Genomic DNA, 72089 nt, shown 5'->3' with positions numbered 1-72089 from the left:
AAGTATTCCAGCCTCAGTGGAAGCTGAGTCCAGCCCAGGGGCTTCAGATCTGTTGATTGTCAGTCAGCAGCCCAGGACACACACCAGTTAACGGGCAGCTCACACTCTGGCAGTCCTTTCCCTCGGTGGTCACACTGTAGACAGACAAGCAAGATGGATCATTCTGACGGATGACTCCCTCATTTGAAGCTACCAAGTCCCAGGAGACGGGAATGGAACCCACAATGCCGTGTTTTCACTTGAAAGTGTTGTCATTTAAATGTAGACTGGAAAATATGGTCCTGTTGGAAATCCGCCTCAGAATGAATTCACGTCCTCGAGATGAAGATGCTTTTTGTTTAAACCTGAAGTTACCCCTGCTGAGGAAATTAACAGGCTGATTTACTGGAGCAGAAAAAATAAAGGTGAAACATTGTTCATTGTGGAACAAAACTCCATGAACACACACCGTGCCTCAGATGCACAAAAATGTCCGGGGTGCACACAACAAAAATTCAAAGGAAGTTGTCTATACATGTTTTTATATTTAAGATTCATTTGTGACAACTTAAACACAATTTTGATGCATATTTTCTAGAAATCTTGTAATTAGACATTCAATTTTTCAAAAAAATTTGCACCACATCCCTTCAAGCTCAATCTCATGAAGAGACTTTCCCCTGGAATTTTGCAAGAGATCCTTTCTCCATTGCCAGCAGAAGCTTTGACATTTTTGCCGTTTCTATAGTTGCCTCCGGCAACCGATAAAAGTCTCTGTGGACCCGAATATCATGTCCCAAAAAGTTGGTGAGTTGGTCCAGCTCATTGTCCTTGAGGTTGAGAATTTGGGACAATGTTGCAACATGCTTGTGAAGATGTGTAGACCTGAGATACTGAGGATTCTTTGCACCACACATGCGTGCAAACTTCCTGATGCAGTCCTGTCCCCTGTAGTGACTGGTGGAGGAGCACTGTGGCCGTCCAGACAGGAAGGGATGATCTTTGTGCACATCACAGGTGTCTCTTTGGCCTGCCAGACGTTTTGCTGCCCCGAGGACCTCAGGATTTAATAAAACCTCAACCTTTCTCCCTCTTCTGCCCATCATTTCTACCCTGCTGAAGTGCCTGGCTAGCGTTTGCTCAAATTGTGAGAGTCCAGTCGCTATGTGACAACTGCCTGGCTGAAACTTGAAGTAAGAGTCACCAAAGGAAATAGAAACCAGGAGTGAAGAGCCTGGAATATCACTGTGAAAGCCTCCCGGTTGTTCTTGTGCTGAGGTGGGCATGTCTGTCTCAGCCTGTGCCGCTCATGGTTCTTTACAGCTGGTCTGCAACGAAACAGAGGAAACGTAAGACTTTCTCAAATGCCCACAAAAGTTTTGACAACATGCGTGACAGTTTGTGAAGCAGTGGGACCCCGGGGCAGGTTTACTGAGTGTTTTCAGGATCCAAACCAAACCGGCGTGTTTTAGCAGCTCTGCTCTGCCTCTCCCTGTGGACAGAACTCCAGGAATATTTGGCTTCTGAAGGGCTTTTCAATTGAAATTCGACCACTGTCATTGGTTTATGTCTTTATAGTGTCAGGCGCCTTTAAACCATTTCAGTTAATAAACCTGTTCTTCTGCTCACTCAAGCAATTTTTAACAATGACACAAATGCAGAATATCTCTGAAGACTCCATGAAATTCTGAATATTAAGGCTGTGGATGAATTTAAGTTTTTAAATTACCATAAGTATTTACACAAAATATTTTCAGTTCATCACAAATTCTTTCATTTTTTCTTTCATTCTTAGTTCTGTTGTTGTGTATTTCATGTTTTGTCAAACAGTTATTCCCAGTATATGTTAGCGTCCAACGACTGAAGTTAAAGTTACGTCTCTGATGTTTAAACTCCAGTTCAAAGGTTTCAAACTGAAATAAAATTCATCAATCTGAACAATATATCTGTTCATACAGCTGCCGATCAACGCTCCATCATAATATTAAACCTGGAGAGAAGGAAAAATGTGACATTTTAATGGACAACGGTTTCTGCTGAAGCGCCAAACCAAAAGAAGGGCTGCGGTTAGTGTGTAAACACTCACAACACTACAAAAATACACTCCAACAGTTGATTTAATCAGGTTATTATTCTTTAATAAAATCTGGGTAATAATTAAAATGGAATCATTGGAGTATTTTCATGTCAAATATTTTCTTCTTTTACTGTGAAATGGTGTCAAATATGTGATGATGCTTCCTTCACTCGAGCAAGTGTCTGAATTCACTGTCCATTAAAAATGTTCTGAGTTCCCAGGACCCGCCCCCATCACTGTGAAGCATCAGCAGTTGTTTAATCTGCACCAACAAAAGCACAGACCTCAGATATGAGGCTGAACTCAAAACAGTGAAATTAATTAGGCCGACCACTTTGTGGACATGTCTGTTGTGGAGATTAAAAAACTGCAGACGATACTTTTCTATTTCTAGCAGCCACTCACACGGCAGACTTAACCTTTTTCTTAGTCTTTGATTTCACACGACCATCTTCACTTCAACATCGATTGGTTTGAAGTGGTGTTTGTTCCAGACTCAGCACTGGACCATGACGCAGAGGCGGCGCTGCTGCACCATCAGTCTACAACCACTTCAACCTGGCCTCAGTGGGATGTTTGCTGAGTCGCACCCTTAACAGATTGCATGCTCTCTCAGGCTGAGCGGTTTCACCATTGGGCAGGACTGGCATCAGTTGATGATCAGCTCATAGATCTGTGTCTGCAGGTATGGAGAGAGATCATGAGATCACAACCACACAGGCACAAATATGAACACTGCTAATCAAGGTTCCATCGGTGAAACAATCTGAACCATCAAAACGTGTACAAATGCATTGTTGTGCATTGCGCTCAACATGAGTTACACTGCTGCATGTCAAAAGTTCAACTAATTGTTATACGAAATGTGAATAAAGGAAATGCAACATAAAGGACAGCTGAACCAAAACCTGGCTGACAGTGCAGCATGCCAGACTGCTGCGATCGAGATGGCGATTTGGATAGGAAGAAAGAGTTTCCTTCCAGGCATCATACCTGTTAACCTGTTTTTCTACCTACTATTATTATCATTTTTATCCTGTGTGTACCTGTTCATCTTAGCTCTTCTGTGACATGGATGTTTCCGGAAGAAATAACAAAAAAGTAAATGAACAAATAAAAAGTATAATTGGTAAAACGCTCAACACATAGTTAAGTTTATTCATAAATTCAATCCATGCATGCGAGGTAAATATTAAAGAGTAAAAGAATACCACTAATGTTGGGACTGAGTTACACTCACCGGGACGACGGCGCTGATTGTGTCCTTGGTTGAGAAATATTTCATCTAGGGATATCCCGATCAGGTTTTTTTGCCTCCGAGTCCTATCATTTTGAGTATCTGCAGTATTCATAGTCCCGATCCGATTCTTTTCTAATATAGTAAAATATGTACATTATCTATTAAAAAAAAAAAACTACAAAAACTTAAAATAAAAAAGGAGTACTTTTCTTAACATCAATTCAAAACAACACAGCAATATGTGCAACATATTGCTGTCTGTCTCTAATTACATCTTTCTGTAGCACGGAAAACCGAAATACATCTCATTTAACCCGTTAAAGCCGGGCACGCATTACCGCTGAAGCATGCTTCAGTGAGCAGCAGTGGCCAGAAATGTTTAATACAAAGTTAGGAGGCAGTGCAGCAACACCATCTGGACCCGGAAACAGGATCAGTTATGCATATGCACCAGTTTGATGCATTTCATTGCCCAAGAAACAGATGATTAGCGCAAAGAAGAAGAAAAAAAGACCCGACGTCAATGGTAGAACTGCGCTACAGCGCTTCCAGGTTTAATGACAGAATTGCGCAACAACGCCACTACCGTCAATGCGTCCCGGCTTCAATGGGTTAAAAAGGAAACTAAAGAAAAAATAAACACATGTATCCAACCGAGTCCAAATCAGGAGGAAACTTCCGATCCCGATCGAGTCCGTAATCACGTGATCGGGGCCGATTTCTGATCACGTGATCGGATCGGGACATCCCAAATTTCATCCAAAGCTGAAAGCGAAGCAAAGAGTTTCAGGAACAACAGGAAGTCGTGTGACAATCGAACGTGAAGCTACATCGAAGCCTAAATGTACAAAAACCAGCAGACTCCTCAGACTGACCTTGGAAATTTCCTCCACCGACTTCTCTTCGGTCACATCCAAGTTGAGGATGGAGCCCAGTGTCTGAAGAAAAGCAGAAAGCAGCCGGTCACACCCTCACACATCAGCATCATCTTCATCATTATTATTAGAAACTGGAAAGCTCTGTTTGACTCGAACTCTGACGTGAATAAATTACTTCCTTCAACCAAAACAGCACCGACACACTGAAGCAATCTCTAAATGAATGAAGTAATCTTTGGGAAATCAAACATTGACTATTCCTTTCAGCTGAGGCTATTTCCTTTTTAAATGTGACCTGAGGTGAGGTGTAATTTATTGTTAGAAATAGAAACTTTTTAGGATATATTATTCAATTTTTGAGAATGTGGAACATTACATTATTAATATTAGTACTGACTCCACATAGATGCTTCTCCAAAAATGTGAAAATAATGGATTTTTTTTTTCTTTTTCATCAAACAGTGAAACATTGAGATATTTTAAGATGTATTACACATAAACTGATCTATTTCAAGACAAACACTGGAACTGCAAGCAGTGCTGATAGGGGGCCAAGCCTCCCGCGCAACTCGGACCCCAGGTTTCACGGAGCTCACAGGAGCTCGCCACGAGGGACTCCGGGCTTGCACGCCAACCAAGGACCTCAAGTTCGGTGGCGTTAGAATTTATTATGACCCAGATCTTCAAAACTTTGTTTAGCTAGCTGGCTAGTAAAGTTTAGTCAAGCTGACGTTGCGCATATTTTGATGTAGCAAAAGTCTTTCGATAACTTCAGGTCAGACCCTACTGAAGACTTTATCTGCCAGTTTTCACGTGGATCGGACAAAGCCCCTAAGATGAATTCGCAAAAGTATGTTTTTCAGTTTTTGAGATCTACCGGAAAAAAAAAAAAAAAAAAAACTTGAGGCGGAAATGGGCGTGGCCTAGCCAGTTCAACTCGGGGAATCTGAGGATCGAAGTTTTTTGAATGTGCGACACACGGGGTGGGAGTTACAGACCAAAACGCGTTTGCGTGGCTAATAGCGCCACCTGCTGGCGGACTGATTTGATTTTTTGCGTCCTCCGTTGGACCGAGGTTCTGGACCAACCCACCCATTTTCACTGTCCTCCCATGTACGGTTTGGGCTGCAGCGGGACTTAGAGAGAAGATCACTGGAACAAATGTCATTCACTTCCCCCTCCACTGCAGCTTTTCTTGTGGCGGGAAAGTGACGACGAATGTGCGTATTTTCTTCCACATTTCCCGCACACGTGGGGACGCTCTTTGGGGTCTTCTGCAGGGACATAAAGTACAAGATAACAGATGAGAGACACGACTTGAAAGAAAAACTGCGACTCAAGCAGTGAAACAGAAAACTGTCATTCAATCAATCAATCAATCAATCAATCAAATTTTATTTCTAAAGCGCCTTCCAACTGCCAAACGGAGCACAAGGCGCTTAACAGAGTAAAACAAAATAAATAAGTAAAAACACTTTAAGACACAAAGTACTAAAAGGGGCTAAACATCAAACGCTAAATGAAAAAGGTGCGTTTTCAGATGACATTTAAAAACATTAAGTGCAGTGATAGACTTTAAATCCAGAGGGAGAGAGTTCCAGAGCTTCGGGCCAAGAACAGCAAAAGAGCGGTCACCCAAACTTTCTATATCTCGCCCTGGGGACAACCAAGGAGGTGTGGCTTGACGAGCGTAGAGTCCTGGCAGGTTGATAAATTTGCAACAGCTCTGAGATGTAAGGGGGGGCATACCCATTAGTAGCCATAAACACAAACACCAGAATCTTGTACTGGACTCGGAACCGCACCGGAAGCCAGTGGAGAGCTTGAAGGACCGGAGTAATGTGTGAGTATTTTGAGGAGTTGGAGATGAGACGAGCTGCTGCGTTCTGAACCAACTGAAGTTTATGGAGGAGTGAGAGATTCAGTCCAGCGTAAAGGGCGTTACAATAGTCAAGTCTTGAGCTGATGAGAGCATGAGCGGCCTTCTCTAAATCTGCCCGAGACAAGAATGGCTTAACTCTGCTCAGAAGCCTTAGTTGGAAAAAGCCCGCCCTCACAACAGAACTGATTTGCTTTTCAAAGTTAAGTTCATTATCAAAAATCACACCCAGATTCCTCACAGCAGAAGCAAATTGTGGGGCGGATGAACCAAAATCTGGGGAACTGTGGGTTGGGTCAGAACTGAAGTGGATATATTCAGTCTTTTCCCCATTCAAATGAAGGAAATTCTGTGACAACCACTGTTTGATGGTGTGGAGACAGTTATTGAGGGGATCTAACGCAGAGCGATCATTATAGATAACTGGAAGATAAATCTGGAGATCGTCTGCATAAAAGTGAAATTGGATGTTGTGACTGGAGATAAGTCGACCAAGCGGTAGCATATATAATGAAAACAAAATGGGACCAAGAATAGAGCCTTGAGGCACTCCAGACGAGAGAGGAGCAGCAGAAGACGCAAACTCATTTATATGTACCGTGAAGGATCTGTTTGAGAGATAGGAGGAAAACCACTTGAGAACCGCACCCTGCAGGCCTACAGTGTGTTGAAGTCTGGAAATGAGGATGGAATGATCCACGGTATCAAAGGCAGCGGTAAGATCTAATAACACCAAGACAACAGAACTTCTGTTGTCTAGAGCTGTCAATATATCATTATGGACCCTCAACAACGCAGACTCGGTGCTATGTCTCGACCTGAAGCCTGATTGAAATTTGTCCGCAATGCCATTAGAATTAAGGTGAGAGAGAAGCTGCGAAAAAACAAGCTTCTCCATCAGTTTGGACAAAAAAGGCAGGTGAGAGATAGGACGGAAGTTAGATAAGAGGGAGGGATCCAGACCGGGTTTTTTAAGCAATGGTTTTACGATGGCGTGCTTGAGAGCAGCTGGCACAATGCCCAAACTAAAACAGCTGTTTATGAAGGAAACAAGGCATGGGCCTAAGATGTCAACAGCTTCCTTCATAATATGAGTAGGGACAGTGTCTAGTGCACAAGTTGTCGACTTCAACCCCTGGACAGCTATTTTGAGGTCCACAAGAGTAACAGGGTCAAAACTCTCAAACACACCATTGTGCAGCAGAAATGGATGTGAAGGCTGTAGGAACAGGTGTAATCGCTTGCCTAATAGACATAACTTTGTCCAAAAATATTGCTTAAAAGCATTGCAGGTTTGTTCAGAAACGTCATTCAGAGCAACAGACACAGGGTTAATTACAGAATTAATGGTTTTGAACAGTACTCCAGGGCGGTGGCTATTGCTCCTGATGAGATTGGAGAGGTACTGCCTTTTAGAATCCCCTACTGCCCTCTGAAAGGCGGTGAGGCTGTCCCTAAAAATGTCCAGTGACACCTGTAACCTGTCTTTCTTCCATTTGCGCTCCGCTTGTCTGCACCGACGCCTCAGGGCTCGAGTTGTGTCATTGAGCCAGGGGACAGAGGTAGATCTAGTAGTCACAGTCTTAAAAGGTGCTACAGAGTCCAGGATCTGGGAGCAGGTGGAGTGGAAGGCGGAAAGGAAGCGGTCTGGACATAAAGGAGATGTCAGTTCAGGAGCAGAGCAAAGGCCAGATGCAGAAAAGGCAGCCGAAAAGTCCTTTACAGCAGATGAGGTAAAGATGCGCGGCGTTGGGGGGCAGGTTGGGTGGTCGCAGGTGGAAACAGCGCAGATGCCAAACTGTATAAGAGAGTGATCGTTGGATTGGGAAGAAACTGACAACTCACAGATTGATACTGTGATCCCCCGAGAGATAATTAAGTCCAATGTATGACCTAAACCTGTGAGGGGACCAGATATAGACTGTGTGAGATCCAGAGAGTTTAGGAGAGATTTAAAGTTATTGGCCAACTCATCTGAGGGGCAGCAGACATGGATGTTAAGTCCCCACAGATTAGGATGTTATCAACTTTGGCATAACTCTGCTAGAAACCGGACAACTCACTCAGGAAATCCTTTTTTCAGTTTAGGTGGCCGAATAAATGACAGCACACAGAATGGGACAGGGCAGAGTCAATACAAACATTTGGAGCTCAAAGCTGGAGTACCCCTGGTGGACAGTTGGCGGCAGTTCAAGGACTGCTTGTATACGGTTGGCTATCCCTCAGCCTTCCCGTTTGTCTCGGGGAGTTAGGACACAGGTAGCCGGAGGGGAGGAGCTCCGAGAAACAGACTGACATCACCTGGTGGCAGCCACGTTTCCACGAGGAAGAAGAAATCCAGATTGCGGGAGGAGATGATATCATTGAAGACAACGTTTTCTTGTTGATCGATCTGGCGTTGCAAAACCCCATGCGGAGCGAGGACGAGGCGGCAGCAGCGCTGTCATACGAGTAATCGGGCGGAGGTTTTCCAGGACACGGGCCGCGCGAGGATTTCTCCCACCAACACCAATTTGGGGTAGAGATGGCGGAGTCCGGGCCAACAGGAAGAAGCCAGCGGTAACATTCCCGAGCTCTACTGGGGACGGCGCAGGCAGGTCCAATCAGCTCACTAGTCCACGGCAGGTTCAGGTAGGATCGAAGCTTGACATGTAGCCCTCCTCTCCGACCACGTCCTTCTGCGGCGCTTACTGCCTGGACGCCGACAGGCAGGGCGACTGAGGAAGGCAGGAATTGATGACAGCAGTGGTGGCGGAGGGTTGTGGAATTTCCCGTTAACAGGATGATTAAACGGAAAACGCAGTTCTAGAAGCGTAGCTCGGTCATATGTAACGGCCGATGACACGACTACAAATCCATAAGACAGCAGGACACAGAGGAGAAAGCGGACTGCCAGACACAGCGGCGCCATCTTGACTCCTCCCAAAAAGCCTTCAAAAGAGTGTACAGGGGTTACACTCTTGCTCATTGAGCTCCTTTAACTGCTGATCGATTGTTTGGGATGAACTTTTTCTTGGTGGTATGTTCACTCAGCTCTCATATCGACACGTTCTGTTTCAGCTCGGGGCCATTTTCGCCTAAAAGTTCAACTAAAGACGTCCCCAAAGTAAACTGGATGCTGTTCTTGAACTGTTTGGAGTACATGCATGGTTGGGGTCTCATTGAAAGCTGACAACCTGTATGTTCACCCAGTGCAGTCAGAATTACTCTAGGTGCCACTGCCACAGATTTATTTATGTTGCAACACACTGAATTAGGATGAATTTCATTCTCGCCTGAATTTTTTCCCTCAAAAACACCTGGAAATAAGTGTGGCAGCACTGAAAGAGCTTGAAAACACAATCTTGCTAAAGCCTGGGGTCTTACATAGTTCAGGTCAAAATGTCAGAGCAGTACTACTAGAAATGAGTGTTTCACACATGTATTTGTACTGCTATGCCCCGGCGGGGTCAATTTTGGACATCCTCTGTACACCCTCTGCATGCCCTCTGTACAATGGTGTTAGGGCTGGGCCATATGGACCAAAATTCATATCCCGATATATTTAGGCTGAATATCAATATACGATATACATCCCGATATTTTTTCCGCAAAGTGAGAGCAAATGTTCAGTCAAAGTCAAAGCCAAATATGACAAGTCACAAGTAGATTTATTGAAAGCGGCTGTTTCAGTGAACGCTGGCAAAATGAAATGAATAACAATCAACTGGTTTCTTCACCTGGTTCATCAGAAATGCTCTGTTGTTCAAATAATAGATGGAAACATAAATACCATATAACAACAGGAGTACCTTTTTGAAATGAAAGCTCTATAAGGTACACATTTAAATAAAAATATCTTAAACTGGAATTTGGCACTCAGAGAGGCAGACCTCCGCCACAGCTCAATCAGTCACCAACACGTAGAAAGCTCAGTGATTTCTGTATTTCCATCACCTCTACTTTTGAGTGTTCCCCACCTGTTTTGCTTTACGTGCCATGTCAGTAGTTGTTGCTCAGCTGTTAGCTGAATCAGCTGTTTGAAGGAGGCCACAGTGTGACACGTCTCACCGGTTAAAAGCCTCCGGCTCTGCGGTGGTGAAGCCTCCGGCTCTGCGGTGGTGAAGCTCCGCGGTGGTGAAGCCTCTCAAAAAAGCGTGACGCGTCGTAACACTCTCTGAACGTGTGGCTCTCCTCTGAGGATTCACTGTGATTTCTGACACAGTTTAAACGGTGATATTTGGGCTTTTCCAGGCGTTATGCTCCAGGTTTAAAGCTCCCAGACTCCTGTCCTCTCACACTGTCGCTGCCAACTTCCTGAATGTGGGTTTTGTAAAAAGCCGCGACTTCCTATTGGTGGAACTGAGACACAGAACCACTGGCCTTGACCTTCTCTACCTCAATAAGAGACGCTATTGACGACTTTAAACTGTGCAGCAATCTATTGGATTTCCCTCTCTGCATGATTTAGTAAGCATAATAGATGTTTTAGATTTATTATCTGATAACCTGAAATGTTTCCAACTCCCAATCAAGTCTACAGGGCTGGGATGGATTTGTTGATATTGTTGAGAAAAACTATGATGTCGTCCACGTATAAAGCCACAGAGCTACAGATGAATAAGTGGGGATTTTTAAGGTAACAAGGAGACAAAAACACAGTTTCCATGTGAACTCTTACTGCAGAGAGGAGGAAAGGAAGTCATATTTAAATGGCCGTCATTGTAACTGCTGCTAGAAACTCTGAGCTTGAACTTCCTGTAATCAACAATATTTGACAGAGGAAGGATTTTTTCATCAACATAGATGATGTGAGGCGGCTCCAGTTTGTACTATTATTTCCTCCTCAGCCGTTACCTTTACTTTCATGAAGCCGTAGATCCCAGATTATTCTCCACAGTTCAGTCTGCTCCTTCTTCTGACCCGATCCGTCTCATGAAGGCCTCCGCTTCCACGTGATTGTTGAAGATGTAGGATCGTTCTTTGTAAGTCTCAATCAGTCGGGCAGGAGGGAGGACGCCACATCGGAGTCCCGCTGCACGGAGCTGTGGTCTGGGCCTCATCCACTTCAACAACACACCAAACACATGCTAGCATGAAGCACACTTGATGACAACACCATTATTACACAATAGAGCCAGTGCAATGAGAAGCTTGGACGCTGTTGTATGTATTGAATGATACTTTATTCCACAGTGGTTAAAAAAAAAAAAAGTCATGAAATCCGAGAATGAAATGGATCAATTCTGCCCTCAGATATATTTAAAATGCTCTTGAATTTTGAGAGAGAGAGAGAGAAGAGAGAGAGGAGAGAGAGAGAGAGAGAGAGAGAGGAGAGGACTATATCTTCCTCGGTGTGTATCTGTCTGCAGGTTCTTTTTCGTTCTGTGTCTAAACGTGTGTCGACACATGGTGACTCTCTCTGCATATTCAGGTGATCTTATCTCTGAACCAGACAAACACACTCAGCCAATCAAAAGTCTCTTTTCTGTATTGTGACAGTCTTTAAAACACTGACGATGCATATCCAAGTGTTCATGGACTCGTATGCCCTGACATAGAAGGGAAAGGTGAGGTGTGTGTGTAAGAGAGTGAATGATTGGTGATTGGACAGTTGTCCAGCATGGCCGACCTGTTCTGGAAGCGATGGGTGATAGAGTACTTACCTGAACTTCAAACACATCAAAGTGGTCACGTGTCTCAAGAAACTTGTGCCTGGGGACCTGTTTTGCTCGTGGATGAGGACTGCACCAGAAGAAACTCATGGATCATTGGCAGGATCATCAAATCAGTGCCAGATGAATACGGGTTGTTCGCCGTGTTCGTGTAAAGACCAAGACCAGTGAATTGGACAGACCTGTCACTCAGGTCTGTCTTCTCCTGGAGGCAGTTGGATATGAGGCATTGGTAAAGACTGTTCTCCAACGTTATGTCAAGTGCTGGGAACCTCTGACATCAGAAGAAAGAAGACAAGACTCATTTATGTTCTGAAGACTTTTAATTTGCAACGGTTGATAATGTTTCTAGTTTGGGAAAACAATTAGGGGCCGGGAATGTCGGGCGCAAGGACGGATCTCTTATTATTATTTTCTTTGTTTGTTTTAGATTTGACTTTTTGAGCTCTCCTTGTCTCCTCCTCATTTCGTTTATTGGGTAGCTGGCCCTTTAAGAAGGTGCTCCGCCGTACTTCCGGGTTTGCTCGGCTGTGAGCTGCAAGCGGCAGACGTTTCACCAGCTGTGGAGTCACACGGTTTCTTACCGTGCTCTTTTTGTGTTTGTGTGTATCATCCCGTGGATCTAGTGACACTGTGGAATAAACGTTGCTTTGTTTTTCAACTCAACAACGGCTGTGGCGGTGGAGGATTACATCTAACTCAGGGGGAGACGCGTAAGCCAGGACTACCAGCATCTCTCAGCTTTGCCCGTAACACTGAGGCCTCTACGGTCCAAACTAAAAAGTCTGACTGCTCTGAAAGTGTTAGGGATATACTTTAATTAACACTACGACTATGGAATAATTGTATTAACTGTATATTAGGCCTTTCCTGAGAGAAGTACATCAAGGTTATAAGATGTTCTGCTAAAGTGTAAACATACCCACACGTTCCGGAGAAACCAACACACACTCACGAGTGTTCCAAAACATACCGGATCAGGATGTCAGCTCTCGGTTGGCAGCTGACATCAATACCAAATTGTCCAATTGCGAACAAAGTCCAACCTATCTGTCAGGGCAGGCCCAGCCCAGAAGAACATGGAATAAAAACTCTGATTCATCAACAATCAGGATCCTTTCGGGGTGAAATACTTTGTATCTTTCCCTGTAAGGTCCAGCGCTGAACATTACATTTGGCTATACTTAAATAAATGGTAATAATCTGAAGTCAGTCGTTTTGGCATTCTTTATACCAAGCATAGAATAAGAGAACCGGGTGGAGTCAGCGGGACGGAAGTCCTGGGATCCAACAAAAGCTTCACCAACTGAGAGACAACTAATTTTCCTATCAAACGTGATATTTTTTGTTCAGTTTTGCCAAACAGCAAAGGAACAAGGAGCAGTTGTTTCCCAAACAGAAACTTTTATTTTCTCCTCTCTCCACTCTAACTGAAATGACCATATATGGGCATACGGTGCAGTTACACAGCTGACAGCAGCTGTCAATCAAACTCTGACACTCAGTGCCTTCATTCAGTGACTCTCAAAAGCAGATGAGAGAAGCTAACAACTCCATGTTAGTGGATGGGAGATGCTAACAACTCAATGTTCGTGGATGGGACATGCTAACAGCTCCCATGTTAGTGGGTGAGAGAAGCTAACAGCTCCATGTTAGTGGATGACAGATGCTAACAGCGACATGTTAGTGTACGGGACATGCTAACAACTCCATGTTAGTGGATGGGAGATGCTAACACATACATGTTAGTGGATGGGAAATGCTAACAACACCATGGTAGTTGATGACAGATGCTAACAGCTACATGTTGGTGGATGGGAGATGCTAACAACTCCATGGTAATCGATGACAGATGCTAACAGCTACATGTTGGTGGATGGGAGATGCTAACAACTCCATGTTAGTGGATGAGAGATGCTAACAGCTACATGTTAGTGAATGGGAGATGCTAACAACTCCATGGTATTCAATGACAGATGCTAACAGCTACATGTTAGTGGACGGGACATGCTAACAACTCATTGTTAGTGGATGACAGATGCTAACAGCTACATGTAAGTGGATGGGAGATGCTAACAACTAGTATGTTAGTGGATGGATGTCTCAGTCGCGGGCTGGCGGGAGGCTCGGTCCCAACCAATGCTGCTTGCGGCTTTAATTATCAGTGTTATGGTGTCAAAGTATTACTCTTCATAGTTTATAAATCTGGTGTGATGAAACACAAGTGTTTTATGTTTATAAAAGGTATTCCTGTGAAGTTGTGGTTAAGTTATTGGAGAGATTGAATGCGGAACCTTTGCGCTGTGCCTGCCCCGATGCACTCTGGGGATGGACTTTCGGTCTCAGCCTCAGATGTGTTTTGGCAAAGGCACGAGTGGAGCTGTGGTTCTTTCTCTCATGCTTCTCCATTTCACAGGTCAGTAACTGATTCAACTTACTGCAAATGGAAGCCTTAAGCTTTATGTTACTTCTGCATTTCATGGAAAGCCATTTTGTGTTGTTTATAGAAATTTAATGTGACTTTTTTATGTGGGTTTATGGAGCCGCGCTGCACCGGAAGTCTCGCAAGAGTTGGTGGTAATCTCGCGAGAGTTGGCAGTATTATTGTGAGAGTTCATGGACTTCAAGCAGAGATGTGTGTTTTCTTCAGGAATGTATCTTTATGCACTTATAGCTCCAAATTGACAACAGGACTCCTTGACTTGTATTATTTTATTTGATAAACCCTTAATGCTTTGTTTGTTTACAAATAAGAATTATTTATATGTTTATTGAGATTTAAGATATGTTTTGTGTTGTTTTGTGAAGATTTTGCTGCAGAATGACATGTTTATTCAATTTATATATTTCTATTTCTATATGCTAAGTCTAAAATTTGTATTTGTTTATACAGAAACTGAAGCCATATGAAGAGTTTTGAATAACTGTGAATGCATATAGATTAAATATGACTTTATTGAGACTTTAATAGTTATTTTGATCTGGACAGAAATAAAAAGCACTTAATGTGAATTCTATATTTGTTTATTGTTTGAATAAGATATGTTTTGGCAAAGACACGAGTGGAGCTGTGGTTCTTTCTCTCATGCTTCTTCTCCATTTCACAGAAAACAATTATTTTTGTTCTCGTGGTCACCAAGCCTGGGACCCGTAACATCAGCATCGTGACATCATGTTCTGATAAGCCCCTCCCACCTTCTGACAGGCTCCTCCTCCTCCTCCCTGCTGTCAGAGACAGAGATGTCCTTCCTACAGAGGACACAGACTCACTGAACAACCAGAGGACCAGAGGGTAAATCCAGCATATAAAGGTTGAGTGAATGTGGTGTTGAAGGTGTAGAGGTGGATCAGAGAGTCAGAGGAGACTCTGAAGAAGGACAGAGAGCCAGCAGGACAGTCCACATACACTGCTACTCTACCAGAGGAGGAGGAGGAGGAGGAGGAGGAGGAGGAAAGGAGTGTTACTCTGTCATTGTGCCAGACAGAGTAACGTCCAGTCCAGCACCCCAGACTCCAGGACTGATGATTCCCTCCAAACCTACACTCCTCACTGTCTCCTTTCCTTCTGATTCCTCTGTAACTCACTGATATAGAAACCCATCCGCTCCACTCGACCTCCCAGTAACATCGACCACTCAGATCATTTCTACACAGCAGCTGAGGACAGCCATCAAATCTGTGAGGATGATGAGGATACGGCTGCTCTTCCTCCACATGTGTCACCTTCCTGTTGTTGTTGGACAGTTTTGAGCTTTCTGCTCATTGAGTTTTCATCCAGTTGAAGTTTGAGAGAAATCTGATGGATGGAAAAAGAGGAAAAGATGAACAAGAGAAAAGTCCTGATGTGACACGTGATAGATTTGTTGTTTGTGGACTTCCTGGACATGTTTTGATTGGAGAGAAAGTTTGATGAGGACACTTTTTGTCAGGCTTCTCTTGTCAGGAATGTTTGAATGAATCCAAAGCTTTGATTGAAAGACAAACGGACAGTGATGAGTCCAACTTACACTTCCTCAGTCCAGGTTTGAGCCTCTGCTGTCCACCATGGTCCACCCTGCAGGGAGACAGAGAGAGAGAGAGAGAGAGAGAGAGAGAGAGAGAGAGACCGAGACCTTTAACCAGCACTGTCTTTGGTCAGTTGTTATCAGCTTGGGTTTTCTCTGTAAAAGCGCCAAGAAATGACTGTGTTGTACTTGGTGAGATATAAATGAAGCTGAACTGAATTGAATGAAACTATAAAAATCTCAAATCAAGTTGGGTGAAACCTTCTCATTGTCAATGGCTTCTGTATATCTGAAATGACTCAATGACTTCCAGATCTGAAACCTCCTTCTATGATTGTCACAATGATAACATCGACAAAAGATAGAAAAATCTATATGGTATGTTCCCCATCACCCTGAGAGACTCCCCAGTGGACACCTCCATCACCATGAGAGACTCCCCAGTGGACACCTTCATCACCCTGAGAGACTCCCAGTGGACACCTCCATCACCATGAGAGACTCCCCAGTGGACACCTTCATCACCCTGAGAGACTCCCCAGTGGACACCTCCATCACCATGAGAGACTCCCCAGTGGACACCTTCATCACCCTGAGAGACTCCCCAGTGGACACCTCCATCACCATGAGAGACTCCCCAGTGGACACTACAGAAAGCTGCAGTCTGCCGTCCCTAAATGACCTCAAACATCCAGGATCCTAAGGCTTGCACATAGATGGTGGCCGAACCCCTCCCACCCTGGTCACCAAGTCTTTCAAACTCTCTCCTCTGGAAGGAGGGTTGGGGTCACCAGGACCAGAACCAGAACAGTTTCTGCCCCTCTGCCACTGCTCTCATGAACAACCACTGACAATAACAGGACATGCTGCCAGAACTTTCCAGGAGCAGAGCCTCAGATTTGCTGTGGAGCCAAGACACATGACATTGATCAACACCCAAGCTTCTAGTAAATTATAGAGAAGTTTGTATTTTATTTCGTGATTTCTTTCATAAATCCCTTTCCTAATGTGAAGACGTCCAGGGCATCACACATGAAGCTTCAATTAACACTATAAATGATGTTTTCTCTATGTCATGACCGAGCCAGAGACCAGTGTTTCCTCTATGATGAATGCTGTTCAACATTAAACAGGCTTCTTGCCCAAGAGTCTTTCCAACCAGTCTGATCATCAACTGGAGACATTGTGAAGAACATCTCAGTCTCCATGAGGAGCTCCTGCTGTGTGTCCATACCTGAGAGTCTCCAGGAGCAGTGGGATCCTCCACTGCCGCTGACAGCTCCTTCACTCCTGAGTCTCCTGGATGGTTGTAGCTCATGGTCCAGCTCTCTCAGATGGGAGGACTTGGATCTCACAGCTGAGACCAGAGAAGCACAGCCTTCCTCTGAGACCAGACACCCTGACAGACTGGAGACACAAACATGGCTGCATCAAGTCAAGAAGGAAGAAGGAAGATCCTCCACATGATCAAGCAGCAGCTGGATCCTGACCTGAGAGCTTCCAGTTTACAGTGAGGACTCTCCAGTCCAAGAGACAGACGCTTCACTCCTGAATCCTGCAGCTGGTTGTTACTCAGGTCCAGATGTGTCAGACTGGAGGACTGAGAGCTGAGAACTGAGGACAGAGCTCCACAGCTTCTCTCTGACAGACCACAGCCGCTCAACCTGAAGAAGAAGCAACAATGAAAACCACATCAATGTTTGTCATGGACTCAGTTCTACATCTCTGACTGGAAACTTGAATCTGCCCACATGGAAAAGACATTTAAAAGCCTTCTGAGAAGTTCCATCAATTCCACTAGTCAGTCTTCATGTTTTTTATGGATTATGCTTCCGTCTCTTCATTTTTCTCTCTATTAAACACATCTGTGGAAGTAAAATCTAGCCATGGTTCATTGTCTCCAGCTTGCTTGGACAGAAAAGCCAGAAGATCTTCTTCTTCATGTGAAATGTCAGAGTAGACAACGGCTCATTGCAGTCCTCCAGCTGGAGCTGGAGGCTCTGTTGTATTCTGGAAGATTGAACACAAACCATGTTCCTGAGGCACAGCGGTGATATGAGGTCTCCTGAGAGCAGCAAGGAAATGACTGAAGTCTCTTTTCACTCTGGGAGATTTTCACACCTGAACAGTAGCATTAGCAATAGTATAAATTTCAGCTTTAGCTTTAGTAGTAGATTTAGCATTAGAATTGGTATTAGTGTTAGCATTAACTTTAAGAGTAGCATTAGCTTTAGTACTAGTATTAGGGTTAGGGTTTGGTGCTGGCATTGTGATCATCTATGAATGTTTATAACTACAGCTACACATGTTATAATGGCATTATAATGCTTTATGAATGTACTTATAATGTGTATGCAGGGGGGCTTCAAGTAAAGTGTTACCATTTTTTTTAATTTTTTGAGTGATTTTCTTAAGGTGAGTGATCAATCCGGTGACTTTAATGTGTTCTGCTGTATAGATATTCTTTTTTGATTGAGTTTTTAAGTGTTGATATTGTAAAAAGTAATTTTTTCCTATTTGAGATCTTTGAAATAGCTTTGTGTCTGTCATTAGTGTATTGCTGTCAAAGCCCAATTTTGTGAAATTGGCAGTTGATTTTGTAGCACAGCCACTTACAATGCTTTATAATCTCTCAGTTGAAAACAAAGAAATTCCATCAGTTTGGAAGTCAGCTCATGTTATTCCCTTGTTGAAAGGGGTGACCCTGCAGTTTTAACCAATTATAGGCCAATATCTAACTTGTGTACCCCTGTCGAAAGTTCTTGAATCCCTTGTATGTGATCACTTGAAGATTTTTTTAGATTCTAATGAACTTATCTCAAAGTGGCAGTCAGGCTTTAGGAAAAGGCACAGTACTGTCACTGCTGCCACTAGAGTGATTAATGATATAATTGTTGCTCTTGACAACAAGCAGTGCTGCGCTTCACTTTTTATTGATTTGTCAAAAGCTGTTGACACGGTGGATCATACCGTTTTAAAGCAAAGGCTTCATCATTTTGGTTTGTCTGATCATGCAGCATCCTGGTTCGCAATTATCTGAGTGGACAGGACTCAGGTGCATTAAATATGAAGGGTTTTGTTCTGACTTTATGATGTCCACAAGGGGTGCCACAGGGTTCAATACTGGGACCCTCTTGTTCATAATGTACATTAATGATTTGGGTCTCAATGTGTCAGATGCTAATATGCACTTTTATGCTGATGACACAATTATTGACTGTGATGGACCAACCCCGACTAAAGCTGTTGAATTCTTGCAGAAAGCTTTTAATGTGGTCCAGAACACACTTCTGCAGCTAAAGTTAGTCCTCAACACTGACAAGACGACACTGATGTTGTTCTCAAACAATAAGAAGGTGCTTCAAACTGCCCCCCACTGTTTAGGCTTGAGGGAAATGTCACAGAAGTGGTTCATGGTACAAACATCTTGGGTCTTGCTTGACAAGGGCCTCTGCTTCAAGGACACACATTGAAAATCTTGTGAAGAAACTGAAACTCACATTGGGTTTTTTCTTCAGAAATAAATTGTTGTTTTTCTTTCAATTTGAAAAAAGCGGCTTGTCACTTGCAACATTTTTATCAGTTTTAGATTATGGAGACCTGCTGTACATGAATGCCTCAGCTCAATGTCTTCATTTTATTTACAAGGCCATGCTTGGTCTATGTCGTGGAATTTATTTAAAAAGTATCCTAGGCCAGTTCACGGTGCAAAAAAACGTAACATCTTCAAGTATATCCATTCTTGGTTCTTGAAGTCTTCCATCGTAGTTCTCCTCAGAAAAATCAGGCAGAGTCAGAGTCAGAATGCAAAAGGAGGACTTTATTCCCAAAAAACCCTCCTGGCAGTCAGGCCGACCAAAGAACTGATTGCGCCGATCGCTCTCCGCTCCATCTATTTATACTATTTCTTGGGAGTTTGTGCTTCTCAATTGATTCTTCGTTCAAGACACAATTGTTCAAAACCATTCGTTGAGTCTTAGTTGAGTCTTCGTCAAGACACAATTGCTCCCCCCTCCCTACAAAGGTCAATGTCCGTGACCCCTTGGGAGGCCCTCTCAATTCAATCAATCAATCAATCAATCAATCAATTTATTTTGTATAGCCCAGTATCACAACAACAGTTGCCTCAGAGGGCTTCAAGATGTTACATTGTCGTAAAAGTAAACACAGTGAATAAGCATAATGGTAATATGTCAATATTTACAGTAACGAGACAGAACAAAGCAACCACCGCCTTCGACCCTCACATCTGGCAAGAAAAAACTCCAAAAACCCAGTGGGAAAAGAAGAAATCTTGGGGAGAACCACAGTATGGAGGGATCCCTCTCTCAGCCTCCAAGTCTCCAAATGCCAGGTGTTGTGCAACAAATCATAGTGTTACATTTCTTGTCCAATGAGCCTCATTTGCACCAGAGGGAGACAGAGAGACAATTGACCTGTAGTCTTAGATTTTAGAAAAAACAAACTGTCCAGCTGCCAAGAGGCTGCCGTAAAAATGAAAAATGGCAGGCTGGCGAACAGAACAAGGATACATGTCTTTTCCACGCCTGTGTCTATGAGCATACTGTAACTAACAGAGACATGCATTACATGAACAATAGTAAATAACATAATATAATAAGCGTGATGTAAAGAATATTATAAAATTATTCAACATTTCCCCCCTTTGAGACTAACAAGTCTCATACTACACCACTACAACTAATCAACTACAATGTATTCATAGCAAAAAAAAGGATTTGTCTGTAAGCGTGTAACGGCAGTATTTAACTGCGGGACATCTTGCACCTTTTCAAAAAGGCTACGTGGTTTCAGCACACACGTATGAATATACTAAATCATCTACATAAAATGATTACTAACATGATACACATTCCCATAAATGATCAATACTAAGATTATATTACTAACTTAATACAGAGATTATACTACTAAGGGTTAACCATCCACTATCAATCAATCTCCTGACTGAAACCTTCCCAACAGAGGGATACAAGCAGCAGTACACTACTCAGTGAAGCTAGGGGTATTATTGGGTGCAGCGGGAACCGCATCTTGCTGCCAGCGGAAATGCCGAAAAGCAAATCATCTTTTGCGAGTGGCAAGTAGTGATGCTCACAGCTACGTGGTGTATCTTCCAACACCTGAACATCTTTCATCATCTCTCGTACATCATTCAAAGGCATGGTGGCAAGGTCCTTCCGAGTATAAACACAAACTTTCAAAAACCAGGATCCTGCACGAGCATTGGTGTCGCTGTCGCTGACGTCGCTGCCGTCAGATGATATTGGGTCATAGATTGGGAAGAGAGGTGTCTCCCTGGGCTTCTCAGGGGTTCGAGGACCCGTGTGTTTGATCGGCGTTCCTTGCTCCTGTGCTGGAGCGCATCCCTGCGTTGGCATGAAGGGAGGGGAGGTGAGGAGAGGGTCTCAGGAACTGGTGACATAGGTTGGGAGGGGGTTGGTAGTAGGTCTTCGGAGGCTGATAGTGGCTTAGATGTGGAGCCCAGTACACGCCGGTGGACTCTCGTGGGCGAAGTCTGCTGGGTCCTGGTTGTAGATCCCCCACCGTCAGTTGCCATGGGGCAGGCTCCGGCTGGAAGACACTGTCCGACGTCCTCTCCCCTGTTTGGTCTCGAGTCATCGATGGTATGTTGTCCAACAGGAATGTATTCCAGTCAATATTGCTCTCCACCATGATTTTCCTATAAAGACAAATAACCCATTAAGCATTCTTCTAATGGTATCCACCATAGGCACATCGTTACCTTTTTCTTTTCTTTTTTTTTTTTTTTTTACATAAACATTTTCTTCATTGTTTTCCATACTACCCTATCTGGAGTTCTCCAGAAGTAGCTAACACTCCACCTACTGTGGGGTGAGGTAACAGCAACTTTACGGTCGCAACAACCTATTGGTTGTGTTAAACTTTTTCATAATCTATATCTTAACGGTCCTTCTCCTGACTCTAGATCTCCAGAGCCTATTTGTTTCTAACTTAGTTGAATCCTAACTGAATCACTCCCTCGCCTACTTGGTAACAAACCTCTACTCCTAGTTTCTTTGCTGTTTTGTTTGAAGATCAGTCTTTATGATCTTATTTCTGTCTGGCTGTGCCTAATCTGCAGGGGAGGCGTCATCTTTTCCCTTCCTGTAGCCGCCTCTTCGATGCATGGAGGTATTACCTTCCCCTTCCAGCTCAGGTGGTGTCTGCTGATGCTTTGAGGGCAGTCTGTCAGCCCTGCAGCAGCAGTTTCAATAGAAACAACAGTCTTACCCCTCGATGTCCTGTGCAGTGCAACTTGGTCAGGACAACTTTGAATGGACCTCCTTGTCTCAGTTGGTTCCAATCCTTCTGAAACCTTTTACGTATACCCCCTCTCCAGGTCGCACTCATTCTAGAGATGGTGTGATTTCAGCCTCTCCATCTTCTTTAACCCCTTTTACCTGTTGAAAAATCACCTTACAAATACAGGACAATTGTTGAACATAACTCCTCAGCTGTTCACAAGATAGACCTTCCTAAAGTCCCTTCAGAAAAGGTACAGGCATGGGTCTCTCTATACATATTTCATGCAGTGTTAGATGGGTTAGTGTGTTAGTTTAGTTAGTTTAACAACACTTAGCAAAACATTCTGAGACATCTTAGTTTGTTCTCTCTGTTCGCTATGAACTTAATTCCCTTAGCTTTCAAAATTCCATTTGCTCGTTCAACTGTTCCCTGCAACTGTTGGTTATACACATCCAAACGTCTGCTGGATCCCAAGTATTTCATAATACGTTTTATTACCTCCACCACAAAGTGGGATCCATTGTCTGAACTACATGTGTCAGGAAAACTAAACCTTAGGAAAACCTCTCTACACAAAACTTTGCTACAGATCCACTGTCTGGTGCATAGGTTGGTACTTCTTCCACCCATCTCGCTGTGGCCCATCCAGGGTGTTCATGGTCATACCCCTTAAGCCACACCATTTTTCCTTGCAGGACTGCCTTGTCCCGTGCCGCTATAAGAAAAGATAGAATAGTTAAGGTTTACAGTCAACTGCAAATAGTATGGGGCACATACTTACCCCTGCTGCCTTTTTCCTCTTCATCAGTTAATTGATTACTTGTAGCTATTAAGTTGTTGGCTTTTGATTGGCAGGGCATTCAATCACTGTAACTGCCATCAAAAGTAACATTACTTGTAAGAGTTTGGCAATTTCATCTGCATGGGTGTCCTAAAAGCCTTTATTTCTGCCAATTGGGCAGATCATGGTTTTCTCAATTTAGTACTTTATAATTCCAAAAAGGTGCCATCTGGCTTTAGTTCAACTATGGCAAAACCCACATGGTTGTCCATGACATCCTTAAAACAAGATCCATCCATAATTAAAGTAACATCAGCTGTCATTGGTTGGTTGTATAACTCATCACATACCCGCATAAAGTTATCTGTTTCTTGTTTACAGTCATATTGGATACCCTCATCAGGAGTTACCATTTTAGTGGCAGGATTCACCGTGGCGCACTGCTAGATTGTAAGCTCAGGAGCAGCAAGAATAACTTCATTACCTAGAACTGGTGCCGACTGCAGGTCCTTTTTTACGTTTAATTGGTCTGCAGCTTTTTCCAGTGCACGTAATGGAGCATTTTTTCTTCCTTTCTTTTTTTTTCTTTTTCCAGCATAGTCAGTTATCCATGGATGGTCATATCCAGTCATCCCCAGAAAGGAAAGCATTTGTCCTACTGTTTGTGGCTGCAGAGCTTGAGTTACAGCCTCTATCTGATGGAGCTATGTTCCTCTTTCCTATGTCATCTACATACTGTATTACTATGCTCACAACATTTATATGCTGTAAGTCTTAGGCTAGTATTCTATTTAATACTGATTGACTTTCTACATAACCTTGTGGAAGTCAGGTATACGTATATTGTTGTTTCTGATATGTAAAAGCTAAAAGATACTGTGACTCCTTTTCTATCGGCATACTGAAAAATGCAGAACAGAGGTCTATTACCGTATACCATTTAGTATCTGGTGGAACATTTGATAACAATGTATGTGGATCAGGGACAACGTAATTGGATCAGGGACAACAGGAGTCTCAGCATTGAGAATGGCATTGACAGCTCTTAAATCATGAACCAACCTGTAATCTGTAGAATTAGGTTTTTTGATTGGAAGATTAGTGTGTTACATTAACTTTTTGTTTTAACTAGCACTCCCATTTCTAGTAATCCATTTATGGTTGGTTCAATGCCTTTGATTGCATGTTGCTTCAATGGGTACCAATTTCTGTTTGGCAGTGGATGGGTTTTACTGATTTGACTCTGCCCCATCAGTCTTATGTCTTGACCATACTTCCAGTGACACTTGTTGGAGAATTTGCTCTTCGTCTTCTTCGAGAGTTGACTGAAGTTTTCCATCTGTTGGTTTTTTCCATCATCTGGTTATTGGCACATCATAGTGCTTGATTCTTCCATTTCCTTGTCGGGGAAATCCACATACCCCATCTGGTATGCACATTATGTTGACTTGTAGTTGGCATAAATTGTTGGCTCCATCTATCTTGAAAGATCATGGGGTTTCATGCCATGGGTCTTCAGTCAGGTCTACAGCATCAGGCGTAGTTGTAGAGGCCTATACAGGATCCACAGATCCTACTGCAGCCTCCGCAGATGAACTCATTGCAGTGTGGTTGGAATGTCATCTGTCTCCACTGTCTGCAGAGTCTCTTCTTCTCCAGCAGGCGTCTCTCCTCTGCCTGGTAGTTGGCTGTGTAGCCCCCCTTCTTATCCTTCTTCTTGGAATTTGATAGGTGGGTGGAGCTATTAGGAGCTGTGGGCCTGGCGGGTGTCAGCTGTCTCCGCCCCCGTCCAGCCAAATCCATTGCAGCATTCCTTGCTCTTGATTTACTGTCACAACTTGCTTGCACTGTTCTCCAAGTTGCATTGCTGTCAATTTGTTTGTCAGTTCTTTATTCAGATCTTCTTCTCTTCTGTTGCTGAAATCTTCATCTTCATAATGCTTGATCTTCGATGCCGTTTCATCACAACATTTCTCATCAAAGACTCCTAGTGGCCATTTTGCCCCATTGGGAGTTCTGTTGTTCTATTTTCTTATACATTTTAGAATTTCTTTTTCAAATTTTGGGTGCTGTCATATTAGTACCTATGCCTCCTGTTGTCCTCTTGATCCATTTTAAATCCCATGACTCTTTCCACACAGCTGGCTCTCTTGGCATCTCCCCTTCTGTGTCTGTGGGGGTAGTTTATATTAGTACAATAAATTATTTATTTATTTATTTATTTATTTATTTATTTATTTATTTTTAGAACTGCTGTTCTCAATACTAGTTCTCTAATATAATCATTAGGCATGCTGCGGTTCTTGGTTTTGAACCAAACCCTTCGGTACACCATACATAAATCAATTCACCTATAAACCACAGTCTGTCGTTGCTAAATTAATTAATTTCCTACAGCTGGCCACCTACTTGCAGAACAGATCTCTATGGCTGTGTTCGAAACTGCATACTTACCTACTACTCATACTAACTTATTGAGTATGCAGTGTGTTTACACTGGCAGTATGCGATTTTGAGTATGCGAGAAGTTCCCGGATGCATACTGCATTCGCCAGAAATGTTGAGTATACATCGTGTGTTCACTACTCATACTGAAATTGCCCAAGATGCAACACGACGGACATTTGAATAAACTTTATTCAGTTCACAATGACTGTTTCTTCATGATGTACATTTAGCAAGCTGAGTATGATTATAGATTTAATCTTCCCTCCATTGTTTGTGCTCGTAGGTATGTTATGTTACGAGATTTCTGATTGGATTGACAATGATTAAAAATAGTAAAAACAAACAAACAAACAAAAAAACCAAGAAAAAAAAACCCCTTACATCTGAGAACAACTCCATGCTGAAAGCGACCATGATGGACCGAAGACGGCGAGCCGATCTTTGTTGAAGAGAGAGAATATAGAATATACTTTCTGTCAAAATGGTATGACGTCATATAAATTTAATCATCAAAAAAAAATACCTGAAAAATAAAAGTCCCGCCCCCAGCACCCCCCCCCCCCCCCCCCCCCCCCCCCCCCCCCCCCCCCCCCGCCATTCTTCCGGAATGAGGTCATGTCTGAGTAAAAGGCGGGAAATTTAAAAAAGGGGTTCTGTCTTTCCATAGGCGTAAGAGTGAGTCAAGATTTGCATTTGCTATATTGTAGATGTGTACTGGCTGCTCTGTAGTCTGCATGACTGTATTGAACTTCCATCCAGAGAGCAGGGTTCTCTTTGAGTGGGAGTTCAGGGAGGTAAGAATCGCGGGCTTTTTTTTTTTTTTGGAGGGAAAGTTTCATATGTCAGGCTGAGGGATGATGATGAGAACCAGATGTAGTAATGTAAATATCACGTGTCAGTGTCAGCAGAAAAAGAGCGGGAAATTTAGTAAAACACAAGGTTGCCATTGTATGTTGCGGGCTGAGGGATGATGATGAGATCCAGATGTGGTAATGTAAATATCACGTGTCAGTGTCAGCAGAAAAAGAGCGGGAAAGTTAGCCTGTCACAAGGTTGCCATTGTATGTTGCGGGCTGAGGGATGATGAGAACCAGATGTAGTAATATGAGAAACAGATGTGAGACGGGGAAAGTGGGCGTGCATTGTACTGTACTGTATATAAAATGTTTCACATAAGTGTGATCATAGCAGTGGAATCGTTACTCGGCGGGGAAAAAACATGGAGAAAGATCTGTTGATGAAAAAGACGTGGCGTCTTGATGGTGGCCGGGGGTTGTTAGTCAAATTTAAGAGTGGTGGAGTATCGCCACACGTCGATCTATACAGCTATGAAACCACGCCTGAGGTCTATCATCTGAAAATCTACCCTAAAGAATTTAACGGTCTGAAGGATGCTATTGAAGAATATATTGATTATATTGAACGTGTTCACAGCGATGGGCGTGTACAACTGAGCTCTATGCGTGCAAGTATACCGACATGGACTGATCGTAAAGTTCGTCCTCTAGCCGGTACTTTCATGGTGGACTGTTCCAGATCTCACATCTGGTTACTGGTGCGATTTCGACGTGATTTCCACCCTGAAGAAAGACCAAAGACGGTGATGGAGAAAGAGCGCTACTACCCAATTCAGCTGGCATTCAAGGTGACAGACTTCCCACAGCTGCGCGACCTCTTACAAGAAATGAAGAGTTTTTTCAACGAGGAAGAAAGGAAGCAAAAACAAATGCTGTTGGAAAAGAGATTGACAAGACAGTCTGGTGATCGCATTTCAGAGCTAACTTTCACTCGGCGCATCATGCTCAATTCGTGTATCGAATGCGATGGAGGCCCCGGGGAGGAGCCTGAAAATTGGGGTGGCTCTATAGACCAGATTGATATGTTGGAGTAGAGAGAGCCCTTCTCTCTGACCTGCCCTCGCCCCTCCCCATGCCCCGCCCGCTTCCTGTACGAGTGAAATATATACTTGAACGCTTGAAGGGCAAATAGTCGGAGTGCTATACTCATACGCTGCACCATGTCAGATTTTTCAGTCAACGCAACGGACTCACCTGGACAAGATCTTCTCGATGAAGAACTTCTCAGCCTGCTGCCGGACCTTTCTCAAGAGTCTTCAGGAGATACTCGGGTGTATCAACCGATTTTCCGAGGATGTCGGGGGGTTGATTCGCCCCCTTACACGGAGTGTAAAACCGAAGAAGAAGAAGCGGAGATGCCGAACGATCGTGCTGAAGGATTCATAAGCTCGGCGTATGGTGGCTCGTGTTCTGCAGACTCTCTCCACAAGGCGGGCGTTGCGGGGGATGTACCATGCGGTCCTCCACCGTACTGCTCATACTGGGGCGGGGAGTATAAGAGCTTTGAAGACCCACCTCCGGCTGGAGTCTACACCGGGCCCACTCTCTTCGCCCTCCCGCCGGGGACACCTCTCCCACGACCTGGTAAAGTCTACACTCCACCCACTCTCTTCAACTCGCTGCCAGGGACATCTCTGCCTCGGCCTGCTAGAGTGTACACCGGGCCCACTCTCTTCAACGGCATGCCTGGGTCACCTCTGCCACAGTCTCGATTGTCAACGAGTGGGGATTTCCTGGATATTGTAAAAGCTTGTGTGGCTACAGCGGTGAAAGCAGTTGTGGTACGCCATATGAAAAAAAACTGCTATGGCTGTCAAATACATCACCCGAGTCAAATTCAACACGCCTGTCTGTACCCTCCAGGTCGCGGATATTTTTATGCTCACTTTGAAGAGTTAGTAGTGGACTTGCTGTCCTGGGAATTTCTTCCGGCTCTCAAGCACACCCTGGAGAAAATCGGGTTGGATATCGTGGAGGCTAGAGTGGAAGGCGCAGCTGACGCTTTCCTTTATGATCTGAGGGAAGAAGATCACATTCTGGAAAAGGTTGAAGAGATCACTGCAGCTTACATCGCGGGAGATAAGAAGAGGGAAGATTTGTTGGAAGATTTCTACGATTTCTGGAAGCCTTAATCACCTGTGAAAAGAAACAAAGAAAAAATGGGCGGGTATTTTTTTAAACCGACTCCCAAAATTGTTGACGTTTCAGTTTTGAAGCATGCAATTGCTTATCGTGTCAATTGTGATAAAGTATATCAGGCAAAGGACCATGTCAATCCGGAAGATTTGTGGAGTTTTGAATGTGCGATGGCTCTTGTGAGAGAGACAACGCTTTCAGTGGATTGGAAAAAACTGGTGTATGACGGCTCAAACTCAGATGGTTTTGAACAAACAATGTGTGGAATCATTCATGATGTTTGTATTGATCATTTCAACACTTGTCATTTATATGCCTTGTATGCCTTTGTAGTTGATGTAACAGCCTATAAACTGAGAAAGGGTGATATAATCGATGTGAATCATGTACTGAATGTAATACAGGCTTTAATTGTCAATGCCATACATAAGAATTGATGTCTTCTTTTAATCTGAATTACGTAAGCATGTAACCAATGAATAAACTCCAAACTCATAAAAATCAGACCGCTCTGACTTCTTCTGTTCACTAACAGATATGTCTTCAAGAAAGACAGACCAGGTATTCAAGAGAATATATTATGACCCTCGAAAAGCAGGATCATATGGTGGAGCCGAGAGCCTTCAAAAGGCTGTAGAAGAGCAGACGGGTAAAAAGCACGCAATTGCCAAAGTCGAGGATTGGCTGGCCGGGCAGGACGCTTACACATTGCACAAACCCTCTCGAAAAAAGTATGCTAGAAACCGTGTTTTCGCACCTCGTCCCCTGTATCAATTTCAGGCTGATCTTTGCGATATGACTGTGCTGTCTAAAGACAATGACAAGTTTAAATTTCTGCTTACCGTAATAGACATATTTTCAAAAAAAGCATACGCACGCCCGTTGAAGAACAAAACGGCGACTGAAGTTGCAACGGCTTTTGCTTCCATATTAGACGAGAGCGGTATACCGTCTAAAATTCAAACTGATGCGGGAAAAGAATTTTTTAACCGCGTCTTTGAAAAGCTGATGAAGAAACACAACATACGACACTTTGCAACCGGGAGTGAACTCAAAGCCTCCGTAGTAGAACGGTTTAACAAAACTTTGAAATCCAAAATGTGGCGGTATTTCACGGCAAAAAACACCCGGCGGTATATAGACGTACTCAGGGATTTGCTGGATAGCTATAATGACTCTTATCACACCAGCATAAAAATGAAACCGTCTGAAGTAACTCCGGCCAAGACAGCTGAGGTGTTTGAAAATTTATACGGGACGATGCCGCTGAACGTCAAGCCCACAGTGTTTAAATTCAAAGAGGGGGACATTGTGAGGATATCAAAATACCGCGGCGTATTCGATAAATCATATGAACAATCATTCTCCGATGAATATTTTATCGTGAATGAATGTATCCCTAGAGTACCACCGGTCTATAAATTAAGAGATATAAGAGGAGAAATTTTGAATGGGGCATTTTATGAGCCTGAACTGCAGAAAGTCAGAATCACGTCGGACACTCTTTTCCGTATAGAAAAAATTTTAGATAAGAAAATTAAAAATGGTCAGAAAATGGTTTTAGTCCGCTGGCATGGATGGCCCCGTCAGTTTGACTCGTGGCTGCCTGCTAAAGAGGTCGTTGAGCTTGGGAAGAGGAAAAAGGGGAAAGAGACGCAATCAAAATAATGGGCGAGTCTTTTTATGTGACACTCCCCTCCAACGCCTGTCACGATATTTTTCCGGACAACAACAGTTCGAATTTCACCATAACTTTATCACAACCCATAGAATTACAAGGATCTTATGAGGTGGCGCTAGCTGAGATAATGTACTGCAACACATGGAATAATGTTGACACTTCAGAAAACGGTTTCGAGATCATTGATCATCACCACCCGGAACAGCCTCCGCTTTATCTTAAGATTGTGACGGGGTCGTATGACTCTATCGAACTTGTAGTGAGGGAGCTGAATGCTATGTTAAAGACTACTAAAATTGATCTGGTGGTTTATTACAGTTCAATAAACAAAAGGATTTCTATATTGGCGACTGAGAGGTATTCTATAAAATTTTCACCACGGTTGTGCTACATACTTGGTTTTGAAGAAGGTGTATGGGTTCGACTGAGTGGAAAAACAAAGGGTAAATACCCCTGCGATATTAATGCAGGCCAGTATAATTTTTACGTCTACACAAATATCGTGGAAGCGCAGCATGTTGGAGACTACGCCGTCCCCCTTCTCAGAATCGTTAAAAAAGAAGGATCATACGGAGATGTTGTCATTCTTTCTTACAGCCACCCTCATTACATATCGGTGAACAAACAACGGATACAGGATATACAGATTGAATTGAAAACTGATTTGAACACTCCAATTCGATTCACCTACGGCAAGACCATATGCAAGCTACACTTTAGACCTGCATCAAAGTCTTTCATCTGAATTAGAAAGAAAATAAGTCAAAAAATGAATTCACAAAGATTTGTCAATTATTATGTGAACCAGGCTGGCGCAGGCTCATTGAGCGGCTTTGTCGGAGCTCCAGTCATCTATGGGCGTGGCCTAGGATCAGTGCTGAGCAGAGCCTTCAGATTTGTCCTACCCTTTCTTAAACAAGGAGTTAATATCGCTAAACCGCACTTGAAATCGGCTGCGAAGGGGATAGCAGCAGACGTCGTCGGGACCGTAACCAACCGCTTAATTAACCAAAACACTCAGAGTCAGGAAGGATCAGGACTGCCACGATTAGCACGTAGAAAAGGAAAAAGACCTGTGCGTGCATTATCGGACCTCGTACCTACAAAAAAGCGTAAAACCGTGCGCAAATTACAGAGAAAAGTTAAAAGTCAGCTGGGGCGTGGTGATATATTTTAAACATGTCTCTTACACACCGTCTCTCGACCGAGTGCACCAAATCGGAGCTCGACCTCTTTGCCCCACCGATGACTCAACTTTCTGTGGAACAAAACAATTATGTTGAGATTTTTCCCCTCAATTCAATAGCGGATCAAGAAGTGCTGGATTTCCTGATACCTGGAAGCGGGAATTTTTATTTAGACCTAAATTCAACACTGATCTACCTTCGACTGAAAATTACCAAAGCAGATGGAACGAATCTAGCTGATGGCGACGCCTGCGGAATAATCCAATACCCACTAAATACTATCTTCTCTCAGGTTGATGTGAGTCTGAACGACGTGCTCATTAGCTCGTCCTCTGCCACTCATCCTTACAGAGCCATGATTGAAACGCTTCTTAATTTTTCACAAGAAACGCTGGAGAGCCAGTTTTCTGGAGGACTTTGGTATAAAGACACTGGTGCCGACCTTGATTCAATTGCCATGACCCCCGACGCCCCTAACAAAGGGTTAGTTAAGCGTGCAAGCTTTATACATCGTTCACGCCCATTTGAACTAATTGGCCCGTTGCATACAGACATTTTTTTCTCCGAAAGACTCTTGCTAAACAATGTCGATGTGCGATTAAAACTTGTGAAAGCAAAAAGTGCTTTTACACTGATGTCTGCGGCAGGAGACGAGTTCAAGTTAAATATTTTAGGGGCAAGCCTTTTTGTGAAAAAGATTCAAGTCTCACCAGATGTCATGCTAGGCCATTCTGCCGCTCTCATGAAATCAAATGCCATTTACCCTATAAGCCGCGTAGTGGTGAAAAATTATAGCATTCCGGCACAGACTCGTGTATGCTCGCAAGATAATTTATACCTCGGCAGACTTCCGAAGTACCTGGTGGTGGGGCTAGTGGATCATCGGGCTTATGTCGGGGCAAGAGAGTTGAATCCTTTCAAGTTCCAACACGCTGATCTTGAATACCTAGCTTTAAGTGTAAATTCACGTTTTATCCCATCAAAGCCCTACCAACCGCGTTTTGATACACATCAGACTGTTCGAGAGTTTTACAATCTTTATCTGGGAAATAACAGACACATTAGAGACTCTCCATTGTGTATAGACCGAGAGAATTTTGAAAACGGATACAGTTTGTTTCTCTTCAATCTGACAAAGGATGGTGAAATAGACAGCGAAGCTTTATCACCGTCAGAACACGGTACCTGCCGCCTGGATTTACGCTTCCGAGTCGCTTTGCCCCGGACCATGACCTTGATCGTCTATGCGTGTTACGACGGTGTTATAGAAATAAACTCAAAGAGACAAGTTCTAATTGACTATTGAAACGAGTAAAATGAACAACCTGCAAATAGAATCTATTCTGAGACCTATCTTGGGCGAGTCGTTTGGAGGTGTTTTTGCGAGCGATTTATTACCGACCAAGATCGAGAAACGACCATGCTATCTGGTCGTTAACACCCACGATCACACCCGTGAGGGTGAACATTGGGTGGGTATGATCTTTGAAGATGGCGAAGAAGGAAGATCAAACTTCTTTGACAGCTACGGGCATGAACCAGACTTTTTATTTTATCCGGAATTTTTTATAAATTTCCTATCCGCTAATTCTAGGGAGATACGCTACAACAAACTGCAAGTTCAAGATGATGATTCAGCCGCATGTGGAGCCCATGTGATATTTTTCCTCTGCCAGCGGTTTAAAGGACTTTCTTTTCAAGAAGTAATGAGACTGTATTCTGATCATTTGAAAAAGAATGATGTCTACGTGACAAAGTTTGTTAAGAAATGTGCTAAATGTGTGTCGGATGTGAAGACGGGTAAAACGTCTAATCAGAAAGCCTGTACTTTAAAACTATTTAAAGACTGTTATGAATGTTCGAAATGAATACTTTTCCTCACATATATTTCAATAAAGCATTTTATTGATTAAAAAAACCACTGTTGTGGCATACATTTTTTTTTTAATGACTGAATTCCAACCATTCAGAAGGGATCGGGGTAGACAGTCGCCATTCAGACACTGTCGGGGAATAAAATTGTTTTACATTGCTTGACAATTTAGAAGTAGGTGTGCTGAAATCCATATCTAAAAGAGATGTTGACAACGTTGATTTTTTCCCCCGCTTTCTTTTACTCCGACGTATTTGCGGATCCGGCTCGCTCGAGGGCTCGAGCGGTCTTAGCCGCAATTGCTCACGCGCCTCCGTATTTGCAATCGTGGTTAAGGGTATATTTAACCTGGAAATAGTTTTTAAGAATTCATCCCATCCGCGGGGTATGGTTCGGGCGTGGAAGCGTCTGTTTGACAGAGTCTTCATTAAATCAAAAATGTGCGATCCTTTAATAGTCTTATCCTGGACAACGATCTCGCCTGAACGGTTCCATCTCAAAAGGTCTGAATTGCGGAGCTTCTCAAGGATAAATGTCGCATTCCTCCGATTGCGGGCTCCGATATTCTGTAAAATATCATCTTCAATACTATCACGAGGATTTTCCTCCTCTTCAACTCTTACATGACCTTCATCATTTCCACCTCCTTTCTCAGCGGACTCCGTAGGTAACTTCAAAACTATTTCAGAGTCTTGACTCGATCTTTTTTTGAGCAGGGAAAGATATTTTTCAAGTAGATTATTATAGTGTAGGCTTTTGCTGTAAGCGGTCCCCGGTTGCTCCAAAACTTGTTCCATTTTCTCTTCCAATTCATGCTGTGCCTTCTCTGCGATGTTTTCTGTACCTGTTTTTTTCTTGGTTAAACTCTCCAGTTGTTGCGGCGAAATCATGTACATTTTATTAAACGATGCCATGATGCGGCTGCGTCGTGTGCGGCTATATCTCTATCTTTGCCTATCTCCGTCCGGCAAGCAAACTGGTCAAGAATGGGACAGCGGCCCCTAATAATGGGAGGAGAAAACCACCAGTCTGAGTCAGCACCTTGCGCTTATGCTTCACTCCTGTTTTGCGGTTAGCAAAAAGCTTGATATACCTCTTCTGTTTATTCAATTTGCTGTATTGATCAGAGGTCAACGGGACGTTACCTTTCAACACGTTAAGTGCTATTTCACAGAGGGCCAGTATGAGATCATCCGGTCCCTGGCATAGAAAGATCCTTCTCTCTGAGGGTTTCAGAGCAAGCAAGGCTTTAAAAACAGGTAGATTTCTTTTAATCCGTTTAGACATTTTCGAATCACTTTTTATACAGGTAAACTACAGGCCACTGGTGAGGTAGTATCCCGCTTCTCAGCCGGTAATGTTCTGGACAGTCAGGTCTCAGATCGACGATTAAATACGAAAACGGCTCTTTTGTGGCGTCGTTAAAACTCTGCAGAAAATATTCTCTCTGCCCCGGGAACATCTGCTGAGCCAAAATTCTTATCTGTAACTTATCACGCGGAGATTTGAAGAGAATGATGTAATTTGTGTTCAAGCTAATCGTTCGGCTGTGCTTCCCCTGCTGAAATAAGTTTTGAACTAGAAAAATGACTGATAATTTTCTATGGTGTCTATACATGGTAAAAGCCTTCATTAATTCATCATGATTCACCCCGATATCCATACAGTCGTCAATCACCAACAGATTATGCTGGTTTGATGGAAAAATATTTTCATCCGTCAAAGAATCAGGAATTCCTTCAATAAATGTAATCTTTACATTTTTTGCCAATTCCTCATACATAGGTTGATAGGAGGAATATGACCAAATGACTCGATCAGGGAGTCTAGACAAAGTATGTTCCATATTTTCAAGAAGCCGTTTGACAAAGAATGATTTACCACTCCCGCTTGCTCCTACAAGTAGAGCTGTAAAGGGGAGTTTGAAACGTGGGTCAAAATACACCTCTTCAGCCATGATCAACGTTCAGTCTTTTGATGAACTGAATACTTAAGTAATCCTGCTCGCTTATTTATCAGTGCAAATAAGTGGGAGGAAAAATGACGGGGTGTGAATAAAGAAGAAGAAGAAATATGATTTATTGATATACAAAATACATGTGGATAAACAATACAGGTGTTACAACATTCATGTGAATAAACCATACAGATATTTCATAATACATTGGATACAAAATATATGATGCAAGATACAAAATACATGTGAAAATACAGTGCTTACTAAGCATTATATGGGATAATAATACTTTCTCAAAAGAACTGTATAGAGAAGCCTCAGGTCATCCCATCATAAATCTATGCAGTTCTTTTGAGACAGAACACAGGGGGGAGATGTTTTTAATAGCCAAACGGTAACGATTTTCCTGAAGGAAAAAGGCGTCTCTTGTCCCAGTCAATGCCAAAATTGATCACCCTCTCTTTATTAGTGAGCTCAAAGGTTTTCAGATTTCGTGTAATTTTATTGTAACGTGCAGAAATTTCACGACGAGACTCGCGGTCTTTGAGATATGGTTCTACCAGGGCTGTGAGACTGTCAAAGTTGAATTTTTTACAGTTCTCATAATTCTGTGTAATCCCCTTAGCACGTAAAGTCGCTTTACCGCGCTCTGTTACATAGGCGTAGGATTTCGGACCCGCTGCAGTCCATGATTTAATAGAGTCGCCGGGGTCTAATTCAGATGTCAAATCTCCTAGATAATTTCCAACTGGAGGGTTATACTGATCGCAAGGTCTCGAGACAAACACTATTGAATCGGTATCGCAATAAAAAACCCTTTCTTGGAGTAAATCTAGCTGCTTATACAACTCAAGACGTGCATAAGCAGTTGTGAAGGCGGCAATAAAAACATTCACATCGCCAGGGGGTGTGATACAGTTAGAAGTATACCGCCACTGGACCACTGCAACACTGTCATTAATGAACTGAAACTGTGAAATCACATATTTGCTGGAAAAGAGGAATTCAAAAAAGCGTTCGGATTTGTTCACCAGAGTTGTTGTAAGCTGATTGGATCTTTGTGCCAACTTTCCCCATAGTGAATTTAGTAACAGTTTTGCAATTTGTCTTTTAGCCGGGTTATGGGCAATTTTCTGAGGGTCAAGTGTAATACCCTGGTGCTCTTGGTATTCCTCGATGTAGGCACGTTGGCTTGCAGGGTCATCAGCCCCCGGAGGATAACCCGAGGCTTCCTGTTTTTGTTTAAGGAAGGTGTAAATGTAGTCTTTAAAGAGTTTGCTGGATTTTTCTTCAAAATGCCACACTTCATAAATTTCGCCCAGAACGTATCCTTTTTCCAGTGCCTCCATTAGCTCAACAGTCACCCATACACCACGTAATGATCTTTCTTCTTTGTCATGTTTGCATTCCGCAGTTTGATTGTTGGTGAGAGCACATAAACGGCATAATGTGAAAATAAGCTTCCCTTTATCGTTTCTGGTAGGAAGTACTGGGAAAAACAGTTTACGCGGTGGATAGACTTTAGCATGGATCAAGCCAAAGTAATTTTCAACTGCATCAAAATTGTTTCTGATTATTTTTGGATGTGAAAGCGGAAATGATCGACACGACATAATGTAGGGATAAAGTGAAGTGAAATCAAAATAGTTGATCACCTCATCACCCTCAGCAACATGACGCATCCGGACAGCGACGGTCCGCCCTCCGTATAAAGCTTCTCTAGGGTCTAGAGGAACTGGTTCTTGAAACCTCTCCAAGAAAGATTTAACACCAGGGTCTGTTTTTTTAATGAACTTCCAGTCGTGTTCCCACATTGTCACCACTGAACGAACATTGTATTCAGTTTTTAAACGCTCAGTTCTTTTTATTGTGTCTGAGTATAACTCACTAAAACAATCACCTGTGAGGGGAGATTTATCGTGCGGGTTATAACAGGATCTACAGCCGTGGTAAAAGCATCCAAAAAAACTAAAGACATGTGTCTCGCCGTTTACCATCGCATGGCCGTCCACAAAATAGCGTCCGATTTTAACTTCTCCCCCATTCAATGCATGTTGAATTGAAATTCCACGTGAGAAAGCCTCATACTCCAACCACTGGATTGAAGCATGTGAGAAAGCCTTGAATGATGATTGGTAATTATCAGGAGAAGGTATCGCGACAGATTCAGGTTGTAAGAATAAGGTTTGAAAAACAGTCAATGCGGCTGAAGCAATTGTAACGTTCTCAAACGGATCACACTTTGTTGTTTGTATGAATTCGTCACGAAATTTCATTGCACCCTCTGCTAGGATTTGAACATCATTTTTACAATAATCTACTAACTCACGATCATAGTCAAATTCCTGATCTTTTATTGTCTCATACCAATGAAAGAAACTTTCTCGCTGTGTAGGATTCATTTCATCAACCCCATACATTGCAGGAGCAGGATATCTCCCCTTATACCCGACTTTTGAAAAATCTGTAAATTTGTGTGGAAAGTAACCTTTTTTGAGCCTAGTTTTACAGCCTAATGCCTTAGGGAAATCCCTGAGTGGAATGGGTATGAAGGAAAATGAATCAATAAATTTAAGGTGAAAGTCAGTATCCACAATCAGAATTATTTTACTCCCTTGAGCCACAACGAATGGTGATATACCCTGTTTCACAAATACATTTAAAATAATGTGGTGGTCAAAACCCTTCCCATAATGCGATATAAATGTTGTGTTTTGATATTGTTTTTTTCGATAATGCATGAGAAACATTAAAGCACAGTCAGACCCTTCCCAGATCCATTCCTCACCGTCTGACGATTGAGCTACAACAAGCACAGGGAGATGAGTACCGGTGGTTTGAGCGGTCTCAAAATCAAAAAATACCAGCTTCTTTTCATAAATCTTCTCCACAGGCGTCAGCTCTTTTACCCGCATATAGCAAATATGTGTTTCTTCAGCTTCTGCAGTAGAATTGGAGTTTTGATTCCCCGAGTCAACAGCTGATGCTCTTTCTTCACTCAATGACGGTAAAGTGGTTTTACTGTGTTTACAGATCGGACAGCGTTTAACAATGCATCTGTGGGGCTGAGGATTTTTAATCGAAACGTAGTAGACTAATTTACATTTTGGGCATTTTTTATTTATTTCACAATTGGAGACTGCTTTTTTAGCCTCTGGATACCATTTTAACTCGCGATGGCTCTCGAAACACTGAATATTCATGCAGAACCTATTACAACGCTCGCAGTAAGTTTTTTGAATTAAGCTTTCTTTGCAGTCGGTGTTGCAGATATTACAACTCCTTGCACATGAGTGTCTGTACCGCATATGATAGCCGGTGTGACAATGTTCGCAGAAAAAATTTACGCCTAAAAAGGCTCTCACGTTCTTGATTCCATAATAGTGGTTATTGTGTAGGAGGAGATAATATGTTTTTGGACGCGAAGGTGTTTGTGTTTGAAATGTAGCCAAGTTTTTCAGCCGGTTATTCTCAATATCATTCGCACGATAAAAAATAACAATTTTACAATTCAGCAACTGTTCAAATTGCTCTACATTGCTGAATGTCACGTCGTCATCAAGAGTCAGACCGGCCCTAATGTGAATGTCGCGCCCGACTGCCATAGCGTCAACATATGATAGCTCCGGGTTTTTCAGCCAAGCTAAATTTACAGCAAAGCATGTCTGATCGGGATTCAAAAGTACATATAAATGTTTAGCTTTTTTTCTGATAATTTCAGCCTCAAAGCACGATTCTATTTTCCTTTTACCACTCCCGCGTGGTGCTCTAACAAGGTTAACAGTTAGCTCCAAGGACCCATCAGTGAACACGGACATATTGCTCTGCACTAATCTATCTAAAAGATCTTGGAATTCAGAGAGCTCACCGACCCCATAGCGTACAATTGCACTAACATCATCTTGCAGACGATCGGCTCGTAAAGTCACTTGAATGATATCGTTTGGCTCTGCTTGAAGTCTTTGGATACTTTCTGAAATTCGACCATGTACTCCATTAGTCACATTCACATAAAAATCGTGAAAATTAGGAGTTGTAGATGGAGGTGGAAAGCGGAGCATGCAGCGAATCTCGAGGTTGTTAAAGCGCTCTCGCTGAGTGACATTGATGTTATCATTACTTGCAGTGCCTGTGTTTGACCAATTACTGCAGCCTGCAGCATCTCCAGAGAGTGAATCAGCGTGTGCCTCAGTTTCCCTGTCCCCAATCTCTTCACCTCTCCCTTGTTGAAGAGCACTCTCTGTAGCCAACGCTGATTCCACGCACAACCAGTCTGCAGGACTCCAAGCTTCACTCATTTGCGAATTTCCTTGTCTCTCAAAGCAGGTGAGTGCATCGCAGCATGAGCTGTCAGCAGGACTCCATATACTGTCTGACGTGGTGTCATCTACCCCTGCTGACTCACTATATCTGTAGGTCTCCAGAAGCTCCACGAGCTCATCTTCGCTTGGGAGAAAAACTCTACTACTTTGAGACAGATGGTGGGGGTGCTGTGTTGGCGAGCCGGGATCAGACGGACGATTAACACTTTCAATTACTGTTTCACCATTCAACTCGGAGATCGTGCGGAGGAGGTGTTGAGGGATTTCTAAGAGATTGTCACTTTCTGATTGATCCATTGTTTTTTCCAATATTTTTAAAAGCTTCAGTTATTGATTTCAGCAAATGGTGATTTAGAGAAGTGGGGGCAGTCTCGGTAGCGGGGATCTCTGCCCGCGGGTGATAGCACGGCTGATAGCACTGACACTCAGCCCACGTGTTTGAGCACGATTGAGATTTTGTCTAAGACGTTGGTATATCTGTACGAGCATGCGTTCCTTTAACAGGAATGAATCATTTATGAATGTCTCAAACGCTTGTTCAATCACCGGCACTACATGGTTGAAGAAATCTGATTCAGCGTCTTCAAGGCGGGGGATTGTAAGGCTGCGGGTGGTGTGCCCTGTCATATCTTCATAGTCATTCTCTTGATTGAGGAAATAATTTCTCACTTCATCATCTTCCTCATTCCTCTCACCGCGCACATCTTCGCTCCGGTCTTCTGCAGAGGCTTGCTGTCCTCCTTCCTCTTCGCGGTCAACCCCAGATGCAACTCCTGAAGCCTCTTCCTCTCTTTCAGGATCGTTCAATCTTGATGGTGGAACAACCGCAATTCCTGGAACACGTAAAATTGGTGTTAATCAGTCGAACCATATCCACGCAATTCACTGACTGCTGAAAAAAAAACATACTTACGATCAGCGCCAACAGTGTGTGGAGTCCAAAGAGAGCTGAATGCATGAGATGGCCCAGTACTCGGTGATGGTGGAGGGGCAGCTGGAGTCCAGAGAGAGCCGAATGCGGGCGAAGACCTCGTAGGGGTGGGGGAGGCTGGTGGGGTGGTGAGGTCAATGATGAGTTGGTCTAAAAACGGACAGAAAAAATGACAAGATATATTGATTTCAAACAGACTGTAAAGACAGTTATTTTAAAATATTATAAGAGACAGACAAAGGAAACGTCAACTCACCCTGATTTGAAGGCGATCTTTCCACTGTCAGACCCTCACTGTCTCCCAGTGTTACCCCTGATCTATAATGCCCAGAAAATAATTATTCCAACCCCATTATTCTAATATTACAAAAATATAAGCTTCCAGTAGAAAATAATACATACATGCAGGTGCTCCCCATGATGTAGAGAAGTCAGTCTTCCTCGGAGGTCGGATGTGGTTCCCTGCTGCACGAAGATGCAGCAGTCTGAAGCTCCACAACCCAAGACTCTGATACCCCAAGCTCCAACAATGTGGTGCTCAGGTTCAAACCCCCAGAAATATATAGGCACGCTTGGCGGGGAAAGATGGGAGGGGGTGCGGGATGTACCCCCACGGTCCCCACACACACACACACACACACACACACACACACACACACTCACACACACACACCAAATTCATATTTTTACTACATATGGTACTCATCAGGCTTCAGCCAGCAACACTGACAGACCATATTTGTCTCTCTGCAAAGGGATGGATGGATGGAGCCCCCAGGGGTCCACCCCAAGGGCGCCAGTCCCCTCATGGAATCTGTCTTACTATTAATCACGTTACACTCATGTGACATTGCATCCACGGACTCTCCATAAGTCAGGAGGTAATATAAACATTACCACATCTGGTTGTCATTATCTCACACTCAGCAAACATTCAATAGGGGACTCTCACGCACTTTTTACTAAATTTCCCGCTCTTTTCCTCATGATCACACCCGTAGGGTACGAGCCCATTCAGAAAGGAGGCCTTAATGTAAACAGACATTGGTATGCATATTATTATTACTACATCTGGTTCTCATCAGCCTCAGCCCGCAACATACAATGGCAACCTTGTGTTTTACTAAATTTCCCGCTCTTTTTCTGCTGACACTGACACGTGATATTTACATTACTACATCTGGTTCTCATCATCATCCCTCAGCCTGACATATGAAACTTTCCCTCCAAAAAAAAAAAAAAGCCCGCGATTCTTACCTCCCTGAACTCCCACTCAAAGAGAACCCTGCTCTCTGGATGGAAGTTCAATACAGTCATGCAGACTACAGAGCAGCCAGTACACATCTACAATATAGCAAATGCAAATCTTGACTCACTCTTACGCCTATGGAAAGACAGAACCCCTTTTTTAAATTTCCCGCCTTTTACTCAGACATGACCTCATTCCGGAAGAATGGCGGGGGCGGGGGGCGGGGCGGGGGCGGGGGCGGGCGGGGGGTGCTGGGGGCGGGACTTTTATTTTTCAGGTATTTTTTTTTGATGATTAAATTTATATGACGTCATACCATTTTGACAGAAAGTATATTCTATATTCTCTGAAGAGCCGAAAAAACTGTCCGTCGGTAAAGCATCATAATTGGCATAATAAGTGGTCCATTAACGGGACACCGGTCCAAACGGTGATGTTAAGCGAGATATATTGCTGAAAGATTGCCTTCTTGTTTTCAAAGTAAAAGCACATATTTATCACTGAGGTTTTTTGCATGAGAAAGGGAAAGGGGTGGTTTATATTGGTGAAAATAACCGGAAGTGCGTTGCTCACTGCGGCTGGCTTGAATTTCGCCGAATTCGTCCGAACAAAATCATAAACGGCTGGTATTCTGACAAATAAACGACACACTCGGGCTCTAAACCACCACTTTGTTGCCGTATTTAAAAAAAATCTCGATGAAGTTATACATTTGATGAGTTTAGAGCTAAAGTGAAATCAGCTTGAGCAGACCGATTTCTGCTCATGGAAGAAGTGCAATGCATTGTGGGTTATTATGTGGTATGCTGTAGTGTAAACGCTTCGCATACTGTTTGATGGACTGAGTAAGCAGGATGCAGGATGGATAGTATGAGTATGTAAGGATGTAGTAGACAGTATGCGGTTTCGAACACAGCCTATGTCTGTCTACCTGCATAAATAAGCACTCTGCTAAGGAAATCCCCACCCTGCGAGTAGCTGTCCAATCACTGGCTCTCCCACTCCCTCCTCCTGCCTTTGTGTGAAATCTGAGCCAGAGGAGCAAGAGGAGCTCTCACCTACAGAACATAAATCACCCATTTCAGAAAGCCATGGCGAGTGGAGGAGTGGAGGAGAACGAGAAGGAAAAGTTTGTCGAGGCATTTTTAAATTTAAATCTGTGTATTTTTCTTCATGTAGTTACATTCAAAACTTCAAAAAAAGAAAAAAAGAAAACACCTTTCGTTTAAAGTCTTTTTCTCTCTTTTTTTTTTCAGGATGCAAAAATACATACTGAAATAAAACCGTAAGCCTAAACTGAGATACGAACCAATCCGTGAGAAACCTGTTACCCTTTCATGGAATGACTGATATCCAACCATGGATTTTACTGCCAATCCGTGCCGTAATAGATTACTTAGCAGCAAAGTGGCCCCCCTTGATGGTGCTTCACTTCAGCTGCGAAGATAATGCGTCCAACCCCCCTGCATTCCAGCAGCTCCTGATCCCCGTGTCCAGAGCACGTCGGGGAATTCCCCCTGCACTTGTTAGAATAACACATCTGGTCAAATGCCACAGTTTCTGAATGATTTCCTGCCGATTTTGCCACAATTCAACTTCAGTTTTCGTTTTTATATCTATCTCATCTATGTTCTCAGGAGAGTAATAAATACTCCTTATCACTGCTGCCTCTTCTCACTAGCAGTCACTCCCCCAGGTTGACTCTATTCTCAGCGTCCTCTTTTATGCAGCCCTGTACTATAGGGTTCTAAATTTGATCTCTTAGTTTCTGCCATCATCCTAAATACAATTTCCTATCTATAATTATCCATACCCGTCTCATAATAAAAACTTTAACGTCACAAAAGCGGCAGCATTTAAAATACTCTTTAATCGTCTCGAACCTGCTGTAACTTTTCCACCTTCACAATTTAGTCAGTCTTCCTTTTCTGTCTATTTACACTATTTATATCATTTTACTAAAATACCCTATGATCACATGCGCATTTTATTTACATATGTACTTTTTTTTGGCCAAAGTTTCTGCTCCTTCTACCGTCTGCTCTCCTTCAAACTCTCACAGACAGTCTCATACGCACAGTCACCCCTTCTCCTTTCCTCGCATCTTTCTGACACTCACTTGCTCTTTTTACACACTCTTACTCAGACATAGACACAATTACCTCCTCCGCGTCAGAAGGCTTTTTGTTTTACAACCACCCTTTCAGCCCCAAAATTCGCTTTGACGGTCCAGCTCACAGCTGAGCCGATAAATTGACCTTTGGCGGTAACCGCAGTTGGGACAGATCCATCCGTACTCAACCCTCTCCTGGAGTCTCTTGTGTACACTTTCTCCTCTCCTGGGAGAAGGCTTACTGGTTTACAACCTACGCTTTAGACCCAGAGTTCACTTTGACAGCCCAGTCTCTCAGCTGAGTCAACAAATTAACCTCTCATAGGTTGGACCGGCTGTCCGTAAGGGACCCACTCCTGTTTTACACCCTCTCCCCTCTTGGAAGAATTTATTTATGGCAGAGATTACCCATTCAGCCCTAAGGTTAAATTTCACAGAAACAACACACTCGCATCCAAAATAGTATAGAGCGCTATTTGCTTAGAACAACCTTGGCAACCATTTACACATAAAAACTATGAGTAATCGTTACCTTAATTATTTCCAAATAAACATCACTTAACTGCAAAATTCTCTTTTTTTTAATAAAGATCACTAAAATTTTAAAGTACTTAATCTTTTCTAAAATTGCCTAAATTATTTTCCTTTAATTTGGTTGAGTAAATAATGTGTGTTAAACATAGCGTTTTGTATTTAATATTCAAACAAACAAATTTGCATGCATTTTACTCCATGTAAAATTTAGAACATTGTCTAAAGTATTGATTTACAGTTGTTCCTGTCTAACAAACCCTTAGCGGTATCTGCATCTCCACACTGGCGCCTACTCCCCTCTTAGGAGAATTATCCTCAAGCGGCTCCTGCCCTTATACTTAGCTGACCCTTCTCTAGCCGCGGTGTCACTTCCCCCTCAGAAGTTAAGACACATAGCAGCCTGAAGACAGTCCGCGCATGCAAGCGGCCCCTTTTTACCCTTAGCAAGCAGACTCTTTCTGCACCATGGTCGTTACTCTTATGCGGTTTGGGCGTTTTTTGCATTCTGACTCCGAACTCCCCCTCTGAATTTCTTTTAAATCAAATTGTCTTTTTATCTTTAAAAATCACTTTTTAACTTTAACTAGGTTCTTTTGGATTAATTTAATCCGGTTTTAGATTTCACCTGGGCAGAGACCAGACATAAGCACACAAAAAATTTAGTCACAGAATAAATTAATCTGCTTACCTCCAATTGTTGTGGCCACAGTGTGCTGAGTCAGTCCTCCTCCACAGATGAAAATCAATCTCTGGTTACTCCTCCTGGCTGGCTCGCCAATAATATGTCGTGGAATTTTATTTAAAAAGTATCCTTGGCCAGTCACGGTGCAAAAAACCCCACAAACATATATTGCAGAAAAAACGTAAAATCTTCAAGTATATCCATTCTTGGTTCTTGAAGTCTTCCATCGTAGTTCTCCTCAGAAAAATCAGGCAGAGTCAGAGTCAGAATGCAAAAGGAGGACTTTATTCCCAAAAAAAACCTCCTGGCAGTCAGGCCGACCAAAGAACTGACGCGCCGATCGCTCTCCGCTCCATCTATCTATACTATTTCTTGGGAGTTTGTTGCTTCTCAATTGATTCTTCGTCAAGACACAATTGTTCAAAACCATTCGTTGAGTCTTAGTTGAGTCTTCGTCAAGACACAATCACTCCCCCCTCCCTACAAAGGTCAATGTCCGTGACCCCTTGGGAGGCCCTCTCAGCCTCCAAGTCTCCAAATGCCAGGTGTTGTGCAACAAATCATAGTGTTACATTTCTTGTCCAATGAGCCTCATTTGCACCAGAGGGAGACAGAGAGACAATTGACCTGTAGTCTTAGATTTTAGAAAAAACAAACTGTCCAGCTGCCAAGAGGCTGCCGTAAAAATGAAAAATGGCAGGCTGGCGAACAGAAAAAGGATACATGTCTTTTCTATGCCTGTGTCTACTAGCATACTATAACTAACAGAGACATGCATTACATGAACAATAGTAAATAACAGAATATAATAAGCATGATGTAAAGAATATTATAAAATTATTCTACATCTACTGCCCTCCTACATATGCAACTTAATCACACGAAGAAGTGTTGATTCTTACGACTCGCGGTCAAATGATCGTTTGTTGCTCTGTGTTCCTTTTGCCCGAACAGAACTGGGGAAAAGAGCTTTCATCCACTCTGCTCCCTCTACATGGAATATGTTGCAAAAAAAAAAAAAAAAAACAAAACTGGAATTTAACTGAGCTTATTTCACTGAACACATTTGAAGCCAGACTGAGAGCTCTTGAAATGGACTCTTTAAATAGTAATTGTTTTATGTAATTTGATATGGACATTGTTTGGATGTTTTTATTGTAACAGTTGTAGCTTTGCTGCCTCTTGGCCAGGACTCCCTTGAAAAAGAGGTTTTTAATCTCAACGGGATTCTCCTGGTTAAATAAAGGTTAAATAAAAAAAAAGATGTGATGGAGACGTGTGATTCCCTTCTCTTCCCATGTTTTGAAGTATAGTGTTGCTTTGTTATTTACAAAGTCAGGGTTATGCCAGATCGGAGAGAGAGCGCAGGGTTCCAGGGTGGATCCTGTTGTTTCCAGACCTTTCCACCATGCAGATAATGTAGAGGCTATCAGTGGGTTCTTGAAGCAGCTATGGTGCTTTGTGGTGGTAGTTTTAAAAGGCAAATCGGCAAGTTGAATTTTATTACAGTCGATCTGTTCCAGTTCTAACCAGGAGGTAGACTCCTCAGTAGGGTTTATCCACTTACTGACAAACTGTAGTTGATTAGCCAGGTAATACTGCATGAAGTTGGGAGCGTCTACGCCTCCTTCTCGTTTGGATTTCTGGAGGGTAGCAAGACTTTTTCTTGGTTTCTTTTTTTGTTTTTTCCCTTGTCCTGTTCAGCAGCTGAGGCGTGCAATATTGTATGATTGTAGCCTTTTACTATCTGAACAGATTTTAATGTTAGCAGCAGGACAAGAACGAATCTCCTCCTGCTGCTGCCTTTATTTAAAGCTGGAATCCAGCATGGCTGAGGACAGGACCGGGATGGAGACGCTCAGAGAGCGAGAGATAGAAAAGAGAGAAAGACAAAGAGAGGTTTCTTATTTTTTTGCATAAAACTTTATAATAGCCGAGTCTAATGACTGGAAACACTTTGAGGTAGGTTTAAATTGAATCATTGAAAAAAAATAATTTATTGGTGGTAAAATTTTGATTTTGACTGTGGCTATGCGTTCTAACAGAGTGATAGGAAGGTCGTTCCACCTGTCTAGGTCATTGCAGATTTTGTCCAGGAGTGAAGTTTAACTGGATTAATTCCGGTAGTTTAGGTGAGATATTTATTCCAAAGGTGAAAGATGGTGAAAGAATTTTGAGCTGCGGGATTCCATGCATTCTCTGTTATTGGTAGTAATACATATTTAGACCAGTTAACTGAATAGTCAGAAAGACTAGAAACGTTTGTAAGGAGTTTAAATATTTCCTGAACTGATGTCTTAGGCTCTTGCAGATACAGCAAGATGTCGTCCGCATATAAACTGTGTGTTCTGATAAAGTTTTTGGCAGGGAATCACTTTTCGGCACGACACCGTAACCCACGCCAAAACGCTCCACTCAAACTCTCTCCAACGTGAACACAACACCAACAGGCTGGCTTCAGCCGCCTGCATAATCTTAGAGCGCCACCTTCAGGAACAATGGTGCAACAGCACGTTTAACTGGCTACTGTTGACTCAAGATTCATTACAACATGTGAATTTCTAAGAGAAAATGTTTCTCTTGCATTTGGAAGTGACATTGCATGTCACGTTTTCCCAGGGGAGGACAGAACGCCGGGTCGCGTCTATTAAAGCTGTAATACAGGATTTTCTCGAAAAGACCAAGCCAAACGTCCGTTACTCGCTTTCTGAAAAACGCGCATGCGCCAGACCATCCTGCCTGCTCAACGGCTTCTCCAGAGGAAACGCCTGTGGCTCTTCTCCGGGCGTGCACGGCTCTGTTTACAGTGTCTGCGATTGGCCTCGCTCATATAGCTTATTTTCCGAAACAGTTCCAGTTTCATGGTGTCAGGCCAGCCTGCAGGTGTAGCGTGTTTTACACCAGTTTCTGTACCGTAAAGCCGATGAAACAGAAACAACAAAACATGCTCATGTTTCAAGTTCGTGTACTTTCAATAAAGTATGATTTAAGCAACCAGCTGTCGTTCTTACGTTGAGGCCGCACAGGGAGGAAATCGGTAAAAAGTACCTAAGTTACTTTAAAGGAACTTAGTTACTTTGGTATTGAAGTAATCAGTAAAGTAACTAGATTACCTTTTTGATGAGTAATCAGTAATCAGTGATTGAATTACCTTTTCAAGTAATCTGAACCACACACTGAGTATAGTGCCCTGAGGGGTGAGTGTGAGGGGAGGAGTGAGTGGGTGAGGGACATCGAGGTGGAAAGTATGAGAAGGAGGAGGAGATTGAGAGGTGCAGGGCATTCCTGCCGTGGGGTTAATAGCAAACCAAGGTGTATACCATGTGAGAGGGTTTTTTTCAGTTTTATATCTACTTTTATCCATGTATATACCTTTAAATGTTGATATAATTGTAACAGGGAGAGAAGAAAATGTAATGAAGATTGAAAAACATATCTGGGTCATTATCATATTAGAGGACATTTTAAGTCCCCCCCCCCCCTCTGAAATTTCCTATAATCCATTTACAAAATACAGAGTCACGCAGTTGTTGTGTAAGATTTACTTGTCCTGAGACCAAATCTGAACAAAATGGGAGAAATAATAGTTTGAAAATATTCCTAAAAATACCAAATAAATTTGGAGTACCCCTAAAATGCATGTTTTTCTCTTGTCCCCCGCCCTTGGTGACCAAATTGAACTCCAGTTAAAACTGTTAAGATGGCATTTAAATCTACTTTCTTCTGTATTGATTTGTTCATAGATGTCTCTTGTAGATGTGGAAACATATTTGTTAATCAACATAATATTTTAAATAAGTATTATTATGCAAGAAACCTGTGTCCCCTAACTTGCAAGCAATCCTGTTACCTTAAACCTTTTAGCATGGTAGAAGAAGAAGAAATGTGTGAGTCACATGACAGACCAGAAGTGACATCATCAGTCTTCCAACAGCATGGGTAGAGCAAAGGTGCGTCCTCTCTTTTTATTTTCATTTTTTTAAAAGATTGATAGCCTAATGGGAATGTCTCACTTTACCTAAAGCAATCCTGTTACCCATATTTCTAGAATAATATAAATACTTTGACAAAAAAACTTTACTTACTTACTTATGTAGGTTTGTCCTCTTGGTAAACGCTAACAGCTAGCTAAACAGCTACCATGGCTTTTTGAGTAAAAGCTACAATTAGCATAGATTTGCAATCCTGTTACTTGCAATCCTGTTACCGTGATAATGACAGATATATGGACATATCTATCCCAATATGCTGTCACATACTGACGACGTCATGAACTCTGATCGTAGGTCGCAGACGAGAACAGCAATTCCTGCCCTCAGGGCCTCTTACTGGTTAGATCGATCTTCTAAAACTATTAATTAAGCTTTCAGCCAAGTGTTAATGTGGAGTAAGCGAGTTAACGGTATTCGTTTTTTGATTGTCACGTTCCTGTTTGGGCTGTGGAAAGTTCTACCATTTTGCACTTGATATTTGTTTATTTTTTGAAAAGTGGCAAGTTTGCACTGACAAAGTGTTGATGAGTATTTTTGCACTTGATTTTTGTTTGTTTTTTCAAAGTGGTGATTTTGCACTTGTGTTTTTGTTTTCGATGCAAAGTAGCACATATTTGAATTGTTTATTGTTCAATACCAGTGCAAACATACATTTATACAATGAACATATAAAGATTATTCAAAGACTGTTTCTGTGGGCCTGAGCATTTATTTCTCACATTTACATCATTTTCTATGATAAAACTAACAAAGCTACTTAACCGTCTAACTTAATGCAACCCTGTTACTCTAATTTCAACCCTGTTACCATATCATTTTAATCAAAATTAATTATAAATGACTTTCTCAGCTCACAGGGGTTTGCCCTATTGGCCTGTAAGCAGCCTAAGTAAAGACATGCATGAACTTTTATAGCAAAAATGTGAAAATAAATGGTGAAATTATTAAAGTGAAACATGCCATCCATCCATCCATCCATCTTCAGCCGCTTATTCCGGGCTGGGTCGCGGGGGCAGCAGTCTCAGCAGGGATGCCCAGACTTCCCTGTCCCCAGACACTTCCTCCAGCTCTTCCGGGAGGATCCCAAGGCGTTCCCAGGCCAGCCGAGAGACATAGTCTCTCCAGCGTGTCCTGGGTCTTCCCCGGGGTCTCCTCCCGGTGGGACATGCCCGGAAAACCTCCCCAGGGAGGCGTCCAGGAGGCATCCTGAACAGATGCCCGAGCCACCTCAGCTGGCCCCTCTCGATGTGGAGGAGAAGCGGCTCTACTCTGAGCTCCTCCCTGGTGACTGAGCTCCTCACCCTATCTCTAAGGGAGCGCCCAGCCACCCTACGGAGGAAGCTCATTTCGGCCGCTTGTATCCGGGATCTTGTCCTTTCGGTCATGACCCAAAGCTCATGACCATAGGTGAGGGTGGGAACGTAGATTGACCGGTAAATCGAGAGCTTCGCCTTTCGGCTCAGCTCCTTCTTCACCACGACAGACCGATACAACGACTGCATCACTGCAGCCGCTGCACCGATCCGCCTGTCAATCTCACGCTCCATCCGTCCCCCACTCGTGAGCAAGACCCCAAGATACTTAAACTCCTCCACCTGGGCTAGGGTCTCTCTACCTACCTGGAGAGGGCAAGCCACCTTGTTCCGGTCGAGGACCATGGCCTCGGATTTGGAGGTGCTGATCCTCATTCCTGTCGCTTCACACTCGGCTGCGAACCGCCCCAGTGCATGCTGTAGGTCCTGGTTCGATGAAGCCAACAGGACAACATCATCTGCAAAAAGCAGAGATGAAATCCTGTGGTCCCCGAACCGGACCCCCTCCGGCCCCTGGCTGCACCTAGAAATTCTGTCCATAAAAATGATGAACAGAACCGGTGACAAAGGGCAGCCCTGCCGGAGTCCAACATGCACCGGGAACAGGTCCGACTTACTGCCGGCAATGCGGACCAGACTCCTACTCCGGTCATACAAAGAACGGACGGCCCTTAACAGGGGGCCCCGGACTCCGTATTCCCGGAGCACCCCCCACAAGACACCACGAGGGACACGGTCGAATGCCTTCTCCAAGTCCACAAAACACATGTGGACTGGTTGGGCAAACTCCCACGAACCCTCGAGCATCCTATGGAGGGTATAGAGCTGGTCCACTGTTCCACGACCAGGACGAAAACCGCATTGTTCCTCCTGGATCCGAGGTTCGACTATCGGTCGGATCCTCCTCTCCAGTACCCTGGAATAGACTTTCCCGGGGAGGCTGAGGAGTGTGATCCCCCTATAGTTGGAGCACACCCTCCGGTCCCCCTTTTTAAACAGGGGGACCACCACCCCGGTCTGCCAATCCAGAGGCACTGTCCCTGACTGCCACGCGATGTTGCAGAGACGTGTCAACCAAGACAGTCCCTGCACATCCAGAGACTTGAGGTACTCAGGGCGAATCTCATCCACCCCCGGTGCCTTGCCACCGAGAAGCTTACCAACCACCTCGGTGACTTCAGCTTGGGTGATGGACGAGTCCACCTCTGAGACCTCAGCCTCTGCTTCCTCCACGGAAGACGTGGCGACGGGATTGAGGAGGTCCTCGAAGTATTCCTTCCACCGTCCTGTGATATCCCCAGTTGAGGTCAGCAACTCCCCACCTCCACTGTAAACAGTGTTGGCGGAGACCTGCTTTCCCCTCCTGAGGCGCCGGACGGTTTGCCAGAATTTCTTCAAGGCTGACCGATAGTCCTCCTCCATGGCCTCCCCGAACTCCTCCCAGACCCGAGTTTTTGCCTCCACAACCGCTCGGGCTGCAGTTCGCTTGGCCTGCCGGTACCCGTCAGCTGCTTCGGGAGTCCCATGAGCCAGCAAGGCTCGATAGGACTCCTTCTTCAGCTTGACGGCAGCCCTCACCTCCGGTGTCCACCACCGGGTTCGGGGGTTGCCACCACGACAGGCACCAGAGACCTTACGACCACAGCTCCGGGCAGCTGCTTCGACAATGGAGGTGGAGAACATGGTCCACTCGGACTCAATGTCTCCAACCTCCCTCGGGACATGAGAGAAGCTCTCCCGGAGGTGGGAGTTGAAAACCATGCTGACAGAGGGTTCCACCAGACGTTCCCAACAGACCCTCACAACACGTTTGGGTCTGCCAAGTCTGTCCGGTTTTCTCCTCCGCCAGCGAATCCAACTCACCACCAGGTGGTGATCGGTCGACAGCTCTGCTCCTCTCTTCGCCCGAGTGTCCAAAACACGCGGCCGAAGGTCAGATGACACGACAACAAAGTCGATCATCGACCTCCGCCCTAGGGTGTCCTGGTGCCAAGTGCACTTATGGACACCCCTGTGCTCGAACATGGTGTTCGTTATGGACAAACTGTGACTAGCACAGAAGTCCAATAACAGAACACCACTCGGGTTCAGATCAGAGAGGCCATGCGATCCAATCACCCCCTTCCAGGTCTCACTGTCGCTGCCCACGTGGGCGTTGAAGTCCCCCAGTAGAACAATGGAGTCCCCAGTCGGAGCACTGTCTAGCACCCCTCCCAGGGACTCCAAGAAGGCCGGGTACTCTGCACTGCTGTTCGGCCCATAAGCCGAAACAACAGTGAGGCACCTATCCCCGACCCGAAGGCGCAGGGATACGACCCTCTCGTTCACTGGGGTGAACTCCAACACATGGCGGCTGAGCTGCGGGGCTATAAGCAAACCCACACCAGCCCGCCGCCTCTCACCGCGGGCAACGCCAGAGAAGTGGAGAGTCCAGCCCTTCTCGAGAGGTTGGGTTCCAGAGCCCAGGCTATGTGTGGAGGTGAGCCCGACTATATCTAGCCGGTATCTCTCAACCTCTCTTACAAGCTCGGGCTCCTTCCCCCCCAACGAGGTGACATTCCATGTCCCTAGAGCTAGTCTCTGTGTCTGAGGATCGGGTCGCCGGGCACCCTGCCGTCGGCTGCCACCCAATCCACATTGCACCCAGCCCCTACGATTCCCTCGGTGGGTGGTGGGTCCACCGGAGGGTCGGCCCACGTCGCCCCTTCGGGCTGAGCCCGGCTGGGCCCCGTGGGCAAAGGCCCGGCCACCAGGCGCTCGCTTGCGAGCCCCAACCCCAGGCCTGGCTCCAGGGTGGGGCCCCGGCTGCGCCATACCGGGCGACGTCACGGGCCTCGATTGTAATATATTCATAAGGGCTATTGAAACATGCCATTTTTTGAAAGTTGGGTACGATAAATTTTTAAAGTTGCTTCAATTAATTTAAATCAACTCAAATCGGAAGTCAAGTGGTTATTCAGAGAGAAATTTACTCCTTTACCCTAATCATAAAGAAATTATGTTTTAAAAGTACATTATTGCCCCTTTTCAGATTCCTGAGTGTTGGTAACAGGGTTGCGTTAGATATAGCAAACATCCAATAAAACATGCAATAAATAAAAATCCTTGAATGCCTGAGATGCACCAATCAAGCTTTTTATAGTTTAATATATCATTGATGAATATATAACACAACACTGTCAAACAAAAAGTTATTTTTTTCAAAAATCCTGAAGCCAGAATGTCCTCCAATGTGATAATGACCCATCTAAGGAAACCAAGTTATAGTATTCTATCAATATAATCACTAATGTCTTGATCATTTATTTTTGTAAGTGCGATTTATAGATTTTGTTATTATTATTTTTTAATAATTACCAGATTTGTATAAATAAGCTTACAAATAAGCAAGCTTGTATATAGAAACCAGTATATTTATCCTGGTAAGGGTGTTTAATGGTGAGTTGTGTGTGTGTTTTCTCAGTACTTAGCTTCCTCAGAAGAGCCAGGGTGTCGTGGAGGTGTCCCGGTAAAGCTGGCTGTCGATGTCGAGTTTATCTACTACCAGGGACATTCGCTCTCATTTCTCTCTCATTCCACCCCCCCACCCCCCCACCCCCCACCCCCCCTCTCCCTGCAGGGTGGACCATGGTGGACAGCAGTGGCTCAAACCTGGTCTGAGGAAGTGTAAGTTGGACTCATCACTGTCCGTTTGTCTTTCAATCATAGCTTTGGATTCATTCAAACATTCCTGACAAGAGAAGCCTGACAAAAAGTGTCCTCATCAAACTTTCTCTCCATCAACAACATGTCAGGAAGTCCACAAACAACAAATCCATCACATGTGTCACATCAGGACTGAACTCTTTTTCTCTCCATCAGATTTCTCTCAGCTTCAACTGGATGAAAACTCAATGAGCAGAAAGCTCAAACTGTCCAACAACAACAGGAAGGTGACACTTGTGGAGGAAGAGCAGCCGTATCCTCATCATCCTCACAGATTTGATTTCTGGCCTCAGCTGCTGTGTGGAAATGATCTGAGTGGTCGATGTTACTGGGAGGTCGAGTGGAGTGGAAATGTTTTTATATCAGTGAGTTACAGAGGAATCAGCAGGAAAGGAAACAGTTGGGAGTGTGTGTTTGGAGTGAATCATCAGTCCTGGAGTCTGGAGTGCTGGAGTGGACGTTACTCTGTCTGTCACAATAACAGCAGAACACCCCTCTCCTCCTCCTCCTCCTCCTCCTCCTCCTCCTCCTCCTCCTCCTCCTCCTCCCCCCCCTCTGGTAGAGTAGCAGTGTATGTGGACTGTCCTGCTGGCTCTCTGTCCTTCTTCAGAGTCTCCTCTGACTCTCTGATCCTCCTCTACACCTTCAACACCACATTCACTCAACCTCTTCATGCTGGATTTCGACTCTCCTCTGGTTCTTCAGTCAGTCTGTGTCCTCTGGAGGAAGGACGTCTCTGTCTCTGACAGCAGGGAGGAGGAGGAGCCTGTCAGAACACGATGTCACAATGCTGACATTATGGTAATATGCTTGCAAAAGAAGCAATAAAGCAATGCCAGCAATAAAAGAACACAAGGCTGCAAAATGGTAAAGTTTATCTTTTGTGTGAGTTGTATGTGTGTATTGCTGTTAGCATATGTTATCTTCTGTTAGCTCCATGTGGAGCTCTGCTGTTCAACCCTTTGTAAATCAATTACTGTAACTGTAAGTGCATTCACATGTACTGTAATCTTTATTTTGTGTATTTCTGCGTACTTGTGAACCTAGTGTCTATTTAATATGCACGAAAGAGCAATGTTGGGTAAAATTACATATACGAGGGGGTACCGGAAAAAAAAACGGACTCTGGTTATAACTTTTATTGTGTTTAATTGTAACAATTTTTCAAAGCTGTCACCTTTAAAGTAATCCCCGCTGATTTGAATACACCGTTGCTTCCGTGTTTTCCAGCTTTAAAAGGCGTTTGAAAACTCGCGCTTAATGATGCCGTGCAGTGCGTCCTTCGATTTTTGTTTAACCTCCTCGACGTCCTCAAATCTCCGCCCGTTCAGCTCTTTCTTAATTCTTTGGTAGAGAAAAAAGTCACAGGGTGTTAAGTCCGGCGAATAGGGCGGATGAGGCAGCAGGATCATCCCGTTTTTCTCCAGGAACTGCATTCCGCGCAGGGCCCGGTGCGCCAGCGCGCCATCGCGGTGCAGCCACCGCTCGCCATCCCGCCAAATCTCCGGACGCTTCTGCCTCACCGTTTCTCGGAGCCCCTCAGGACCTGGATGTAGGGGTCCTGGTGAACAGACTGCCCAGGCGGCACAGACTCGTTGTGTTCGGCTTCCAGAAAAAAAAGATCCTCGCAGATCTTTTCCTGCTTGCGTGAGGATGTGGGTCATCCGGAGCAGGGCTGGTCTTCAGCGGACATTTCGCCCCTTTTAAAGCGCCCATACCACTCGAAAACCTGCGTTCTCCCCAGGGCACCATCGTTATAGCCTCCTGGACCGTGGTGAGTGTTTCTGATGCTGTTTTTCCCAGCAAAAAAAAAAAATCTGATGCTTGCCGCTGATCGCGTTTAGTGATGTGTTCCGCCGTTTTGTGCTTTTCCGAAAAAGCGGTCCTGCTGTGTTGACGTTAGCGCTGTTTGTGCTTTCCCTGTGGAACTTTGTGAGACGATACTTTGCAGAGATCTGCACAAGAACATGCTCTAGCGAGATTTAACAACCAGAAATCTGAAATCATTCTTGTTTCAATTTTATAAACACAGTCCGCGAACTTTCTGGTACCCCCTCGTATTTTTACTCTATAGGAATAAGAAATTGGATCCATTTGAGATATTTCAATTCTTTATAAAACAGTTTCAGAGCTATAGTAATTATAGACAAAAAGTAAGCTGTTCTTGTGACCTATCCAACAGGTCAGGTTTTTTGGATTTGTGTAATCCACTGGATTGCAGATTCATGGATTCCAGAAGAGGATCAATTCTCTACACTTGATGGCGAGCCAAATCCCAGAGAGATCCTGGTAGACACACTGGACATTGAACAAACACTGAAAGACTGAGAGACAAAGACACTGAAAGACTAACAAGACTGACTCATTTTGGTTTATTCATTTATTGGTATTTTCTTTTATTTTTATTGCGCGCTTTTGTATTTTGTAAATATACATTTTTTCATTCAAATTATTCTGCAAGTAAAGGTTCCTCCCTTGCACTCCTGTGTGTGTCTCCATGCTTTTACTCACCCTAGGCTCCCAGCCGAATTTAGAGCTTCTGATCTGGCCTGACAGTCCCTTCATATTTTCATTTTTCTGAGGCAGCGGAACTGCTCAACATAAATATACAAGGGTACACATATGTGCTACAAAAGCATTGGCGAGCCCAGCCAGGAGCCTTGAGCGTGGTGTAACAGCATTTGAACTTTACTGACCTCTGACTGAACAGTTCTTCTACTGACAGAATGGATTTTGTTGAGGTATATGGCGTGAAAGTGCCAAATGCAGTTATTGTAAGTAAGTAAGTAAGTAAAGTTTTTTTGTCAAAGTATTTATATTATTCTAGAAATATGGGTAACAGTAAGTAAGTAAGTAAGTAAAGTTTATTTATACAGCACCTTTCACAGACAAAAAGCCACAAGGTGCTTCACAGCATACATAAATAAGACAATTAAATACACATACATAAATAAGCAGCACTAAAAATGTGATCAAAAACAGGCCCGGAAAACTAAGCAAATGCTTGAGAGAATAAAAAGGTTTTAAGTTGTGACTTAAAAGTGTCAACAGTCACAACTGATCGAAGAGAGAGCGGGAGATCGTTCCAGAGCCTGGGAGCAACGGCCTGGAACGATCGGGCTCCTCTGGTCTTAAAGCGGGTACGCGGCACCTTTAAGAGATTCTGGTCCGCAGACCTTAAAGCCCTCACAGGGGAGTAAGGCTGGAGCAGGTCGCGAATATAAGAGGGAGCTTGGTCGTGCAAGGCCCGAAAGGTTAAAACCAAAATCTTAAAGTTGACTCTATAAGAGACTGGCAGCCAGTGAAGCTCCTTCAGACTGGGAGATATGCGGGTCCATCTGTTAGTGCGGGTCAGGATTCTTGCTGCAAAGTTTTGCACAAGTTGCAGCCTCGAAAGCTCCTTCTTATTCAGGCATGAGAACAAGCTGTTGCAGTAGTCTAAGCGTGAAGAGACAAAAGCATGAATGATGAGCTCTAAATCATTGAATGAGACCATTTTCCTAAGTTTAGAGATTTTTCTCAATTGAAAGAAACAGTTTCTCGTCAGCTGCTTGCAGTGCTGCACCAGAGACATGTCTTTATCAAAGAAAACACCCAGGTTTCTAAGACTGGATTTAGCAGACTGCCCGAGGTCACCAAGGTGCTGTTTGATCCCTGGAATTGAGACATCAGGGGCGAAGATGAGTGTTTCAGTTTTGTCTGCGTCAAGTTGGAGAGAATTTTCGCTGAGCCATTGTTTTATTTCTGCCAAGCAGTGGAAAAAGGAATCCAGCTTCTGTATCCCATCAGGCTTGAAAGAACAGTAGAGCTGGATGCCGTCAGCATATAAGTGGTAGGAGACATCCTTAAACCTTTGGATTATGTTACCCAGGGGGAGCAGATACAATAAAAATAAAATAGGGCCCACGACGGAGCCCTGAGGCACCCCACTTGCCAGATTCATGGACTCTGATTTAACCTGGTTTACAGACACACAAAAGCTGCGTCCAGGCAGATATGAGGTAAAACACTGGAGAACCAACCCCAACAGTCCCACATGGTCCCTCAGTCTACATAACAGGACCTGATGGTCAACAGTGTCAAACGCTGAGGACAGATCCAGGAGAACCAGCACGGTGCAACTGCCCGAATCGGCAGACATCATTATGTCACTGGACACTTTTAGTAGGGCTGTTTCTGTGGAGTGGTGCTTACGGAAGCCAGATTGGAGTTTGTCGAAGAGGTTGTGTTGGTCGAGGTAGGAAGACAGCTGGTTGCAGACCACCTTCTCAAGAATCTTTGACAGAAATGGCAGCTTAGAGATGGGCCTATAACTATTTCGGTCTGCCGGGTCTAAACCTTGGTTTTTTAGAAGAGGCTCCACAATGGCGTGCTTGAAGGCATTCGGGAACACGCCTGGTGACAGAGAGAGGTTGATCATTTCAGTGACCGAGGGACCAACTGCCTCCAGAACCTCTGGGAACAGTCTACAGGGAATGACATCAGAGGGACAGGGTGAGAGTTTCGTCTTGTTTACCAGAGCCAGAACATCAGCAAGAGTTACAGACTCGAAGGTGAACCACAAGCTGGAGATAGGCTCAGCAGCAGCCGAGGCGCCACACTGAGGGGGTGGCATGTTGTCCTTGAGCTTCTTGATTTTATCAGCGAAAAAATTCAGGAAAGCATGGCTGTCAGCTTCGATGAAAACGGGGGTGACAGGAGCAGCAGGGCAAACGAAAGAGTTAATTGTATCAAACAGTACTTTAGGGTTTTTCTTATTTGCTGCCACCAGTTGGCGGATAAAGTTGGACCTGGCATTTTCAACCATTTTGTTGTATGAGGAAATAAGATCCCTGAGATGGAGCCTGTGAACCTCAAGGTTAGTGGATTTCCACAGGCGTTCAGTCTTTCGACACAATATCTTAAAACTTAAAATATGCTCGTTTATCCAAGGACATGCTTTTTTCTGCGTAGACAGATTGACTTTAACAGGAGCCACTTGATCCAAAACCATTACACAGTGGTCATCAAGGCACTGGATTAGGTCGTCTACACTGGAGCCATTTGTAAAAGGAGGGGGATCAAACAAAACAGAGAACCTTTCTGCAGTATTAGCAGTGATGATCCGCCTCTGAGACCTTACTTTTAAAGGTTTGGGCTCGAGACTGAAATGCAAATCACATGACACAAGACAGTGATCACTCATGTGGACATCAATCACAGACACATTCGAAATGTCCAGGCCGAGGGCAAAAACTAAGTCTAAAATGTGGCCCTTTCGGTGGGTTGGCAATGAAACGTGTTGAACAAGGTTAAAAGCTTCAGTCAGTGATAAAAATTCCATTGCATAGGGTGAGGAGGTGCTATCAACATGAAGGTTAAAGTCTCCAAGGATTAAAACAGGTTCCAGCTTTATAATAGAGGATAAAAAGTCACTAAAATCCTTTAAGAAGGCAGCAGCAGAGCCAGGAGGACGGTAGACCACAACACATTAGAGAGGGTGCAGGGTTCCCACCTTGACCATCTGAGATTCAAAAGAAGAGTAATCCTGTGAAGGAATCACTTTACAAATATAATCCTCCTTGTGGACGAATGCCAACCCCCCTCCACCTCGACGGGGGCGTGGCTTCCCATGCACGGCAAAGCCAGCGGGGCTGAGCTCGTTTAAGTGTATAAACTCCTCTTCTTTCTGCCAAGTCTCCGTGATACACATTATATCCATGTTTTCCCTTGAGATGAGGTCGTTCAGGGAAAAGGATTTGTTCCCGATGGAACAGGCATTCAGAAGACCGAGATGGATCGAGTGTGACGTCACGGAGGTTGGGTCCGAAGTGTGCAGCGTGATTGGGCGAAGGCAGCTGCTACGCGGGCACCAGCTGGACCGTGCAGATGGAAACACGGAAGTGCGCTGCTCCGATGAGGATCCGCGACCAGGATTCAAACGCTTCCCAGAATTCAGGACAGTCGTGGCCCGGGCAAACAGCGGCGTGGATGCGCTGTCGCTATCATCGAGGAGCAGGACGTGGCGGAGACATCGAGCGCGTCCTCCGCGGCATGCAGTGGCAAAGCCCAGGCGAGCAGCCTCATGCCTTCGCCATACCTGGACACCGCCCCGGGATCCTCGCCTTTTCCTCGATCTCTTGCGGACCTTGCCAGTCGCCCGGAACAGCAACAAATATTCCGGTGAGTTTCGGTCAATAGACACCGGGGGAGGAAATGCCTGTTTGTAGCGTTCCTGAGTATGAAACAGGCCCTCCATGGTCTCTTTGATACAAAACAGAGTCCCGGTCATAAGTTTGCAAAGCCAAGACACATCCATTAGTTAGTCGGGCTGATAAGATCACACATGCAGAAAAATTTATCATAGAAAGTCTACACTGGAGCCAAGCAGAGGCACCGCCAGTCACAGGCACCATCTTGCCCTATCATGCTACCATGTCAGTGATGTTACAGATGTAAAGAAAGACAAAGAAGTTTTTGAGTTTTTAGAACAACATGGTACTATCTGTAGGATACTTCTCGTTGATGATGACTCATCCGACTTCCACGGTAGTCATGTTTTAGAGTTTGAATCTGGTGTATCTGTTGAGAAATTAGCACCCACTTTGCCTCACCTCTTTCCATCCGCTGATAATCCTGATCTTACTTACCACATTCAAGGTCTAACTGACTTGTACACCCAAGCTGTAGGGGGCAGTGTTACTGACACTTACCTTAGCAACCTGAAGAATTTAGCCAAGCTACCCCTTAAACATTGTACGTCGTATGGACGTCCAGATCATATCCATATTGGTCCGTCCGTCCAAGACCAATTATAGACCAATTTTGGATGTCCAAAATAGGTGAGGTATTTGGACGTCTCATTTTTACCCATTTTCGACGTCTAGATGAAGTTGAAGATCTGGACGTCTAAATTAGGACCCCATATCGACGTCTACATGCGGTTGAACATTTGAAAGTCAGGGAAACTTTATGTTCCTTGATTAAAAATATTTACCATCTGAACGAGATGAGATGACGTATTATGTATGAAATGGGTTTTGATGTATTTTATTTTTGTTTTATTTTGAAGGGCGACAGACAGGAAGTTCTGTGTCTGTGTTCACTTATTGGCTGCCATAGTGTACATTAACTTGACTGAGTGAACCCGGAAGTGGAAGTGTGTCAGATGCGTAGCTTTACTGCGAAAGCCACGGAGCTGGAGACGCTGCTGTCGGGCTAATTAAGTGTTTTTCCCTTAAAAAACTAAAAAGATGAAAGCGGAACATACATGAAAGTGAAAAATTAATGTTTGATCTGTGTTCATGACAGAAGACCTTGACTTTTCACAACAACCCAACTCTTTCAAAATCAAAGTCTCTTTCACATTAAAAAACTAAAAAGATGAAAGGGGAAAATACATGAAAGTGGAAAATTAATATTTGATTGGTGTTAATGATAGAAGACCTTGACTTTTCACAACAACCCAACTCCTTCAAAATCAAACTCTCTTTCACATTAAAAAACTAAAAAGATGAAAGCGGAAAATACATGAAAGTGGAAAATTAATGTTTGATCTATGGTCATGAAAGAAGACCTTGACTTTTCACAACAACCCAACTCCTTCAAAATCAAAGTCTCTTTCACAATTAAAAACTAAAAAGATGAAAGCGGAAAACACATGAAAGTGAAAGATTTATGTTCATGAAAGAAGAGCTTGACTTTTCACAACAACCCAACTCTTTCAAAATCAAAGTCTCTTTCATATTAAAAAACAAAAAAGATGAAAGGGGAAAATACATGAAAGTGGAAAATTACTGTTTGATCAGTGTTAATGATAGAAGACCTTGACTTTTCACAACAACCCTACTCCTTCAAAATCAAAGTCCCCTTCACATTAAAAACTAAAAAGATGAAAGGGGAAACTACATGAAAGTGGAAAATTACTGGTTGATCCGTGTTATTGATAGAAGATCTTGACTTTTCACAACAACCCCAACTCCTTCAAAATCAAAGTGTCTTTCACATTGAAAAAGTAAAAAGATGAAAGCGGAAAATACATGAAAGTGAAAAATTAATGTTTGATCTATGTTCATGAAAGAAGACACTGACTTTTCACAACAACCCAACTCCTTCAAAATCAAAGTCTCTTTCACAATTAAAAACTAAAAAGTTGAAAGCGGAAAACACATGAAAGTGAAAGATTTATGTTCATGAAAGAAGACCTTGACTTTTCACAACAACCCAACTCTTTCAAAATCAAAGACTCTTTCATATTAAAAAACAAAAAAGATGAAAGGGGAAAATACATGAAAGTGAAAAATTAATGTTTGATCTATGTTCATGAAAGAAGACCTTGACTTTTCACAACAACCCTACTCCTTCAAAATCAAAGTCCCCTTCACATTAAAAAACTAAAAAGATGAAAGGGGAAACTACATGAAAGTGGAAAATTACTGGTTGATCGGTGTTAATGATAGAAGATCTTGACTTTTCACAACAACCCAACTCCTTCAAAATCAAAGTCTCTTTCACATTGAAAAACTAAAAAGATGAAAGCGGAAAATACATGAAAGTGAAAAATTAATGTTTGATCTATGTTCATGAAAGAAGACCTTGACTTTTCACAACAACCCAACTCCTTCAAAATCAAAATCTCTTTCACATTAAAAAACTAAAAAGATGAAAGCGGAAAATACATGAAAGTGGAAAATTAATGTTTGATCTATGGTCATGAAAGAAGACCTTGACTTTTCACAACAACCCAACTCCTTCAAAATCCAAGTCTCCTTCACATTAAAAAACTAAAAAGATGAAAGGGGAAAATACATGAAAGTGGAAATTTAGTGTTTCATCTTTGTTCATGAAAGAAGACCTTGACTTTTCACAGCAACCCAACTCCTTCAAAATCAAAGTCTCTTTCACATTAAAAAACTAAAATGATGAAAGGGGAAAATACATGAAAGTGGAAAATTACTGGTTGATCAGTATTAATGATAAAAGATCTTGACTTTTCACAACAACCCAACTCCTTCAAAATCAAAGTCTCTTTCACATTAAAAAACTAAAAAGATGAAAGCGGAAAATACATGAAAGTGGAAAATTAATGTTTGATCTATGGTCATGAAAGAAGACCTTGACTTTTCACAACAACCCAACTCTTTCAAAATCAAAGTCTCCTTCACATTAAAAAACTAAAAAGATGAAAGGTTAAACTACATGAAAGTGGAAAATTAATGTTTGATCTATGGTCATGAAAGAAGACCTTGACTTTTCACAACAACCCAACTCCTTCAAAATCAAAGTCTCTTTCACATTAAAAAACTAAATAGATGAAAGCGGAAAATACATGAAAGTGGAAAATTAATGTTTGATCTATGTTCATGAAAGAAGACCTTGACTTTTCACAACAACCCAACTCTTTCAAAATCAAAGTATCTTTCATATTAAAAAACAAAAAAGATGAAAGGGGAAAATACATGAAAGTGGAAAATTACTGTTTGATCAGTGTTAATGATAGAAGACCTTGACTTTTCACAACAACCCTACTCCTTCAAAATCAAAGTCCCCTTCACATTAAAAAACTAAAAAGATGAAAGGGGAAAATACATGAAAGTGGAAAATTACTGGTTAATCCGTGTTATTGATAGAAGATCTTGGCTTTTCACAACAACCCAACTCCTTCAAAATCAAAGTCTCTTTCACATTGAAAAAGTAAAAAGATGAAAGCGGAAAATACATGAAAGTGAAAAATTAATGTTTGATCTATGTTCATGAAAGAAGACCTTGACTTTTCACAACAACCCAACTCCTTCAAAATCAAAGTCTCTTTCACAATTAAAAACTAAAAAGTTGAAAGAGGAAAACACATGAAAGTGAAAGATTTATGTTCATGAAAGAAGACCTTGACTTTTCACAACAACCCAACTCTTTCAAAATCAAAGACTCTTTCATATTAAAAAACAAAAAAGATGAAAGGGCAAAATACATGAAAGTGGAAAATTACTGATTGATCAGTGTTAATGATAGAAGACCTTGACTTTTCACAACAACCCTACTCCTTCAAAATCTAAGTCCCCTTCACATTAAAAAACTAAAAAGATGAAAGGGGAAAATACATGAAAGTGGAAAATTACTGGTTGATCAGTGTTAATGATAGAAGATCTTGACTTTTCACAACAACCCAACTCCTTCAAAATCAAAGTCTCTTTCACATTAAAAAACTAAAAAGATGAAAGGGGAAAATACATGAAAGTGGAAAATTACTGGTTGATCAGTGTTAATGATAGAAGATCTTGACTTTTCACAACAACCCAACTCCTTCAAAATCAAAGTCTCTTTCACATTAAAAAAACTAAAAAGATGAAAGCGGAAAATACATGAAAGTGGAAAATTAATGTTTGATCTATGGTCATGAAAGAAGACCTTGATTTTTCACAACAACCCAACTCCTTCAAAATCAAAGCCTCATTCACATTGAAAAACTAAAAACTTGAAAGCGGAAAATACATGAAAGTGAAAAATTAATGTTTGATCTATGTTCATGAAAGAAGACCTTGACTTTTCACAACAACCCAACTCCTTCAAAATCAAAGTCTCTTTCACAATTAAAAACTAAAAAGTTGAAAGCAGAAAACACATGAAAGTGAAAGATTTATGTTCATGAAAGAACACCTTGACTTTTCACAACAACCCATCTCTTTCAAAATCAAAGTCTCTTTCACATTAAAAAGCTAAAAAGATGAAAGGGGAAAATACATGCAAGTAGAAAATTAATATTTGATTGGTGTTAATGATAGAAGACCTTGACTTTTCACAACAACCCAACTCTTTCAAAATCAAAGTCTCCTTCACATTGAAAAACTAAAAAGATGAAAGGGGAAAATACATGAAAGTGGAAAATTACTGGTTGATCAGTATTAATGATAGAAGATCTTGACTTTTCACAACAACCCAACTCTTTCAAAATCAAAGTCTCTTTCACATTAAAAAACTAAAAAGATGAAAGCGGAAAATACATGAAAGTGGAAAATTAATGTTTGATCGGTGTTCATGAAAGAAGACCTTGACTTTTCACAACAACCCAACTCTTTCAAAATCAAAGTCTCTTTCACATTAAAAAACTAAAAAGATGAAAGCGGAAAATACATGAAAGTGAAAAATTAATGTTTGATCTATGTTCATGACAGAAGACCTTGACTTTTCACAACAACCCAACTCTTTCAAAATCAAAGTCTCTTTCACATTAAAAAAACAAAAAGATGAAAGCGGAAAATACATGAAAGTGGAAATTTAGTGTTTGATCTATGTTCATGAGAGAAGACCTTGACTTTTCACAGCAACCCAACTCCTTCAAAATCAAAGTCTCTTTCACATTAATCGCTCGTCCAGCGGGTGTCGGGGAACCCTGATTCCTGTTTTGTGGACCGACGGTAGTCTGGAGCCACCTTGGACCGGCCGGTCACAGTCCCTTTTGAGGGCAATCAGCACCATAGCATGCTGGCACAGCGGATGGAGGAAGAGTTAGCTGCAGATTCGTCACTGGTCCGGTATTTTGAGCACTGTGAAGTTTTTGCAATAAAATCTGTTTAAAAAGAATTGGGTTGTGATCGTAGTTTCCTGTACCTGTGAATTTTGGCTTATCAGCAGGTTGGATGCCGTTTTTATGCATTTGGAGTTAGCATCTGCTGGTGATTGATTCAAATGAAGTAACAGGAAAATAACCTTGGCAAGCATGTCACCTTCTACAGTGGGACTTTATGCATAGTAAGCAGTATAAATAATAATAATTTACCATTGGAAAAGTGTTTATGTGAATGTTAACCCTGCCTTGTATTAAAGATAGAATTATGTCTAATAAAAGAGCGGCCCAAGCGTTTAAATTTAGTACGTAATTTCATCAAATTGTAAACTTTGGAGAAACACAAAAACATTTTTTAAAGCCCCACTTTGTTTCATGTGTATTGCACTGTATTTCAGGATAAATAATTTTCTGCAAACTAGTGGTCACCCTCCTGTTTACAGAATATTCACTCAATAAATTAACAGCTCAACATGTAAGGCTGAGGATCGCGGGACACTAAGTCGTGAGTTTGAATCTCGTGTGTCACCCGGCTGCAATGAAATGCTGAAATGACTTATAGAACAAGATGGAAGCTCGGACTGCAAACTCAGTGGTTAGATTATGGTCAACTTAATTTATATGTTCCCCACTTTTTTTGGCCCTTGTCTGGAGGTCCTGGTGATGTCGATACCTGACGTCGAAATTACGTAAAAAAAAGACGTCATCTGGCGTAAGGTTCTGCACCTTTGGACGACCCTGCTGGGACGTCCAAAAATGACCTGAAATAGACGTTGATTCAACGTCTTTTTGCGCAGTGGGTAAGTGGGAAAGACTACCAAGAAGTTTGCGGGAGGTTTTATCAACAATAGGCAAAACTATTGAAAATGTTGACATTGCTGAACACAGCCCCACAAGTGAAGCTGAAACCAGCCCCACTAACCAAACACCTGTGGTAGAGCCCACTCAAAGTAGAGTTTCACCTCCACACCTCAGTGAAATTTCTCACTCTCCTAAGGCTCCTCAGATCACCTTGCAAAGCCCCATAAAATCCAGCATGACCTCACAACTGAGCCCAACTGATTTGAACCCACCAGAATTCCAGAGAATAGTAGTGGAGCATGTTGTTAAAAACACTGAAACATCTTCACATGGCCACTCCACCTTAAGAATCAGAGCTTTTTCTGGCAAGACACCAAGACCCTACAATGAAGCAGACTTTGAAACATGGTGCTCTCATGTCGACCTGATGCTGGAAGACCCTTCCCTGTCGGAGTTGGAAAAAACTCGCAAAATCCTTGAAAGTCTCCTTGCTCCTGCTTCAGATGTCATTCGTCCCGTTGGACCTGAATCTACCTCTGCTGACTATCTTAAGCTGTTGGACTCAGCTTTTGGAACTGTTGAAGACGGTGAGGAACTTCTTGTGCGTTTCATGAACACCCTGCAGGACAATGGAGAAAAACCGTCTGCATAACTTCATCGTCTGCAGGTGGCGCTCAATCTCACATTGCGTAGAGGCGGTCTTAAGTCCCATGAAATGAACAAACAGCTTCTCAAACAGTTCAAAAGAGGCTGTTAGGATGAAGGCCTGCTGAATGAACTACAGTTGGAGCTAAAGAACAAAGATGCACTTCCTTATGCAGAGCTTTTGCTTCTCCTCCGTACTGCAGAAAACAGACAAGAGGTTAAAAGTGCATGGATGAAAAAACATTTAAGCGCCACAAAACCAAGAGCAGTCGCTCACGAACAAACAGCCATTGAAAGACATGTAAATGCTGCTGAAGGTGAGTGTAACAGTGTAAGGGAGCTGAAGAAACAAGTTGCTGACTAAAAAGCCAGCGAGCTGCAGTTTTAAGAAACAAAAGAAACAAGACACACCTAAGAAAGACCACACAAAGATAGCTGAAATTAAAAGACCTGATCATGCTAAGACCGAACACTTACCTCCATCCAGTCGTCCCAGTGCTAGGCCCAAGCCCTGGTATTGTTTCCACTGTGGGGAGGACAGACATATAGTAGCTACTTGTGAGTCCGATCCAAATCCTGCTCTTGTAGCTGCAAAATGAAAAGAACTAAGAGTGAAAAGACAAATATGGGACAGCCAGAATGACCCATCCTCGTTAAACTAAGTCGTGCCTCTGATGTGGGACAAATTGAGGCTAATGTGGAATTGACCTGTCCCAACAAGTCAAACCAAAAACGATCATTTAAGAAGAAGGCAAATCTAAAGTCACACTCCAGAACAGACACCTTTAACCTTCCAAGTGGTTTGATTGGTACAAAAAGTACGGCACAAGTGAAAGTTGATGGACAAACTGTGAGTTGTTTATTGGACACAGGTTCCCAGGTGACCACAGTCCCTGAGTCCTACTACTGTCAACATTTGTCTAATCAGGAGATTAAGCCGCTTCATGAGTTATTGGAAGTTGAGGGAGCCAATGGTCGATGTGTACCTTATTTAGGTTACATTGAAATGAATGTCACCTTTCCCAAAGATTTTCTTGGAGTTGAAGCTGAAGTACCTACACTTGCCTTAGTGATCCCGATGTGCGAGCAACTTCCCAGTCCTTGGTGCTAATAGGGACAAACACATTAGATGTACTTTACGAGCTGTACTGTGATGCAGGTTCAGAACTGCTAACAGCTAGGCCACTTTGCTATAAGGCAGTGCTGGAAGTTCTTGAGATGCGGCACAAACAGTCAAGAGAAAGTAGCCTGGGCCTAGTGACAATGCACAACAGAGAGCCCCAGTTGGTCCCTGCAGGCCAAACAGTTGTTTTAGATGGTGCTGTAGCAGTTGCTGCTGGTAACAGTGAAAAGTCAGTTTTACTAGAGCACCCACTAATGTCAACCTTACCTGGTGGTATCCTAGTAAAACCTTCTCTTGTAAACTTACCTGAAACATCACCTTACCTGGTCCCGGTAGTACTTACCAATGAATCTGAACATGATGTCCCTCAAAAGTGTGTCATTGGAGAAATCAATGTATATCAGAGAGTCATTTCTCAGGAACACTCAGTGAGGAAACCAAAACAGGAACAAAAATCCAACATGAGGTTCAACTTTGATTCTCCTCATCAGTGCTGAGTGGAAGGAACGCTTAACAGAAAAACTAAACCAAATGCCTTAAGTATTTGCACAAAATAATGTTGACTTTGGAAAAACAGATCAAGTGAAGCACACAATCAATCTGTCAGATGAAACACCATTCGAACACAGAGCACGTCCCATACACCCAAATGACCTGGAAGTGGTCCGTAAGCATCTCAAGGAACTCCAACAAGCCAGCGTGATCAGAGAGTCCACCTCTCCATTTTCTTCGCCCATTGTGGTCGTGCGGAAGAAAAATGGTGAAGTCCGCCTATGCATAGACTACAGAAAGCTGAACATGCAAACTGTAAAAGATGCTTACGCCCTCCCAAACTTGGAGGAAACCTTTTCCACCCTGACAGGTTCACAGTGGTTCTCCGTTCTCGATTTAAAGTCGGGGTACTACCAAATTGAGGTCGAGGAGCTGGACAAACCCAAAACGGCATTTGTCTGTCCCATCGGCTTTTGGGAATTCAACAGAATGCCCCAAGGCATTACGAACGCCCCCAGTACATTCCAACACCTCATGGAAAAATGTATGGGCGATTTGAATCTCCACGAGGTGATTGTGTTTCTTGATGACATCATTGTATTCTCCAAGATGCCTGAAGAGCATGAGGCCCGCTTAATGAAAGTTCTTAATCGCCTTAAGGAGTATGGACTAAAACTTTCTCCCGAAAAGTGTAAGTTTTTTCAAACTTCCGTGAGGTACCTTGGTCACATTGTGTCCAGTAAAGGGGTAGAGATAGATCTTGAAAAAGTGAAAGCCCTAAGTACATGGCCTGTGCCTCGAGATCTCAAACAGCTTCGCTCGTTCTTAGGCTTTTCAGGATACGACAGACGATTCATTAAAAACTACTCGAGTATCGTTAAGCCCCTTACTGACCTGACATCAGGGTATCCTCCTTTGCGCAAAACCCTGAAGCCCAAAGCAAAGCCTGTCCAATATCATGATCCAAAGACACCTTTTGGCAAATGATGGACTTCCTCCTGTGATGCTGCATTCAAAGCCATCATTGAAAAGCTCAGTACAGCACCTGTCCTGGGTTTTCCTGACCCTCAGTCACCATACACGCTCCACACAGACGCCAGCACCACAGGTCTTGGCGCTGCCCTCTATCAAGAGCAGGATGGCCAGACTAGGGTTATAGGTTATGCAAGCGGGGGATTGTCCAAGAGTGAGTCCTGTTACCCTGCCCATAAATTAGAGTTTTTAGCTCTAAAATGGGCAGTAACAGAAAGTTTGCAGACTATTTGTATGGTAACCAATTTACTGTCATTACAGACAGTAACCCCCTGACATATAGTTTAACCACTGCTAGGATGGATGCAATGAGTTACAGGTGGTTCAGCTGCTCTTTCTACCTTCAACTTTAAACTTCAGTACAGAGCAGGCAAACTCAACTCAGATGCAGATGGCCTTTCGAGACGGCCTCATGGCGAGTTACTGAATGACGCAGTGTCCCAAAAAGAGCTTGACCGAGGTGCTAGCAGACAATGCTAAGTTGAAGGTAAAGCTAATGGATCTTGAAGGCAGAAGCCGCCGCAACAATGTGCACATTGTGGTTCTTCCCGAGGGCATCGAGGGTTGCCAGCCTACGACTTTTTTCTCTCAGCTGCTTTTCAAAGTGTTTGGGGAGGATATATTAACCTCTCCGCCCGAATTGGACAGGGCTCATCGCACGCTAGCGGCTAGACCGGGCCCCTCTCGGCAGCCGTGGGCTGTCATTGTATGTTTCCACCGCTTTCAGACCCGCGAGCTGGTGGTGCGTACAGCCCGGAGTCTGCGGGGCAAGCTGAAATATAAAGACTGTCCGATTCATGTATTTGAGGATTTTTGTCCAGAGGTTTTGGAACAGCGTGGCAACTATCGAGAAGTTATGAAGCAGCTGTATGACCTGGGCCTCAAGCCAGCTCTGCATTATCCTGCCAGGCTGTACATCGTGACCGAGGACAGCGACAGAAGACACTTACCCTCTGTGAAGGATGCTCAGAACTTTATCACCGCTCGTTCTTCCCCAGTGAACGTGGATTCTGAGCCAGATGTGGACTGACTTCGGTGAATGGCATGTGAGTTGGAGATGGGACAAGTCTGTTTGACATATCAGCCATGTGATGGGTGAAAATATCTCCACCTCGGACTATTTGCATCGGACAATCGCCCTTTTTTCTTTTCTTTATTTTTTCTCTCTCTCTTTCCCTCTCTTTCTCCCTCTCCCCCTCTCTCTCTTTCTTTCTCTCTCTCTCTCATATAAACATATACTGAGGACTGAGTTTACATCGTATAGCTGTGGTTTTTTTAAATTCTCTTTTTTTGTGTGTGTCACTACTGCATTATATATATATATATATATATATATATATATATATATATACATATATATATATATATATATATACATATATATATATATATATATGTATATATATATGTTAGGGGTGGGACTCGATTAAAAAATTTTATCTAATTAATTAGGGCCTTTGTAATTAATTAATCTCAATTAATCGCATATCGATATTTGACCCGATATCAGTGAGAACCTTTCTTTTTCTAATGGATTTTGGTATAGTGAATCAATATCGTGATACATAAGCTTAAGCAACAAAACACTGTTCATTTTTTCAGCAAGGAAGGAGGAATTTAACCAAGACAAATAAACCAATACACATTGATTAGTGCAACTTTTGCTGGGCTCTTCCACTCTCGCTGTATGCCAGGCTTGCGTGTTGGCCGCTGCTGCGACATGCTTAGCATCCAGATGATATAGCAGGCTGGATGTGCTGCGATGGGATGCAAATTCTTTGCTGCACAATGTGCATACAGCTTTGGTTTTATCCACGCTGCCATCCGCTGGCTTTTTAAATCTAAATTTTCTGTGCACAAGACCAAGTAGTGCGCTGTCGTCGGGAGCAGTGTTGCCAACTCCCCAGTAAGGAAAGTCACTATTGGCTGTCCTAAAAGTCGCCAGAAGTCGCTAGATGAGGTCGTTACCTAATTTGCAATTTGCATGTAATTGTAATGGACGCTGTAGGAGAGAGGAATAACGTCATGGGAGAAGCAAAATGTGAGTTAAAAAAACACACTAAATATGTTTAGAACTACAGATGAATTTTCTTCTGTTGATTCTTGGTTTGTCAGCGAGTGAGCAGTGGCGTATTTGCGCACACGCGATTCATTTGAAGTGTGGAGGAGTGGTGTGGGTCTGCTCTCTGCTCTGCCTGCAGCAGGGGGCGCTGCTGAGACTGGTCGCCTGTGAGAGCTTTGGGACGGGGGAGGGGCTCACGCAGCACCGCAGCTCATTGAGGACAGCAGCTGCAGAACGAGACGTCCTGTCACGTCTCTACAGCACCAGGAAAAGTCGCTAAATTTGTTGCTAGTCGCTTTTGACAAAAAAAAAAAAAGTCGCCAGATTTAACGAGAAAGTCACCAAGTCGGAAGCTGTTTCCTTGTTGTGTCACAGCGAAATATGTCCAGGTGAAACTCGTCCGGTGACAAACGTTCCGCGACAATTTGCGATAATTTTTTTATCGCGTTAAAATTTCTGTAATTTTTTTTTTTTTTTTTCCCTTGTCCTGTTCGGTAGCTGGGGCGTGCAATATTGTATGATTGTAGCCTTTTACTATCCGAACAGATTTTAATATTAGCAGCAGGATAAGACTGAGTCTCCTCCTGCTGCTGCCTTTATTTAAAGCTGGCATCCGGCATGGCTACCGGACA

At 43.2% G+C, this 72089-nt stretch overlaps 1 protein-coding gene across 1 annotated transcript; it reads right to left on the bottom strand.

Annotated features, from left to right (window-relative positions):
- Positions 1 to 12197: 12197 nt before the first annotated feature.
- Positions 12198 to 40642, bottom strand: LOC115385807 (uncharacterized). The gene is made up of 5 exons (XM_030087883.1): positions 40578 to 40642; positions 40432 to 40493; positions 40158 to 40325; positions 39728 to 40077; positions 12198 to 12242 (listed from the first exon to the last, which is right to left on the bottom strand). The coding sequence occupies exons 1-5, from the start codon at positions 40592 to 40594 to the stop codon at positions 12198 to 12200; spliced, it is 642 nt and encodes a 213-aa protein (XP_029943743.1). The 5' UTR covers positions 40595 to 40642.
- Positions 40643 to 72089: the final 31447 nt, after the last annotated feature.

Source organism: Salarias fasciatus, unplaced genomic scaffold, assembly GCF_902148845.1.
Source record: "Salarias fasciatus unplaced genomic scaffold, fSalaFa1.1, whole genome shotgun sequence".
Taxonomy (NCBI): Eukaryota; Metazoa; Chordata; class Actinopteri; order Blenniiformes; family Blenniidae; genus Salarias; species Salarias fasciatus.
This window is presented reverse-complemented; position numbering and strand designations above follow the sequence as displayed.

Excerpts from the sequence above, each read along its gene's own strand:
- LOC115385807 (XM_030087883.1), bottom strand. Across the intron at positions 40,326-40,431 it reads AAGATCGCCTTCAAATCAGG|ACCAACTCATCATTGACCTC; the intron begins GTGAGTTGACGT and ends GTCCGTTTTTAG. Across the intron at positions 12,243-39,727 it reads TGTTAAAGGAACGCATGCTC|CTCACAGCCGAGCAAACCCG; the intron begins GTACAGATATAC and ends TGCCGCTTGCAG.